General features: G+C 36.7%; 1 protein-coding gene and 1 non-coding gene across 2 annotated transcripts; both read left to right on the forward strand.

Moving 5' to 3' along the window:
* Positions 1 to 11,840: 11,840 nt before the first annotated feature.
* Positions 11,841 to 60,722, forward strand: RAP1B (RAP1B, member of RAS oncogene family). The gene is made up of 8 exons (XM_090273579.1): positions 11,841 to 12,020; positions 51,081 to 51,163; positions 52,309 to 52,377; positions 53,546 to 53,602; positions 54,525 to 54,665; positions 56,358 to 56,501; positions 57,159 to 57,275; positions 59,400 to 60,722. The coding sequence occupies exons 2-7, from the start codon at positions 51,107 to 51,109 to the stop codon at positions 57,243 to 57,245; spliced, it is 555 nt and encodes a 184-aa protein (XP_090129705.1). The 5' UTR covers positions 11,841 to 12,020; positions 51,081 to 51,106; the 3' UTR covers positions 57,246 to 57,275; positions 59,400 to 60,722.
* Positions 34,219 to 34,382, forward strand: LOC150012121 (U1 spliceosomal RNA). Its single transcript, XR_016510849.1, has one exon. It is a non-coding gene; the product is annotated as a U1 spliceosomal RNA (small nuclear RNA).
* Positions 60,723 to 60,948: the final 226 nt, after the last annotated feature.

Genomic DNA, 60,948 nt, shown 5'->3' on the forward strand with positions numbered 1-60,948 from the left:
GATTATGCTCCTCTCTCAAATTACATGTTAAAAGAGCCCCACTGGAAATTTTTAAAATGAGGTGAACCCATCTGACAATTTCAATAAATATTATGATCCTCAAAGTTCAGCTAATAATAGTGATATATCAAGGGTGTACTGTGTGCCAGGTACTGTTTTAAGCTCGTTGCTGGAATTAACTCATTAAGTCCTAATGTCCTCATGTAGTAAGTACTATTATTACCACCACTCTGAGGTGAACAAATAGACACACGGAATATTTAAGTAAGTTCAGAAATTGGCAGAGCTGGGATTTGAGCTCAGGTAATCCAGCTCCTAGCCCTGTACTCACTGCCTGTAAGCAACTTCCTCTACAGAATGACTCCCCAAATAAGATCTGCTTTCTGTGGGGGTACATGGTGGGTGTCTAACACAGTGTCACCCCAGCCCCTCTTCTCTGGAAACTGCCTGATCTCCATGGGGAGGGTTCCTGTTTCTGTTGCGTGAAGTTCCCACTGCACCCATCCTTACCCCACCCCACCCCCCCACAGCCATTGCTGATTAAGCCAACTGTGAACAATAACTTAAGCTGAGCATATTATATTGTCACTCTCAGTCAAGGCTTAAGAATTACTGGAATTTGGAGCCAAGTTAAGTCACTGGATTACTAGAGGCTGGGACCTCTACCAACTGCCTATGCAGTCCTAGGACTTTCCTTGGCTTCTCCTTTGCTAAGGTCTAGCTGTTCTGTAATTCCATGGTTCCCAAAAATACCTGTGTATTCTTCTAACATGAGCTCAGGTTGGTATCTGTTATTTGCAGCCAACAAACCATCTCTACTAGAGGCAGCCATGGCTGAGGCTCACTCTGCCTGCCCAGAGTCCACAGGCTGCCCCATCACAACATGGGTTTCAGGACCGCTCCCCAGACCTGCAAGCCTCACCTCATGAGACTGGTGACACTTGTTTGTCAATTAGGTCTTCACTGAGATAACCTTTCTAGGCTTTCTGGGAGACAACTAGCTTATCTGATAAACTAACCTGTGCTAATGAGAGAGAGCTGGGAGAGACCTCAGTCCCTCCTTACTCCCAGGTAGTATATGTATACTGTGACAAGAGATTTCTGAAGACAATGGCACTACTGTTTTCCAAACCAAATGACTTTAATAGCAGCTATTTTGGCTATTTTAGCTCAGAAAAGACAGGAGTATTTCTGGGCAATAGGGGCTTTCTTGTGCCCCTCCATTCGCTCCCTGTGAGCAGCAGCTTCTTTCCTTTTAGCAGAAGACAAGTCGGTGAGCAAAGAGCCATCACTACATTCCTGCAGCAGCTCCAAAAGTGACATTAACAAGTGGCAAGAAGTTCTGTTTGGGGCATGTGGTTTGAGAGAAAGAGTGTAGGCATTAGAGCCAAGTCAACCTATATTCAAATTCTAGCTCACTGCACACACAAGCAACTTCTGGGCCTATTTCCTCATCTTGAAAATACAATTGAAGGGTTGAGGATTAATTCATAAAAAGCCTGGCATGCTGTTGCCTGAATATTATTCGGGTTTACCCTTTTCAAAAAGCAGCAACTCCACAGCTCACATGCATGCAAGCACAAAATAATTCACAGAAGAATCATAATTCTTAGTGTAAAACTGAAACATTCCACAAGCAGGTTTGTGTGATTGTTCAAGTCAGCCAATACATACTCAGCGCCAGCTTTCTAAGAAAACCATAATATAGACTAAAGGGAATTTTCCTGTAGTTCCAACTTGGTGAGTGTCTGTTGGGTTATGCAGGAAATGTTACCAAACAATCGAAAAGCTATCTAAAGTTTCAGAATATTCAAAAATTAATATTATTTTTCTTGCTACTTATCTTCCAACAGTTGCAAGAAAATAGCTAAAAATTTCATTTTCCAAACATAAAGGGATATTTTTCTAATTCTTAATACCTTTGGGTTTGTTTGGTTTTTTTTTTTAACCAAACTTCACAAACTCACCAGAACTTAATGCCATTCATCAGTATTTCTAGATCAGCTACCTTGGTAGCTGATGTGGATACTGAAATCATCTGCTGAAACCACATAATAAAGAGATCTAAATATGGAGTGAATTCCTAAAAACCCACAGGAAAATGTACCAGTTTAACCTTCAGAAGTGGGTCCAAATATAAATAAATGAAAATAAACTCATAGTGTCTAACATTTCAGTGCTATGTATATAGCAATGTGCAAAGGATTTTAAATGGATTTTTAAATTTAATCATCACAAGTCTGTAAAGTGAATAAGCTCAAATTCAGGATGTGGGAATAATGTGGGTTCTCACAGCTAATAAGTTATGGAATCAGAATTTGAACTCAGGCTTTCTGATCCAGAACCCAAGTTCTTAACCAAGACATTTAAAAAAATTTTTTCATTGTATTTTTTTTCTTCTCATTACCATTTGGTCATCTTATACCTCCCTCCCTGTCACAATCACCACAATGTGTCCATTATAGTAAAATATACAAAACCTAAAATGTACCAATTTAACCATCTTTACGTGCACAGTTTTGTGGCATTAAGTATATTTACATTGTTCTAAGCCATTTCCATCATCCATCTCCAGAACATTTTCATCTTCCTCTATTAAATACTAAATGCCCCAATACCCCGAGTCCCTCACAACCACCATTCTACTTTCTGTCTCCATGACTTTGACTACTCTAGGTACCTCATATAAGTGAAATGATACCATATTTTTCCTTTTGTGGCTGGCTTATTTCACTTAGCATAATGACTTCAAGATTCATTCATGTTGTAGCATATATCAGAATTTCCTTCCTAAGGTTGAGCAATATTCCATTGTATGTATATACTACACTTTGTTTATCCATTTATTCATAAACGAAGACTGGGGTTGCTTCCATCTTTTGGCTCTTGTGAATAATGCTGCTATGAGCATGAATGTAGCAAAAATCTGTTCTAGTCCCTGCTTTCAATTCTTTTGGAAATATACCCATTAATCAAGACATTTTCAATATGTTTCTTCTCCTTGCCATAAGCCAATTATTCTTTGTGTTTGTTTGCTTTTTATAAATGTCTCCTTGTATGAAGCAATTACAAATGTATAATATCTATGGAGATTCTTGTGTCCTCTTAAGCCAGTAGCATGGAGAACAGCAGGAGGAGGCTGGGCTGGCTCACAGCTTGGATAAACGTAGGCACATGCACATCAACTGGTGAAGCTGACAGAATTTCTCAGGACAAATATATTTTAAATACAATTTCTCTCCCTTGGCTAACATGGCATTTTAACATACTTAGGCATTAAGGACATGACAAGTCACTGAAGAATTTAGATAGAGACAGTTTGAAAGGGAATGGGATCCTAGTTAAAAAAAAAAAATACAGCTGTGGTTCTGAGGTCTTCTGAAAAGCAGGAAGGAAATGTATAAGCACATTAGCGATGTTAAAGGCATCTTTAAAAAGGCAAAAACATGTAATTTAAAAAGAAAAACATAGAATCAGCTAGAGCAAGGCCCTAAGAGATAAATGCCCTTAGAAAGCTGCTTCTGCCACTGTTAAACTTCTGTCAAACTCTTACCAGTCTTAATCAGAATCACACTGAGTAATTATTTTCTCAGCTATATCCACTTTAAGCCAAAATAACTTACTCTCCCTGACGTACACCTGGGTAGGACTCTTTTCTTTCTTCTTTTACATATACCAGAATTGTCTGTTGGTAGTTTTTCCCCTATTTAAATCATCCTTTATTACTTCATCACTATTACTACAGCAGCATGTCAGGGTAGACCATGAGCCCCCGTGAAAGAGGGACCTGGGCTTCAATCCTGGCCCTGCCTCAGACTGACATTGTAGCCTCATACTTTTCACTTAGACTCTCTTAATCTGTTTTCTAACTTGAAAACTGGGATAAAACTATCCAACTCCAAGAATTTTTTAAAAGATCGTATGTGATAAGTTCCTAGTACATAGTATATGCTTAACAACTACACTTGCCATGGCTGGGTGACTCATTTGGTTGGAGCGCTGCCCCATATACCAAAAGACTGCAAGTTCAATCCCAAGTCAGGGCGCATACCTAGATCACAGGTTTGAGCTCCAGTTGTGCGCATGCGGGAGGAAACCGATCAATGCTACTCTCACATAGATGTTTCTCTCTCTCTCTCTCTCTCTCCCCCTTCCTCTCTCTCTAAAATCAATAAACATATCCTCCCGGTGAGGATTGAAAAAAAAAAAAAAAAACACTGCACTTCTTATCTGGATTTTGGGATGAATTAATAGTTTTCAATCCATCTTCCATATTTTTTTCACACAATACAAATATCTGAAAGAGAGGTCCTTACTTTCTTAGCCTTATATTTATACAGACATGCAATGTAAAAGCTATAGGATTTTTACCACAAAATGCTTATGAAAGCATTGACCAAAAGTGATGTCATTTATACAGAAGCTGAAAGACAAGGAAAGGCACAGAGCATAAGAAAATATAGATAAAATCATTCACTCAACAAAAGAAGGGACTGTTAGAAATTAAAGATTTAAGAGCCATAATAGTTAAATGTGATTTTGGACTTGTTTGAACAATGAACTGAACAAACCAACAATAAAAAGCCATCTTTGATACAGAAATTTAAAATATGAACTGGGTATTATGTTTTCTTATGGAATTATTTTAAATTTTGTTAGGTATGATAATAGTATTATGGTTATATTTTTTAAATGTTGTTATCTGTGGGCGATGTATACTGAAATGGTTACAGGATTTTCCTTAAACTACTCCAACGGGTTAGAGGGGGTTGTGGAGGGAAGGAGAGATGAAACAAGAGTAGCAAAAGTTAGGAGACATGTTGAAACTGAGTTATGGGTCCTTGGGGGCTCATTAAATTCTTCTATGTACATTTAAAATTTTCCACTATAAAAAGTTCTTTTAAAAAAATTGAAACAAGTATTTAGAGAATGGATGGGAGGAGGGACAAAAGTACAAGTATGTAAACCAACCAGACAATAGAAATGAAGAAGTGGTCATATGTTAGTGAATTTGAAAGTAGAATCAATAGGATTTGGTAAAGAATTTGATATGTGGGATAAGGTAAAGGGAAGTGTTAGATCTCTGTTTTAAAGAGCTGGTGCCATTTATTGAAATGAGAGTCCCTGGAGGAAGAGCAGGTTTAGGGGAGGTCAAGCAAGGGAAGCTTTCCAGGAGACAATGGGCTCTAAGCATCTGGAGTTCAGCAGAGAAGTCTAAACTGCAGACATAGATCTGTGAACCATTGGCATTTAGATGGCATATAAAACCATGAGGAAGACTAGAATTTCCCAGCAGAAAGTATACTACGAGGAGAGGGCTCCGGACCAAGCTCTGAGGCACTCCAATCCTCAAGCGTAAGGAGGAAGGAGAGATAGCCCAAGGACCATAGGAAAAAACAGCCAGAGCAAAAAGAAGACAACCACCAAGATAAGGTGCAGTGAAAACTGAGGGAACAGTGTTATAAATGCTGATTAGTAGAAGCTGAAATAATACTTTTTAGTATCAATGGATTAAACTAGGCGTTTTCTTAGCTTCCCTAATAATCGAGCCATGGTTTAAGCTACCCATGCTATAAATTTTATAGCATTGTTTCCATTGCATAAATATTTTCAAGTTACAAGCTACTTTAGAACACAATCAAACTTTAATTGAAGACTGTCACAAGCAAAGCAAAAGGGAAGTTTAACAAACACTTGTTGAATGTTTACACAAAGTTTTACTGAGCCAAAGGATGTAATAGAAATGAATATTTATTGAGAACCTTTTAGATGACAATAGCTAACATTTATAGAGTGCTTACTTTGTGGTGGGCACTATTCTATCCCAATATTTATGATGTTAACTCTTTTAATCCTCACAATAATCCCATGATGTCAGTTCTATTATTGTACTCATTCTACAAATGAGGAAACAGAGGGGCCAGAATTAAATTGCCTAAAATGAATGGAGCCTGTATTTGAATACTTGCAATTTGATTCCAGAGCCAATCCACATAATAGCTCTTCTGATTACTTCCATTTTTATACCAGGTCTCTTATTATTCTTTTTATTTAAAGCCCTACACTATAGATATTGTTATGTCCATTTATTTTAAGATTACTGAAAAGAAACTTGCAAAGGTTAAAAAATAACAAAAAACTGCCAGAGGTCACAAATACGCTATAATCAGCTTGGAGAATTTAACCAAGATTATCAAGACCACCCAAACTACATTTTACTTCTAATATTCCAGGCAGTATGATAGGTACAAAAAGTGTAAGATATGGTTTTTGTTTTCAAGGATCTCAGGATGAAGGGAAGACAAAAGCAGTTTAAGTAAGACAAGTCTGGTAAGTACCAAATGAGTAGCATAAACAATTATTATTAGGGAAATTTTGAGAAGCAAGAAACCACCAGGTCTTGAACAATTACCAAGATTGAAATAAATACAAAAGAGACAGGAGAGACTTTCTGGTTTCCAGAGAGCATTTATACAGGAATAATAGGACAACATGGTACCAAAAGAAGACAGACAGAATAAGATACACATTTCAATTCTGCCCATGTTTATATATGGCCTTTGTCACTTCAGCTTTTCTAACCTTTAGCGTTCTCATTAAAACCTGCTCTTGAAATCTGATCATTATTATTGAGTTATAGGATTCACACACAGGATTTGGTATAGGTAACTGAAACTAGAAGCTAAATATTATCATAATGATAAAGTCTGAGCGGATGCCAAACCTGGAGCAACTTTGGCAGTGTTATATCACTGTTGATTTAGGGACAGGCCAGATTCCAAAAGTACCTTTATGTGGTTTGAAGATTTTCTTAATTTAAATTTCCTTTGACAATTTCATGACAAGGGATATTTTCATTATGTTGGTTCTTCCAGTGGTTTTCTGCTTTAATGCTCATTTACATGATGCCTTTTACCCTGGCTGGTTTGGCTCAGTGGATTGAGCGTCGGCCTGCGAGCTAAGTGTCGCTGGTTCGATCTTCCAGTCAGGGCACATCAGAGAAGGAAAACTCTGACTCCAAAAAACCTCCGCTGCCTTGCGGCATACCTCTTCAGGGGAAAGGCTAAGGGAGTAAACCCCGACAGAAAATCCGGAGCCGGAGTCCCTAAGGCGGTTTGACGTTGTAGTCAACACCGGCAACTCCTGCGGCGCACCTGAAGCCAAGCTGTATTGACTCCGTCTTTCCCTTGGACCCTTCAGCTGCGAAGAGAGGGGGGGTCTGCTGCATGGGCAACAGCAGACCCTCCATATCACCCTGCCCAGGCTCTGTAGCTTCAGCTTCACTGGAGAGGACACTCCAGCGTCATCGCAAGATGTCGATTCAACACGGGAGGAGACAGATACCGTGTCACTCCCGAGTCCGACTGCACAACCATTCTCGGCGGTGCAGATAGACTCTTAAAGAAGCTACACCATCGTCTCTCGAGACGGACGGCTGCCGACGACATGATGGCTCTGGGAACGTCGTTTTCATTTCTATGTTTTTTTCTCAGCTGCAGGTTAAGAAGGGGGGAAAGTTTAAATATAATCTGTTCCTTACATCACAGACATTAGCACTGCAAGATTTAATGTGGTGCAGGCAGTTTTGGTGGTCAAGCCTACAACTGCTGAAACAGAATACAGACAGAATTTGAATTATCTTGAGACAAGTAAGCAGTTATTACACCAAGTAGAAAACATACCACATTGCCTTTTCTTACATGTAAGTACTTGGTTTCCCCAAGACAGAAATCTTAAAGGAGTACAGATACCTTAGGAGAGTACGAGTTCTGAGTTGTTTTCCTATAATAGTAATGGTCTAATATGCTCTGACCTGGTCTCTCAAATGATTTAGTGGTAGAATTTATAAAATAACTGCATAGAGTTTGAACAGTCTTTGACCAAGAAAACAGAATGGGTATAACTGGAGATTTAAGCAATGGTTTTTCCTTTTTCGCATCAACAAGCAGCCTTCTTATCCTTCTCTACTTCCAATTCCATCTATGCAGGGTGCTGCAAATGAATAGAACTATATTTATATACTATGTACATATACATATACATATATGCCACAATGATATAATGTATATACACATACACATACACTCATACATTCATAGACACACAAACAGAGAGAAAACCAGTAAGAAAATGCCTTGAAAGGATCAATTTTCAATATTGTTTTGTAAATGAAATCATATAATATTTAAGGTTAATGACTATCAATGCTACTAATAACCATGCTTAATTGGGAGTTAAACAGCATGATTCTTGTTAATGCTAATAATCATTAACTGTTAATTAGAAAAATTGTAAGTTTGGAGTATTTAAATCTAATTTTAAATTTGCAATAAGACCTTTACTTACCGGGACTTTTGAAATGAAACTAATGAGGTATAGATGTTATTTGAAATAAAACTATTAAGGAGGCAAATAACATTAAAAATAAAAAATATGAAGTTAAATACTTCAAGAGTTATGGGTGAACACACTATTAATTCACTTCCCCTAAAAGGGGAAATAATAATGTGGAGCTTCTAGTCCCAGAGGCTAATACATAAATATTTTCTATATTTTATGTTAAAATAGTTCCATATGGCAAAGTTTATTATCCCCATGTTAAAGATGAGAAAATGAAGTCTTGACACTGTTAAGGAATTTGACCAAGAGCACATAGCTAATAAGTGGTGGAGCTGAACACTGACTATAGTATTCTCCACTATTTTACAGTACCTTGGGAATAGAAAATTCAATAAACACATTTTGGATGCCTATTATGTGAAAAGCACCATGTCAAACATGAGAAATATACATCCTAATATTATGGATTTTATCTTCTAGGACGGGCAGGACCAGCTACATAATTTGAGGGACCCAGTGCAAAATGAAAAAGCAGGCCTCTTTTCAAAAATCATTAAAAATTTCAGGATGGTGACATCAAAGCATTACACTGATCATGGGGCCTTTCTAAACACAGAGCCTTGTCACATGCCCATGAAGCTAGGGAGGGCAAAGAAAGGCATCTGGCCAAATCCAGCCCACTGCCTATTTTTGTTCAGCCATGAGCTAAGAATCGTTTTCAAATTTTTAAATAGTTAAAAAAAAGAATCGTTGTGACATGTGAAAATTATATAAAATTCAAATTTTAGTGCTCATAAAGTTTTATTAGAGAACAGATACACTCATTTTTTTAATGTATCCTATGGCTGTTTTTGCACAAGAAAGGCAGAGTTGAGTATCTACAACAAAGACCATCTGGCTGGCCCACAAAGCCTCAAATATTTACTATCTGGGTCTTCACAGAAAAAGTTTGCAAACCTCTATTCTAGCAGGAAGGTAGAAAACAACTTAACAAAAGAAAGGGGCACTCCAGTGTTATGGGGTTCATAAAAGAAGAAACCACAGTATATTGGAAATATCAGAAAAGATGCTCTTTCAACAAGAAAGCAAGGTGACTCTGAATAACGGGCAGGGGTGGGAAGAGGCAGTAGAGGCAGAGGAAATCACCTCTGCACCCCAGGGAAGGGGGAGAGCACTGCATTTGGGCAAGATGAAAAGTCCACTCTGATTGCAAGATAGGTGTTTTTTGTTTTAAGATTTTATTTATTTATTTAGAGAGGAAAGGAGAGAGAAAGAAAGGGAGAAAATACCGTGGTTGCCTCTTGCCTCTTGCACGCCCCCAACTGGGGACCTGGTCCCCAACCCAGGCATGTGCCCTGCTCAGGAATCAAACCTCTGACCTTTTAGTTCACAAGCCAGCATTCAATCCACTGAGCCACACCAGCCAGGGCACAAGATAGTTTTAAGCGAAAGGGGAAAGTAAGACACAAGAATTTCAACTCTATTTTGGTAGGCTCTTAGAGGAAGAGCATGCTTGCTCAGTAAGTTTTAAGATAATTCCTCTGGCAACACTGTGTAGAACTGAGCATAGCAGGAACAGGCCCAGAAACTGCAAAGGAAGGTAGGAAGGTGTGGCTTAAGTCTAGGAGTTGAGAAGTAGTGCCAGCCCAAACAAGTGTGGTCTTAGTAGAAAGGAATTACTATCTAACACAAGGGACAATTGACTGATAGTTTGAAAAAAGACAGAGAACAGCTTCAAGCCTGAAGACTAGGTAATTTCAGAAATGGTGATAAAATTAACAAAAGAAAGGAGAGGAAACTGGTTTAGTAACAAGGATGATGATTTCAGTTGGCACACAAAACCAGTTCAAGTTGCCAGTGGAATATTCTGGTGAAGATTTTGAGAAGACAGGAACAAGGAGCTCAAACCAAAAAGTGATTCAATGCTAAGCAATGCAGATTCTGGCATTCTCTACAAAGAGATAATAGTTTAATACAAGTGTAATGATTTCCAGTATAACAGAAGGAAACAAATTATTTTACATTCACTAGTTTACATATTCTCTCAAATTCTAAATAATCCTAGCTCCAATCTTTTAAAACTGACTTCCTGAAATAAAAAAGAACAACAACAACAACAAAACTATTGTCCAAAGGTCAAAGGGTTCAAAAATAAAAGAAAAAACAGTGTACCCAGGTAACACCTGCTTCCATGAACTAAGCGTTTCAAGCTTTCAGCCTTTGCTCAAAGTTTCATGCAAAATTGAAAAGTCAGTAAGGTCAATTTTATTTGAAATCCATTCATTCGTGATTATAACTCCTACCGACTGCTCTGGAATTTGCCTTTGAAATTTCCATTAAAAAGTGGTTTTCTATGTAAACAGAAAATACTCAATTAATATAAATTGTAAAATATCTAGAAAGAGCTTACATACAGAAAACTTAGGAAAACTATAATTCAATATTCTCTGTTCCTTTAACTTAGGTTAGTTTTCAGTTACTAGTATTCTCAAAGGAGTGAAATTAATCATGCTTTTCATTACCTTCCTTATTTATTAAATTTCATAAAAAATTATTTCAAAAATAACACTGGGCCCAGTTAAACTATGAACTAATCAAGTTTGTCTTCAGTGACTCCCCAACCCCTACCTCTCCCTGCACTTTGCTCATTTTGCATCTCTTCGCCCATCAAAACCTCGTTTCATAAAAAAGCCAACGTTTTGTACCGCGCAGTTGTATTTTTAGGCTTTTTTTTCTCTAATAAAGCTTACGTTCCCTTAAGTTCCCACCCTTTTTGGAACAAGGCATTTTTGGAACAGAAAGAGCTTTCTGTTGCCCAGTAGTCATAACATAAAACTACCTATAGGTAATCCTTTCAAGTGCCCAAGTAATGCACTTAAATATGCAATTTATTTTATTCATGTAAACAGTGATTTAGGTACAGAGTACAAAGTCGTTGGGGGATCATCAATTTAACTGAGCTTAGCAAAGTAATTTGGAAAGAGTTCACCCAGGTTAAGGCATCAGTGGATAAAATACTTGCCAATTGAAGAGAAAAAAGAAAACACTTCAAGAATGAAAGACTACCCTGGCCTAGGCTCCTTCACTGAGCTCTAGGTGTGGAAATTGCGCGCTCTCGGTTACTTCTCCAGCCACTTTCCCCAGCATAAAGGAATACGCGAAAACCAACTGTTTGGTAGCGTTGGTAACTGAACTACAGTTTTTATTAAAGACATCTTTTGAGGTCTGGAGGGCTGCTAAGCCCTTCGCACTGCTGTAAACAGCTGGACTCCGGAAGCCAAAACGCAAACACTCCCCGACCCAAAGGACCGAAGCGCTACGAAAAGTGTGGTAGGGACAGTAGGGAAACATCACGGAGCAAACGCCGCGAGGGGCGCCGCGCGTGTCCAGCAGACGCTGCGGCGGCGCGGGAGGCCCCGCCCCTCAGTTCCCCTCGCTCCGCCCATGGATCCCGCCCCTTCCCGGTCCGCGTACCCGCGCGCCCCGCCTGCGGACGGAAGCGAGAGCGAGGCTGAACGCCTGACGTCAAGGCGACACCGCCAAACCTCGCCCAGAGTCAGGCGTGTAAACCAGCCTAAGCGGCGGCAACGCAGAACCGCCGTGGCGCCGGGAGCAGCAACCGGAGGGAGCGCAAGGCGCAGGGCGACGCTGGCTACGGGGACCCGGTGACAGCGTGAGAGGTTCGCAGAGTGCGTGCGTAGTCGGTGTGGGGAGAGTCGGCGGGGGCAGCCGCTCGGGGCGGGGGCCCAGGCGCCGGCTGAGGGGAGCGGGTGGGGTGCGGCGCGGGCCGGGCGGGGTGCCCTCAGCGGTCAGGGGCCCCGGTGGCGGCGATGACGGCAGTCTCTCGGGGCGCGGCAGGTAATGCGAGGGCCCGGAGCCTGGCCGGCAAGCGTACTGCCTCTTGGCTGGCGGAGGCGAGCTGCTGCTGCCGCCGCCGCCGCCGCCGGGGAACAGCGCGCTTTGCGGAAGGGGTCAAATGTCTGAAATATGGCGGAGGAAGTGAGAGCCGGAGGACCCCCCCCCCATTCACCCCGCGCTCTCGATCCCTCTTGCCTGCGGCCGCTGCAGCCTCTCCCCTTGCCCGTCATCCCCCCTAGTTCCCCTGAGGACTCGCCCCCGCCCCAGAACCCCCTCGCTGTCCGCCTGGGTTCCCTCCCGGGTGTGGGTGGAAGTTAGAACGGAAACCAGAAAGTTGTCTTTTACGAAGACTAAGCTTCCCCCAGCCTTGATCCAGAGCGAGGAACGTTTGGGGCCAACCACTCCCCGGCGCCCTGAAGGCTCGAGCCTGACAGGGAAAAAGTTTTCCTGAAACGGGGCTGGTTTGCTCCATTTGTTGCGGGAAGTGGCAGGAGGACGGCAGCGGAGGGAGCCCCACCTAGTCTGGCAGCAACCACCGCGTAGAGAAAAACTGTTAAAGGGGCCTTTCCCTTCGTCAGCAGAGGAAATCTCCCTCTCAGTGAGCGAGAAAGTCCAGGAAGTTTGTCCTCTTTTTCGCCATCTCGATGTGTCTAATCCTAAACCTGTCAGCGCCTTGAATTTTATTTAAAACTACCCCCCAGTGAACCGGGCCATCGGGATTTTTCTGAAAAGAGTGAAAAGAGATCATCCTTGCTAGTTTAAGCAGATGACTTGCTTTCCCCTCGCTTGTCCCCCTCCCATCCTTTTTTATTAGTTTGGAAAACATTTTTGCCCTGCTTCTCCTGTTTCTCGTGAACATAAGCAGTTCTGTTTTACAGTAACGGGAAATCAGATATTTAACGGGGTAGAAAGTTTAAATGAAGGTTGATTTTAATATTTTAAAATGTCTAATTGAATTTTTGTTTCGCTACTGGCATGTAATATATAGTGAGTGTTAAAACTGAAAGCTTTACATAAGTTTTATTTTTAACGCCCCTCCCCCTTGCCCCCTTTTTTTGTAATGAAAATGCTCTTTGGACTTGCTCAACAAAATTTGATCTTAGCAAGAAGTAACTTATAAAAAGGGAAGCCGTTCATTTAACTTGAAGCTCCCATCACTCCCAAAAGCTGACTCTTCATTAGTATTTGAGTCATAATGGAGTCATGGGACTTTTTAAGGCCCGGAAAGGACTATTGAGGTCATCCAGTCCCACCCTCTCATTTTATGGAGGAGGAAACTGAGGCCTAGGAAAGATAACTAGTTAGTGGTCCTGCTGACTTTTAGGACTGTAGTCTTATCTGTAATGGGTAATCTAGAGAAAGAAATAACTTGAAGGACACAGAGTTCTGAATGATAGTTTTATTTGAACCCATCCACACTTTTGATTTCTGAACTGCAGTGTTTTCACGTGCATTTTCTTGTTTGGCATTTATAATGAATTTCGAGGCTGCCTCATCTGAGGAATTCCCAAAGTCAGTCTGTGAAATGCATGTAGCCAGTTTGGTTTTAACGTGCCAGATATCAAGACTCAACTGAAGAGCCCAATAATAAGTTGGTGTAACTTTAAAATACAGTATGGGGCATGAGAAGGAATGTTCTTGTTTTTTGCTCTCCTCCCACCCCATGAAATCATCTCTCTTCCTGTCTATGACACATATCACTTCCTGTCTTCTGTTATCTTTATATGTATTTTTGTTGTGTATCCCGCTAACTTGTAAGCTCCAAGGACAGGATGTGTTCTTTGTATGCCCCAAAGCAGTGGCATGGGTACCTTTCATATACACAGTGCCAGCTTCAGTGTAAGCACCGTGAGGGTAGGGAATTGGTTCCTTTCATTCTCCACTGTGCGCCTGTGCACATAGTGTTTAGCATTTAGCTTTAGGGGCTAACTGTAATGAACACTTAAAAAGAGAATATTTAAAAAAGAAACTTGTATTCCTTCAAAAAGAAACATTTCCACATTGGCTTTGGAACCTTGAATGTTACAAATTGATTTCCATTTTATCTTCACAACAGTTCTTCACTATAGAATTTCTTTATTTTTCTCTTAGTTCTATAAAGGGAAGGTAAGCCCCTCATGGTAAGGAACTACCTTGTAAGGAGGGCCTAGCCAGATGTAATAAAGAATTGATCATAGAAAACCTTGATCTGTGTACCTAAGGATCTAATCAAATGTGTCTTCCAATGTAATTCAAGATTGGTAGGCCTATGCAAAGATTGATAACATGGCGACTAATTATACATGTTTTAAATATAAAGTCTTAAAATTTGGATGAGAAACTGCTCGTGTTCAGTTTTCTTTGTCATTAGTTTTAGGTACTTAATGGATATCTGTAAAGGAAGTCAAATTAATCAGTAGGACTTAATCTGATACAAAGAGAATTTGGCTGATTTTACAAAGGTGCCATTTTATTCCCCCCCCCAGAAGTGTAGGTTAAATAGGCAATTTTATTATGAATATAAAGATCTTACTGATATGCATGAATCATTTAACTAAAGACTTAATGTTTTCCTGTGTGTATTGATCTGTAGTGTCTAGATTTGACTGGCACCAGGAATAGTTTAGTATTTATGAACTAAATATTCAAAAGCCGCTTTTTCCATTATGACAATGATGTCACATGTTCAGCCTCGAAAAACTTAGTATTTATCTTTCTTAAACTTATATAAGGTTGTGACTAAATACATTCCTTGATTATCCCGCCCACTATCAGTTTTGAGGACTACGTACACACATGGTGTTAGAGATTAAGCTGAAGTTTTACTGTATGCCTTTTCAAATAGCCTTTCTTTTAGAAATTAAGAAACACATTTTGGCTGATGTAATAATTCCTTGTATTGTAACATTGGACAAGTTTTCCAGTAAACAGTACGGTCCCATGGCTTACCTTTGTGCTGAAAACCTAATTTTTTTCAGTATCTTAGATATTTTGCAGTAGCATTGAAAGGTACTGATTACCTTTTGAGGACTTAAGTCTTTTAATTTATTCTTTGGAAATCTCTTAAACACAATGGAAGCAGTAGCTACATAGAATGAATTTAGGCACTTGCAGTAAAGACTGGCATGGTATACAGACAGATATGCAGGGCGGGGCAAAAATAGGTTTGCAGTTGTGAGTATGCAAAACACAGAATTTATTCTTGTATTATTATTATTTCATTATTTTTCCATACAACTGTAAACCTACTTTTGCCCCACCATGTGTAATCTGTTGTACTTCGTTTGAATCTAGTTTGAGCACTGAATTATAAAACTAATCCCTTCGGTCACCGATTTCTATTTTAAAGAAGAAACGTTATGAGGAATTTTTTGTGCTACGTTTAAAAAGAAATTGAAATCACTTTTTTAAATGTACCACTAACAAAAAGATACATCTTCACACTGGTGCGTTTATTGCTGGTGTTAGTCAAATTAAGGGTACACAGCAACTGATTTGTTATTTCAGTAGCAATTTAGAATTTTTTTTTTGCATCAGTAGAAGGTCAAAAAAACTTAAACTGTGTTTCCAGGGAACCTTAAAACTTATAAAAGAAAAAAATGAAAATTCAGAGGAGTGAGTGTGTACCAGGTTTTCAAATAATCTGTAAATTACTTATCAGAAGAAAAATATATGCAACATGAGTTGCAGAATTTCCATCTGGTTTTTGTTATACAGAACAATATTCTACAGTATTACTCTGCTTAAAATTGTTTGTATATGAGGTGCTTGAGTACTAGAAATATACTCACTTATTTTTTATGGTAATGGAAAAATACAATAAAGAAATATATTCACTTTTAAATTAAGACTTAGTCTCTCTGACCATAGAGAGTAATTATTTAATGTTCTGATTTTGAATTTTACATTGAACTGGTTCCTTAAGGTCACTGTTTTAGTTATGCAGTTTTATAGTTTTGTAGTTATGTTACTACATACACACTCTTATCAGTGAGACCTTTTAAATTTAAACTGGATTCCGATCTCATGAAATAACTTGCTAGGTAATCTTTTAAAGTGGTGGGGGATTAAAAGTTTTTTAATGTTGTACTAGTAGACTGAATAAAGATATTGAAGGAAGAGAGCATCTATTAAAAGTTATAAATAATTTTTTATCAGTTTTTTAAGTTGACTTAGAATCATCACTTTTACTACATCACAGAGCTGTTGCTGAGATTTCAGTAGTTGGTTTGAAAATTTGTTTTAGTAAATATGTTCTTTTAGTAAAAAGAAACTTAGCATTTCGTTAACTAATTTTATTTTTGAAAATATACCATGAACTTATTGCTTCATTGGTAAATCCATTGGTAGATTACCTCTATCTGTTGCTTTCTTTGTCTTGTGGGAAGGAAAAGAAAGATGAGAGAAAATCTGTTTTGTCCATTTAATAGCAGTTTTGGCAAAAGTTTTTGGAAAGGAAATGGAAAATGTTACATAAAATAAAATTCTCATTATCTGTATCTTCTAAAATTTATCCTTCTCACTAGAATATATTTTTCAAATCATTTTATCTTTTTTTTTTTTAAGTTGGGTGACTGTACCCATTCTTAGTTAATGGCACTGAGAGTATCACTAAAGACTATTAATATAACCTCTACATTTAATTGATAGTTTTCAGGTGTCAAAAGTGGCATGCATATTGCATCCAACTGTTACCTTGTGTTTCAAGGTTACAGTTAGAGTATTACTATTACTACGTAGTTATAGTTGCTGCTTCTAAGATTATGAATTATCATTAAGCTCCTTGATGACAATCCGGAAACTCGGGAATTCCTTAAGAATATTCAGTTCTGTACTGTATAGATAATAAAGAAGAATAGGAATGAAGTATATAAACATTTGTATTATTTTCTTCTGCTCTTAAAATTGTGAAACTAGGATATTAAATACAGAATTTGTATTAGTAAGACTAGTTAAGTTTTCAAATATGTTTGTCTTTCTAATTTTCTTATTAAAGCGTTTAGAATATGAAAAAGTATAAAGAAGAAAATATCACTTGTAATCCTATCAGTACAATGAATTTTTAGGCACAATTTGTGCTTCCCTTTCTGAATCTTTGCTGCTTCCTTCTTCAGTGGGAAAGATGATATATATTGTACTACTTAGAGTTGTTGAGGATTAAATGGGGTATTTATTATTCATAAATGTTTATAAAAGAACATACTAAAGTAGTACTAGTTCTTGTTTATTATAAAGCTTTTATTCTCCTGCAGCATTGCTACTCCCAATTGAAGTTGATTTAATTTTTTGATTTTTAAGATTCCCATTAAAGTGTGAATGAAAAATAATTGTGATTGTGAACAGCTTAAATAAATTGTCTAGCTCAGTGGTTTACAAAGTATTGTTCAGGGAATCCTGGTCATTACCTAGACATTTTCAGGGTTCTGCAAGCACAAAATTATTTTTATAATAATACTGAGATGTTTTTTGCCTTTTCCTTGTGTTGACGTTTGTACCAGTGATATAAAAGCAATGGTGGGTAAAACTTCTGGCACCTTAGAACAAATCAGGTCAGAGCACCACATTGTATAGTAATCATTATATTCTTCATTACCATCAGAGAAGGAAAACTCTGACTCCAAAAAACCTCCGCTGCCTTGCGGCATACCTCTTCAGGGGAAAGGCTAAGGGAGTAAACCCCGACAGAAAATCCGGAGCCGGAGTCCCTAAGGCGGTTTGACGTCGTAGTCAACACCGGCAACTCCTGCGGCGCACCTGAAGCCAAGCTGTATTGACTCCATCTTTCCCTTGGACCCTTCAGCTGCGAAGAGAGGGGGGGTCTACTGCATGGGCAACAGCAGACCCTCCATATTACCCTGCCCAGGCTCTGTAGCTTCAGCGTCATCGCAAGATGTCGATTCAACACGGGAGGAGACAGATACCGTGTCACTCCCGAGTTGGACTGCACAACCATTCTCAGCGGTGCAGATAGACTCATAAGAAGCTACACCATCGTCTCTCGAGACGGACGGCTGCCGACGACTTCATTACCATGCACTTAAAAAAATTTTTTTAACCTTAAATCTTTCACCTAAATGTATTTGAAGAAGTAAACTTTTTTTTTTAAATCAAATCTCCACTCTTGTACACATAATTTTAATATATTGTGACAAAATTGGAGGTACGCGTAAAACTCTCTTTGCTGCCATGGTTGTCTCTAGGAAAAGCATTTGTGTGATTATTAGAATTGCGAGTTGGACTGCCCACTTTTTCATAAGTACCATTTTTACTTGAAAGAATCCCTGACAAACTGTGGTTATTCAGATTTGGGTATTAGGCTGAACTGTGGTTATTCAGAGTTGGGTATTAGGCTGGCATTTTTCTCAAAAATAAAGTGAGCCTGTTGCTTTAAGGAAAAGATTCACATTATTTGGAGGCAGTGATAAAGTTCTGGTTTTCAAGTGAAAATTAGAATTTTGGAAAGCTTGTATCAGCCACTGTGCTCTCAGTAGCTTCCCAGTATTTAAAATATTTTCCTGATGATATTGGTGATGTTAACATGTTTTTTAAAAAATAATAATATGTAATGATGTGGGCCAATATTTGAAGATCTGTATAATTGTGAACCATTATTTTCTAAGTGACTAATGCATGATACTACAAAATCATGCATGGGCAAGAAATTGCAACCAGTTTTGGTATAGGGTAAAGAAAAATATCCATATTTATCTGCAAATGTTATTAAAATATTCCCATTGTCTGTCAGGATATTCACTTTTTTTCTTACTACTCATCTTTCCATGGTATTCCCATGATGTACTCTGAATGTTTAATATCACTTTTGACCTGTGTGTGTGTGAGAGAGGAGAATAGGAACCATAGATAAATGTGAGGCAGTGTTTTCTTGTGCGTTAACTTGAAATCTCTTAATATAGAATAATTTGGGGTTTAATATTTTTGCAGTCTTTTGTGTAGTCTGTTCAACTTTTAATCATAGTAATGGATTGGATAATTTTTATTTTTTTAAGCCTATTTTTGTTTCAATTCTTGTTTTATACTCCTGATTACTCATAGATAGTTTGCATGTGTGTCCAAGTTTTGGCATAACTTTAAAAGAGCAGATTTTTAAGATAATAGTTGACTTTCACAATTTTAGGATATGTGGTAGCTTTCTTATAATGAAGGCATGGACCTTTTTCTATTTCAAGTTTATTAATGTCTCCTTGACCTGAGCATTTGGTGTGTTGTCCGCGAAACAAATGATAATGGATAATGTTCTTCTGGGAGAAAACTGTTTTTCGTGTTTAAAAACAGTTGTAGCAATTCTTGTTGAACAACTTTTTATAAACCTTATGGCATAGAACAGTTTCAAATTTTAAAGGATTTTTAGGCTAACCTGCATTTGGTTCAAGTAGTAAGTTTCAGATTATGAAAGAAGAAAGGTAAATTATACTGCACTCAGTTTCTTGGAAATTTAGTGACATTTACTTCCCTAGAGATAATAAATTTGGTGTGTTCTGTGAAGAAAGGGAGGGGGTATTGAGTCAGAGCGTCACTATGAAAGAATAGAGTTGACTGCAGCGGAGGAGAAAGGGGTGTGGAGTGGTGTAGGGAAGGATAAATTTAAAACTGCCAATGTTAGGGTCTCTTCAGAGATTAGAACTCCTGCCTGCTGGAGCTTAATCCCGCAGTAAGGGAGAGCATTTAATAAGCAGCTTTAGTTCTCCCTATATTAAATAATTAGCCAGTAAGCTATTCTGTTTGTTCTGGATTAGGGAACATACTGAGATCATACTTTATGTCCAGGACATCCAAATTAGTCACAAAGTTACCCTTGGCTATTGGTTATGCAATTTAGTTGCTCGTTTAAAAATGTATGACTTTTTATACTTCATCATCCTTCAGCAAAGAGAAGACAGTTTCTAAGCTTTTAAAGACAGAAGAGCATTTATAACATTTTTCTATTGTTTTTATGAAAATGATGGTGGTGATAATAACAGAAAAGAAAGTGAGGGTGGTCTATAAGAGGGTCTCATTCTCATGAGCAGAGCTGCCATTACCTGGTTTAACAGGAATGATGGACTCCACTTTGAAAAGCACTTGTTATGCTTTCATGATAGATCTTGTTCACTAGAGGGTCCTATATAGAAGATAAATTGGTATTCTCGTTTAGAAATTATGTTCAAGCTTCACTAAGCAGAATTTCACTGAGCAGAGTTGAGAGTACTTTTGCTCTTTTTACTCCCCAGCAGGTCCTTTTGCACTTTTCTCTACGCAGATTGGACACATTTTATTTTACTCATAAACTAGCTGATTCTTTTGAGCATGAGGGGTAAATCTGAAAAGTGATGTGCTAATTTTGATTAGTTGCTAGACCTTCGTTTGTGCCCTGTTGTCTTAAATGTAGCATGGTTAGTTGTGATAATTTTGACCTGGGTACCTAAGCTTCAGTTCTCTCTCTGGCATTGGCCGTGAAACCTTGAACAGAACTCCTTTCTTTATGTAGAAAAGTTTGATTGCATGGCTGTTAAGGTCTTTTTGAGCTCTAAAATCTTATTTCTGTGATACTGCCCTTATTGAAGCCATAATCATCTGGACTCCTGTAGGAGCTTCTTAACTTGTTCACATTTTTTGTCCTCTTACCTCAGTCTCCACCCAGAAGACAAAATCATCTTTTAAAAATGTAAATCAGGTCATGTAACACCCTCCAGTCCCAATTTTTCCCCCAGTGACTTAAAATAAAAACCAGATTTAATTCTTGCTTATTACTTCACAAGTTTACTTCCTTTCACTAAGCTCTAGCTATACTGGACTTTTTATTTTTAAGTAAGTTGTCATACAGTATAGGCCTTGTCATGTCACTTCTTTCTGATCTTGACCCAACAAATTCTTTATCACCTTTCACCTTTTGATTTTTGGTGCTTACAACTGTTGATACTTTCTATCATGATCTTTCCTCAACTGTATGCAATTCTGCCTCAGCCTCAACATTGGATCTCAGCTCAGATCCTATCTACAGAGTTTTTCCTGACCACTCTATATAAAGGAGCATTCCCTCTTCATTAGCTTCATAGTTCTTATCACAATCAATAATTATATTTACCAATTATCCTCTTACTCTAAAAATTATTTGTTTCGAGGACAGGAATACCATGTCCCTTACCCACCACAGTCTCAAATGGTTAACCCAGTAACTGGCACACAAGTAAGGGCTCAAAAAATTTACTTTGATTGAAAGAATACATAAAGTGTTCAATGATTTGTCATTATCAGTTCCCATCATAGGCTACCTTTACATAATTTTAAAGTGTTGCACCAATTTCCAACTATAATTCCTCAATTAGGGCATCTGTCTCTTGAGGACTCGTTCATCTGACTGCATGTTATTGAGAGCTAATTGTTCTCAGTTACTGTGTTAGGATTAAATTAATAATTATGCACAAAAGGTTCTTAGCAAAGACATGAAGTTAGTCCCTGTGAAATGTAAGTAGCCGTTCAAAATAATAATAAGTACCCAAATGAGTATTATTGATGAGTGCTAATAAAGTCAGAAGAAGGCATTAAAAATGAGGTGGGATCTTGCATGATATTAGAGGTATGTAAGTTACAGATTAACAGTGAATTTCAGTAGGCAGCAATATAGAAATTGGGAAGTGCAAAGTATGAATGTTCAAGGGAATTTTTCTGTATTACATGTCTGTGAAATGGATTATGTTCATAGATTCCATAATCCTTCACCTATAACCATTGGTGCCAGGTGTTTTGGAATTCAGAAGTTTTGGGAAAGATTTGTTTTGAATTTTAGTAAGATTAATCAAATACTATTTCTAAGGTGAAACATGAATAATCACACTAAATGGGTAAATAAAAACTGTAACTAGCCTCATATCAGTTCTTAGGTAAAGTGTTGCTGTGTAAAAAATTTATCAGGTCAGGTTTTGCCACCAAATTAACTGAGGAACTTCCAGGTTTCAAAGATTTTAGGATTTCAGAATTTCTTTGAGGTCTGAAATCATTACTTTGTGACTTTGAGGGGAGGATATCAGGGCCTGGAAGATGTTATTTTAAAGTAACATTACTTTTAGCTTAGAAACAGTCTCTACCAAGGAATTCTTTTTGACATTGACTCAGGGTAGAAATAGAATGCACTGCCGAGGGTGATGAGTATGTAAGGGTATGGGAGAATCACCTAATTCCTTAATAGTCCAGTTAAATGTTTGGAAATAGTGAAGATTCATCTATGTATACTGGTGCCTGGAAAATAGGAAGTGTTAAAAAAAAAAGAAGTTCAACAATTGAGAGCTCATATTTTAGCCACAATTTCTTCTTGATCAATTTTTAAAGTCTGATAAGGTACCATGCCATATTTCTTCCAATTGATATGGTTTATAATAATTATATAATACATTTAATTGTGATGTACAAGTACAATAGAAGATTAGAATAGTAATATTAATAGGACTAACATAATCTATTTAAAAATCCATGATAGAATCACTTGGTATTGACAGGAAAGAAATAAACATCTTAAGATACTACTCTGAAACTGAGAATTGATTACAAGAAGTGCTGCTTCTATTTTTTGTTTTCCCCATATGTTCTTATTCTAGGATCCTAATTAACACTCAAAACTTCAGTTCTTGTTGCCTTTTTCTATTTGTTGCATACTAATGTCCAAGGATGCAAATGTGAATGTGCTGCAGGTTTTTTGTTTTTTGTTTTTGTTTTAGATAGGCAAGTTTCAAAGCTACCTAAAAAATGTGCTTACTGACATAACAGTTATCAATAAGTGGAATAATATATGAGAAAGCCAATTAAATGTAAGAATTATTTATGACTTCTAAAGTATGGCGTGATTTTTTTATTTTTCTGAGTGGTCTTTTCTGGATTCTAAGCACTTCTTTGAATAAGCTGAGAAAATTACAGTATAAAAGGAAGAACTGTTAAATCAATTAAAACAACTTCATAAAACAATTAGCTGCGTAAGCCAGTATGGGCATTAAGCAGCTAGCATAAACTGCTGCCTAAATTGAGATATTAAAATTATTCGAGAAAATTATGTAAGTACCTGGGCTTCCACTGTCTTGTTATTTGGTTAATTTTTCTCCTCAACTTTTAGCAGATTTACTAGGGGATTTTCCATTAGGAATTTAATGGTCTTGAAATTTTATTTAGAATGTAATGTAATCATGCAAATGATGAACCCACAATCTAAAACCATGGCATTTTTATTATGGTTTCGAATGCATTTGGAGGCAGTCATGTTAAAGCTTTGTCATTTAATCCTGGTTAGGTTAACAGTATAATGAAATAAAATATTTTTTTGTAGTCATCTGTTTCTTCTCTCATGGAAGACACTAATTCCATTTATTTCTGAATTCAGCCTTCTGTTGCAACAGACTGTATGTTTTAAAAAATGTTCTCCCATCCTTGTGGAGAGAGATGCATTGTAAAATCTGAGAATTTATAGTAAAAGAAATATAGTATTCCTTCACTTATTGCGGTATTACGTTCTAGAACACGGGGACACACACACACACACACACACACACACCACCCCCACCCCGATAGGTGAAAATCAACGAAGTAGGAACCTTACATTTATTTCAGTATTTATATATATTTTAAGGCTTTATAAACCCTCCCCACAGACTTATAAACCATTCCCAGCCCCTTATTAACCTTTCCCACTCCCTTATTAACCTTTTCCACACTTTTATAAACACTACTTATGTTCTTAAACATATTCTACGCTCTTAAATCTACATACTTTTAACAGCATACGTATACAGTACCGCAAAAATCCTGCAATATAGCGAAAAATCCTCAATAAATAACTAAATATTTTTTAAAATCCTGTGATACAGTGAGGCCGCGGTAAGTGAACCGCAATATAGAGAGGGACTACTGTATTTCTGGTGTTCTTTCATTCATGAAAACTGGCGTGGTTTGTTCTGGAATCCTTACCCTTAGCTTGAATTCCAATTAACTTGTTAGAACTAAAGTGCTTCGCCTCTTGATTTTTTATACTTTTGTCCCAACAGCTCATAAACTATAGTTAAGTTTCATATATATCTATTTGAAATACAGGAAAACATATTTCCCCTAACTAATATAGGGATATCTCTGTGGTTGATGTAGTTATCTTTTTTGTTTTTTTAATAATTTATTTGTTTATTTATTTTTAGAGAGAGGGGAAAGGAGAGAGGGAGAGAAACATCACTGTGTGGTTGCCTCTCACTTGCGCCCCCCAACTGGGGACCTGACGTGCAACCTAGTCATGTGCCCTGGCTGGGAATCGAACCAGCAACACTTAACTTGCAGGCCGACGCTCAATCCACTGAGCCACAGCAGCCAGGGCCTTGATGTAGTTTTCTTATTCTGCTACCTTTTCAGCAAACATTATTGAGCACATTTGGTGTTAGTGTTAAATTCTAAAATCATAAATTCAGGAGACTTGGAAAAAATGTGGCTTCAGCAGAAATGTAGAAAAATATTTTGTTTTCTTACCCGCAATAATGGTCATGGAGTGATGGGATCTCTTTTCTTTTTTTTCTTTTTTTTTTGCCCTTCTGTGATTATGGAAACTAACACGTAAAACACTTAAAGATCAGGTTATTTAAATTAGTGGAGAATCTGGAGACTTGAATGGAGACCATCCTTTTCTTAATAAATTTAAGGACACATAATTTGGAGACAATACAGTGGTCTCTGGTGGAAACTGACCTTTTTTTTGCTAGAGATGTAGGTCTTAGGGTCTTTAGGGGGAGGGAAGGTGTTATCAGTCTCCAGAAATGCTTTTTAAAACTTATCTACCACCACCCCCACAACCCCCACCCCCGGTCACTGTAATGACAGATGTTACAAAAGACCACTGTTCTCTCATCATTTAACTAGGCTTCTGGGTCTTCAGATTTAAATTTGATCTGATCTTGAGACATTCCCTGCCACCATTCCTGGCAGTGACTTTGTTTTGCCACTTCTTCAGTACCTCATGCATAGTTCCTTCCTGTCGTGCCAGGGTGTGACCCATATGGGCCAGACTACATCTACCGGAAGCGTACATCTGGCTAAAAATGTCTCATTACATAGTGTTCACATTTATCTGTAGAGACTCAGTGTCTGAGAAGACACAGACTTAAATGAGTCTTGGTGGATAATCTTGCTTTATGAAAATGAAAATATTAGGTACTATTTCTCTCTGTCTCCCTCGCAGCTGGGGTTGCAAGTACTTGACATAGGTCTGGCAAACAAATAGTCTGAAGGGAAACTGCAGGGCCCCAATGGTATGAATGCTTTAATGTTAGACTGCTTATTATATTAACTACTTATGTAATAAAGTGGGCAGATTTAGTTTCCTATACAAAAACATACTCTACCCAAGATACCTTTCTTGTCCATTTTATCTGTAAGTCTTGATGGAATTTTTGAATATTCATATGTTGGGAGCTTACCCTCAAGAGTTACAACCCTGCTTCTCCTTCCGCAGACCACAGTAGACATTGATAATTGAGAACTGTATTCTTTCCCTTTGAGTTCAGAGTTGGTCTCAGAATTGTTCTTAACTCTGTAGTCTAGGTAACTTAATATTCTGAGTTTGTGTTTGAGCTAAAACCCATTTGTCACCAGTGAATTAATGGACAAGATCTCTCCTTATCTCTTCTGGGCTCTAGCCTATAGAGCAGGACAGGTATCAGCAAACTCTTCCAGTAAAGGGTGAGACAATAAATATTTTAGGCTTTGTGGGCCTCTCTGTCACAACCACTAAACTGCTATTTAAGGATTTTATTTTTATTTTTATAGAGAGGGGGAAAGGAGGGAGAAGGGAAGAGAAACATGAATAGGTTGCCTCTCATACATGCCCCGACCAGGGACCAAACTGCAACCTAGACATGTGCCCTGACCAGAAATTGAACCAGCAACCTTGTTTTCTTTGCAGGACGACATCCAACCAACACCACCAGCAGGGCTCAATTCTGCCATTATGTCTGGTTGGCCAAAAAGTATGTTTTTTTCTGTAAAATAAAAGATACATTTTTCATTTTCACCAATAACTTTATTAATTTGGATATTTTATGTCAGCTATCTCCCATGTGGTAAAACATTGATTCTTTCTTAATGTCTCGAGTTGATCCCCATCAACTTCAACTGGTCTACCCAACTGGAGCATCATCCAGTGAGAAATATCCATCATGAAACTTTGCAAATCACTTTTGACACATTCAGTCAGTCACAGCACCTTCTGCATACACTGCACAAATCTTTTCTTGAATTTTAGTTGCATTTTTACCTTTCTTGAAATAATAAAGCATAATATGCTGAAAATGTGTATTTTCTTCCATTTTCAGTATTAAAATGGCTACACAAAAATTCACCAATTTTTTTTTTTTTTTGGCATGCCTGTCACAATAAAGTCTTAACAAAATTGTCTCAAATGAAGTTAAAGACAACTAAGCACTACTAGAAACAGCTTACAGGAAAAAAAAACTAACTTTTTGACCAACCCAATATAATGAGTAACTATGGACAATATGCAGTTAATGGCTGTGTTTCAACAAAACTTTATTTACAAAAATATAGGCAGCAGATGAATTTGGCCTGAGGGCTGGAGTTTGCCAACCCCTGCCCTAGGGCAAGAAACTGGTTTTGGTTCATTCAACAAACAATTGCCTTTTGTATTCCAGGCACAGTGTTAAGTGTTGGTTATGGAGCAACTATATGCGTAGACCTCTGGCCTTAAGGTATTTGAGCCTTAACTGAGTTTTTTTGTTTGTTTGTTTGTTTTGCACATGGCAGATAGATACAAAGGAGACTGAGGAAAAATATGGCTGTACATCTGCCTCATTTGTGAGATTTTAGGCAAATATCCTAACAGCCATGTTCTGTAGTACATAGTGTGGTATTAACTAAAAGCAATCTCAGTATGCTTTAGATACCAGATGCTGTGGTATTAGTTAACATCCTGTTGTGAAAAATAGGGAACCTAAGATTCATTTTTAAAAGTACCTTTAGTTTTCTCAATATTGGTATGTTTTTCTTCAAAATATCCAGTACTGTTACTTACAAAATGAGTCAAGTCTCTTGACCCATACTCAGAGACTCTGTTAACTTCAGACACTTGCTGTTTTTATTTTCCTGTTCCTTTGTACGCTGAGATGCAGTCAGACCTTGCTTTCTGTTGTAGTCTAATCTTATTTCTACATTTTGCTGCGTTCTGTGCCTTTGCTGTCATGTCTCTTTTCTCAGTTATTTCTTTCCTATTCAGATACTATAACTTAACTCATTTGCCCCATTCTTCATAAATCTGTTTCTGATCTTTCTTCTGAATTTCCATTGTATTTTTGTTTCTCATGATATTTTCCATATTTTTATGTCTCGTCTTTTTTACAAAACTCCAAGCTTCTTGGAAGCAAGTATAATTGTTCATTTTTTAACCTTCTGGTGACTTCACTTAATGCGTATTCAGATACTAAGTAGTTGAAAGGTACACATCTGTCTCTCTCTCTCTCTCTGTCTCTCTCTCTCTCTCTCTCTCTCTCTCTTTCCTTCCTTCCTCCCTTCCTTTTTTAGAGCAAGCAGAAGAGAGGGAGACAGGGAGGGAAACATCAGTGTGTGAAACATTGGTTGGTTGCCTCTCACATACCCCCAACTGGGAACGTGGCCTGCAACCCAGGCATGTGCCCTTACTGGGACTCGACCCTGCAACCTTTTGGTTCACAGGCCAGTGCTCAATCCACTGAGCCACGCCAGCCAGGACTTGCTTTTTTTTTTTTTTTTTTTTAAGGTACACATTTTTTAAAAGTATATTTTGATTATATTGTTACAGTAGTCACAATTTGTTTTTACCCTTTGCTCCCCTCTTTCCAGTAGGCCCCTTCCTTCCAGCAATCCCACCCCCCATTAGTTCATGTCCATGGGTTGTGCATGTAAGTTCTTCAGCTTCACCCTTTCCTATATTATTAACTTCCCCCTGTCTATTTTGTACCAACCAATTATGCTTCTTAGTCCCTGCACCATTTCCCTATTTCTCCCCCTTCCCCCTCCCAATTGATAACCCTCCAAATGATCCTCATACTTATGTTTCTGTTTTGGTTGTTAGCTTAGTTTGTTTTTGTTTTTATTTTTTATATTCAGTTGTTGATAGTTGTGAGTTTGTTGTCACTTTAATGTTCATAGTGTTGATCTTCTTTTTCTGAAATAAGTCCCTTTAACATTGTATATAATAAGGGCTTGGTGATGATGAACTCCTTTAGCTTTACCTTGTCTGGGAAGCACTTTATCTGCCTTTCCATTCTGAATGATAGCTTTGCTGGATAGAGTAATCTTGGTTGTAGGTCCTTGCTTTTCATCACATTGAATACTTCTTGCCAGTCCCTTGCCTGCAGACTTTCTTTTGAGAAATCAGCTGATAGTTTTATAGGCAACCCTTTGTAGGTAACTCTCTGCTTTTCTTTTGCTGCTTTTAAGATTCTTTCTTTATCTTTATCCTTTGGCATTTAATTATGATGTGTCTTGGTGTGGTCCTCTTTGGGTCTACCTTGTTTGGGACTCTGTGCTTCCTGGACTTTTATGTCTATTTCCTTCTCCGAATTTGGGAAGCTTTTTTTTTTTTTTTTTGTTATTTTTTCACATAAGCTTTTGATTTCTTTCTCTTCCTCTTCTCCTTCTGGCACCGCCATGATTCGGATGTTGACACAGTTAAAGTCCCAGAGGTTCCTAAGCCTCTCCTCATTTTTTTCAATTCTTGTTTCCTTATTCTGTACTGGTTGACTTTTTTCCTTCCTTATATTCCAAATCATTGATTTCAACCCCGGTGTCCTTCCTTTCATCATTGGTTTTGTGTGGATTTTTCTTTGTTTCATTTAGCATAGCCTTCACTTCTTCCCATATGCGTCTGCCATACTTAAGCATATTTGTTACGTTTCTGAGGATTTTTATCACCAGTGTTTTGAACTCTGTCTGTTAGGTTGGCTATCTCCTCGTCACGTAGTTCTCCCACTGGAACCTTGATCCATTCCCTCTTTCAGGCCATATTTCTCTGACTCCTTATCTTGCCAGGTTCCTGTGTGTGTTTGCTTCTGTGTCTTAGGTAGAGCTGTTGCTCCTGTTACATTGTAAGGGGCGGAGCCTTAGGGACTTGTCAGTACAGGGTGACCCATTTCATCACATTGTGGTGCTGTGGGGGGGAGGGGTCTGAGAGGGAACAATGCTGCTTGCTCAGGACTCGCCCCTTTTCCAGACACTTCTCCCACTTCCATATGAGACTGGTGCCTCTCTAGCTGTTGCCCTGGCCGTAGATACCAGAGTGGGTGGGTCTGCAGATGTTCTAGGATCGTGAGGGCCCTTTAAACAAGCGAACTCTGCTGAGAGACTGGCGGTTTCTGCCTCCACCCCAACTCCCACTGCTTTGCACAGTCAGATGCAATGGAGCTTTATTTTCTCCGACACAGGAACCATGAGCTGTGTGGTCTGTTCTGGTGCTGGGAGTGCTCCCTAGGTGTCCCGCTCTACTTTTTAAAACATGTGACTGTGCTTTCCACTGGCCTGCCGCTGCTGCTGCCATCACCACACCATGTCCTCTCCGACCCTCCTACCTGTCTGAATGAGTGTTTCTTCTTTATATCTTTTGTTTGTTGGACTTCCATGCAGCTCGATTTCCTGGAACTTCCAATTATCTCTAGTTTTGATGTAGTAGTGTTCTTTCTTATTTGTTTAGTAGTGAGACGCAGTGTGTCTCTCTAGGCCTCCATCTTGACTGAAAGTCTAAAGTACACATTTGTAATTAAGCAAGTGTTCCTTGATAAACATCCTTGGACTTTTATCCAAATGAGAAAATACATGTCAGTATATGTCATATATTGTAAAGGCAATACAAAGAGTTCTGTGTCCATAAACACTCAAACTTGTTTTACAATGCTAAGTGCTACAACCAATTTGGTTTTTAATTTCCATGTTTTATTTCAGAAACGAATGATTCTGTTGTAAAAAAAAAAAGAAAACCTATGTGGTACCCAAAATGATTGCAAGATGTTTTTTACACTTTCACAGTTCCACATCTTTAAGATTATGAAACACGAGAGGAAGCAAATTTCTATCAAGGTGCATCCAACCCAAGATCACAAACCATTTTGGTTCCCTCAGGATAGAGGATTTCCTGGGACACAAGACTTTTCTACATTGAAACCAGGACTGTTAGCCTGATTCCACTTAAAAAAGTAGCCATTTCCTTTGCATGTCACTGTGCTAGCACAGTTTCAAGGAGGTGTGATAAAAACCTAGTAACTAGGTGATTGATTTGGTATGGGAGGATTATTGAGGGCACTTGGGCTTTTACTAAGTTTCTGAATATTATTTTAGATACATATTCTTTAATACTCAAATGTATTTGTACAAAAATATTTGATTAATTCATCTATTTACAGGTGTATTTGTATGACATAGCATAGTGGTCTTATCAGAAGGTGGTGCTACTCAAATTTATAAGAATTTCGTAATCTGTCAGGTGATTAATACTTTATTTAAATGTACTTTATTAGCTATAGCAAAATGTACTTTATTAGCTATTGGCCTGAAATTTCCCTTAGTTTCCTTGAAATTGGTTTAAGCTTTGGTCAAGAAATATCTAGGATAATCTATTATCTTGTCATTCCTTTGCTGGAATTAGCATTTGTACATGTTAATGTTACATAAATCAGTGAGCACCATGGCTAAGATCTCTTTAATAGGAGGTATACGAGGTCTGTCCAGAAAGAGTCCAACCGTGTTAATATAATGAGAACAGTTTGCGCAACATTTATGTAATCTGGAAGCCAAGTGGACTGGAATGTGCATGTGTGAACAATGGTGATTTTACTGTACTAGTCAGTGGGAGCTGTAGATGCCATTAAGGAGTATGTGTACTGTGTGGCCATCTCATTCAAAATGACTGAGCAAGTAGAGCAACAAATCCATATCACATTTTGTGTTAGGCATGAACATTCCTCTGTGGAAACTATTTGGATGATTCAGAAGGCTTTCGGGGATGATGCAATGCGTGCAGCGCAAATAAAAATGCACAAATACTTCAAAGATGGTCAAGAATCTGTTGAAAGTGATCCATGTTCTGCAAGGCCTGCAACAAGCAGAACACCTGAGAATGTTGAGCCTCTCCAGCCCAGATTTGGAACCCTGCAACTTCTGGCTTTTCCCAAAACTACCATAATATCACCTTTGAAAGGGAAGGGATTTCAAACTGTCGATGAGATTCAGGAAAATACAACGGGGCAGCTGATGGTTATTCCAACAAAGGATTTTGCAGTGTTTTAAACAGTAGAGGAGATGTTGGGAGAACTGTGAAGTCCAAGGTGCCTACTTTGAATGGAACTGAGGTGTCATTGTCCTATGCACAATGTTCCTTGTTTCTTATGTTTTCTTCGATAAATGTCTGTTTTTCCTGTTACATGGCTGGTGACTTTCTAGACAGACCTCATATAACTTTAAAGTGGCTACTAAAAATCCTTGCAGGAAGGTGGGCTGACCAGGGGAGAGCAAAGGGTAAAAAAATGGAACAACTGTACTAGAAAAACAAAAAATAAAAATAGAAGAAAATGAAAAGATAACAACGACAACAAAATCCTTGCAAATTTTATCAGCAGTTAAGCCAAAATGGGACATAAACTATTCTGGGACATGCACTGTGCCTGATAGTATTGTTGGAAAAGAGCCATTAAAAATATTGATACTTTATACCAAAAAGGACGATAAAGATCTGGTTCCTTCTCTCTCTCACCCCCTTTTTATAGTTTCTCCCATTTGCCTCATGGAGCTATGTGGAGTAATAATGGTGTCCTTAATTTGATTAATCTGTTGGATAAAATAGGCTCTTTTGGGGTGGTTTGTTTGGTTGGTTTTCTTTTGTTATTTGTCTTGTCTTAGGAATGTAAGTAGACTTTTGATGGTAGTGTAGCTTTTCCTATTTTTTTAAGACTTTTTAAAGAAGATTTTATTTTTATATATTTTTAGAGAGATGGAAAGGGAGAGAAACATTGGTTGCCTCTCTCACATTGATTTGTTGTCTCTCACACCCCCAGCTGGGGACCTGGCCCACAACCCAGGCACGGGCCCTGACTAAGAATCAAACCAGCAACCTTTCATTTCTCTTAATCCATTGAGCCACACCAGCCAGGGCTATTTTAACTTTTTATGTTTCTTTTTGCCATCTCGTGAGGCTTGATACCTTATACCCTGGACCACATTGTAGGAAAAATTACTTGTGCCTTTAAAGCAAATATATCCAACATTATATTCCTGTGTGGAAATGTAAAGGTAAGATTTGGGTGATGAAAAGGCTTGAAAAGGCAAAGTGGAAAATTTAAAGTTGAAAAAGAATGGTGTCCTTTTCATAAGAGGAGGAGAAAATATACTTCTTTGCTTATAATAGTTTGGGTTGATTTTTTTAAGACCTGACCTTAGAAGAATGTGAAGTAAACACTGGCAGTGGTGTCACCATACCAGTAGTATCTGTTTATTCCTAGAGGAATAAAAAATAGTATATAAGATGCCACTCCCCTGTTTACAAAGGGCTTCAGATAAAGAGGAAAAGGAGCAAGTCCAAAGCAACTGTGGGCAAATGATTTTTTATGTTACGGTTTATTGTACAACACAAGCTAGTCACTGAGAGTTTTACAGGGAGAAACTCATTAAGCCTAGAAAGGTTTTGGTTTTGCACAATATTAATTATTTCTGTTGATGTTTTTATTTCTCATAAACTGGCAAGAGTTCATCATGTTCATTTGATGAAGCCTTACAACTAAAACAATAAAACCTTAGAATTGAGATTTGTAATCATTAAATAAATTTTATATTTCAAATTAATAAGCCAGAAATACTGAGTGAAACAAACTACACATAGTATGTTTATAATCTCACTTAACAAATCAATGTTATTTCTATGCCTGAAGCCTTTTGACACAGCAGTGAAGATCATCCTTCTAATCTCTTTAGGAATAAAAGATGCCACTGCCATGTCCATTTCATTTATCCAAAAGATAAAAGACCATGCTAAACCTAGTCTATTCCTCTTAGGCAACTTTTCTGGTGTAATAGTCTCACTATCCACCTGTTTGATCATGGTGCATCTTACTGTTCTCACACCCATCTAGTCAGTTACCATGTTCTCTTGATTATGACTTACCTGTTTCTCAAATATACCTTCTGGTTATTTCTTCTGTCACTGCCCAGAGGTCATCATCTCTCACCCGTGGTAAACTTTTACTGAATTTCTAAAATTCAGAAAACTAATATTTAGTTTCTGTGATCTTACTAAAACAGATATGTATATATTATTTCCCAACTTGAAAACTCTGTCTCAGTTTCTTAGAATATAGGTCAAACTCCTATTTTTTCTTTTTCTTTTTTTATATTTTATTGATTATGCTCTTCCATTTGTCCCAAATTTTCCGCTTCCCCCTCTACCCAGCACCACCCACTCCCTCAGGCAGTCCCCACACCGTTGTTGATGTCCGTGGATCATGTGTATAAGTTCTTTGGCTACTCCATTTCCTACACTGTACTTGACATCCTCATGGCTACTCTGTAACTATTGATTTGTACTTATTAATGCCCTCACCTCTTCATCCATTCCCCCACACCCCTTCCCATTTGACATCCATCAAAATGCTCTCTGTATCCATGATTCTGTGTCTGTTTTTGTTTGCTTAGTTTGTTTTTTTAGATTCAATTGTTGATAGATATGTATTTATCGCCATTTTATTGTTCATAGTTTTGATCTTCTTTTTCTTAAATAAGTCCCATTAAAATTTCGTATAATTGTTTGGTGATGATGAACTCCCCTAGTGTTTTCTTGTAGGGAAGCTCTTTATCTGCCCTTCAATTCTAAATGATATATTTGCTGGGTAGAGCAATCTTGGCTGTACTGTAGGTCCCTGCTTTCCATGACTTTGAATATTTCTTGCCAATTCCTCCTAGCCTGCAAAGTTTCTTTTGAGAAACCAGCTGACAGCCTTAAGGGAACTTCTTTGTAGGCATCTACTGCTTTTCTCTTGCTGCTTTTAAGATTCTCTCTTACTTACCTGGCAGGGGAGATACCATGATCACGAAGGTGGTTTTCCCAGGGCGAGGCTTATCCATTGCACTCCGGATGTGCTGACCCCTGCGATTTCCCCAAATGTGGGAAACTCGACTGCATAATTTGTGGTAGTGGGGGACTGCGTTCGCGCTCTCCCCTGAGAGAAAAAAAAAAAAAAAAGATTCTCTCTTTATCTTTAACCTTTGGCATCTTAATTATGATGTGCCTTGGTAAGGTACTCTTTGTGTCCATCTTGTTTGGAACTCTCTGTGCTTCCTGGACTTGCATTTCTATTTCCTTCACCAAATTAGGGAAGTTTTCTTTCATTATATTTTCAAATAGATTTCCAATTTCTTGTTCTTTCTCTTTTCCTTCTGGCACCCCAGTGATGTGAATGTTGGAATGCTTGAAGTTGTCCCAGAGGTTACTTACATTATTCTTGGTTTTTTGGATTTTTTTTTTTTTTGTTCTTATTGGTTGATTTTTGCTTCCTTGTTTCTGACTGGATCTTTTTTATGCTGTTGAGGTCCTCACTAAGTTCTTTGAGCATCCTTATAACCAGTGTTTTGAACTCCGATCTGATAGCTTGCTTATCTCCATTCCGTTTAGTTCTTTTTCTGGAGTTTTAATCTGTTTTTGTTTTTGTTTTTCTTTTTTCATTTGGCCATGTTACTTTTTTCTCCTCTTTTTGGCAGTCTCCCTGTGTTTGTTTCTATGTATTAGGTAGAGCTGCTTTTACTCCCTGTTTTGGTAGTGTGACCTAATGTAGTATGTATCCCAAGCTGGGTGCTTGAGGTATGCCCTTCATGTGGGCTGAGTACACCTTTCTCTTGTAGTTGAATCTTGGTTGCTGTTGGCAGGTCAATGGGAGGGGTTTACTCAGGCCAGTCAGCCACAAGGACTGACTATAACCACTGAGCACCAACCTCTGCCCTCCATGGAGGATCAGCTGTGCAGGGGGAGGGTGGTATTGCTCCGACATGGTCTGTAGCTGTCCACTGGATGCACAGGCCCTGGAGTGGTACAGGCCAAGGTAGGCCTCTACCTGTGATCTGCCTGGAGCCATCCTGTATATGCTATATGACGTAAAGCAGTCTGAGATGGCTGCTAGTTGTGCTGGGCTTGGAGATTCCCAGGTGAAGTCAAACTGTGAATCTAGGTTGTCTGCTGTTAGTGTCAGGCCTGGGGTCACTTAACAAGAGGTATGGAGGCTGGGGGCTGACTGAGGCTGGCTGTTAGAATTTAGGAAGTTGTGGAGCATGAGCCAAGACTAACCATTCATATGGAAAAGTCATGGTTAACAGTTTGGGTGGTCCCATAAGTTGGGTGGGACAGAGTCTCAGGAGATCTCCAGGGTGAGGCAAACAGTGTTAGCCAGGTTGATGGAGTCTCAGATATGGCACCCACCTGCCAGCTCTGTGGCTTTGTGTGGTAGGGCTCAGGAAGGGGACAGTGGCCTCTGCCTGCTTTTCTGTCTGGGAGAAAGCTGTCTCCCCACCTTCCACCTTGATGCGAGACACTTCAATTCCTCCCCATATGCTGCTAGTGCCTTTAAAGCTGCTTACCGCAGCACTAGAGCTCAGAGGGAGTGAGTAAATCTGTGTAGGGGCTCATTAAGGGGAACTTCTGGGACTCCAGCAGTTTCTTCAACAGACTCAATCCCCGCTGGTTTTGCAGCCAGAATTTATAGGGACTTATGTTCCTGGCACTGGAAACCTGGGCTCGGAGGCCTGGTGAGGGGCTGGGACTCCTTCCTCCTGAGATATTCCTCCTGAATTTTTATCTACTACACACGGGTGTGGAACCAACCTGTTCCGTGTCTCCGCCTCTCCTACCAATCTGGATGGATCTGGTTTCTTTAATTCCGTAGTTGTCAGACTTCCATCCAACTCAATTTCTGCCATTTCTGAGTGGTAGTGGTTGTATATTTTAGTTGTAATTTTGATGTAGTTGTACAAAGAGGCAAGTCATGCCTACCTACACTGCCATCTTGACTGGAAGCCCTCGTTTTCTTTTTCTTTTTTTATTTTATTTTTTTATCCTCACCTGAGGACATTTTTTCCCCCATTATTTTTAGAAAGACAGGAAAGGGGAGAGAGAGAAACATCAATTGGTTGCCTCTGTATGCACCCAGACCAGGGTCTGCTCCGGCACCCAGAATCGTGTTCATTAGTACTGGGGGTTGCCTATGCCCATTCCCATACTGGGGATTGAGTTTGCAGTCTTTTGGTTACAGGATGGTGCTTTAACCAACTAAGCCACACCGTCCCCAGCCATGTCAAACTCTGAAGCAAAAGAGGGCACCCCTTACTCTTCCACCTATCCCTGCCCCTATGCATTCATGATGTGATGAATACTCTTCATGCTAATGCTTTCGTCCAGAAAATCATCTTTTGAACGTCCCTTTTCCTTTAAAATATCCACTGGTCTGGTTTAAATATTGACTTAAGAAGCCATGTCTTGCATATCCTTACAGACAGAGGACTTTTCAGTGCACCCATAGCACTTTTCCCTGTAGACCCTGCTTGATTGTGAGCTAACGTAATGCAAACACTAAACATTTAATGTTTTCTCTTCATACTTGCCCCCTTTTCCCCGTTTTCCTGTGTGAGAAATAATGAGGGCTTTTACAAGGTAATGGAGTGGAGAGAATGAAATTGATTCCAGAGACACCGAGGTAGAATGAATTAGATTTCGTAATGGAGTGAAGAAGAGAGACAAATCAATGACAACTCCCCCAGGTATATAGTTCAAGTGTATGCTTTTGAAGTCCTTTGGGTGCTTCAGACTTTAAGCATGGTAAATAACTAGGTAGATAAGATTTTTTCAAATACTAATTATAATTTTGCTGGAATTACAATCTACAGGGCTAGTATAAGAACTTTTACGTAATTGTTTTCAGTTGGGAATTATGGCATCTGTCAGTAATCGGTATGAACTAAAATGACAAGTTGTCCATCATTTACCTTGTTAGTGGTCTTTTAAAAATCCAAATTTATTTTAAAAATTGACTGCTTATATGTTACTGACTGGTGTCAAACATTTAATGTAGCATAAGTTATTTCATTTGAATCTTAAAAACTTTAAGCAGTAGATACTGATAGTCCCATTTTCAGCTGAGGAAATGAGGCACAGGGAAGTTAAATAACATGACCATGGTTACTTAGATAGTATGTGTTAGAACTGGTGTTCTAACCTGGGAAATCAGATCTAAAGCTTGTGCTCGTAACTTTTTATTTTTATTTTTATTTAAAATTAGTTAACTAAGGTACACATGCACATACGTATGATATTCTAAGATGACAAATAATAAAGTTAATGTCCATACTCGGGTTACCTAAATTATGTTTGGAAGACGCAGCAGATCTTGAGTTACTATGTGTGCCTATAGAATTTGCGGCTAGATCTGACATGAGGAAAAAACTGATAGGTTAACTTTTAGGTCATATCCAAAAAAGTCTTGGGAGCAGGGCAGAGTTCTAACCAAATCCAGCCTTGTTTGGAGGGATCTGCTAGGAACTAATAAGGTGATATTGAGACCACATTATTTTTATTTGCCTGCTTTTGAAACATTGTTGGAATCATCTTTTTGCTTCTTCTGCATTTGTCTTATTGCTGATAAGTTGTTATATTCTAGTTAATATATTCTCTCAGAGATGTGATCAAGTACTGAACTGAAAGGTAATGACAGTTGTAACTGGTGATAAAACTGGAAAACATGACTTTCAATTGCATGTCAGAGTGTAATTGTAATAATCTTTATTTAGTGACAATGTTAGTCCATGGAAAAGCCAAAGGAAATATGTTTTCCTACATGAAATATTCTAAGTATGATCAGAATAGAGAAAAATGCTATAAACAGTTTGATAATTATAGGTTCTATATTGACTAGATTTAGAAATTAGTATACAGAAAAGACTTCTCAGAAGACAATAAGATTGGAAACATTTCCTATTTGTCCTCATTATGAGAGAGACAGATAACTCAAAGTAAATATGGTAAGCAATACTCATTTTAATAGCTTTCTTTTTGTTTTTGATAGTTCCTTGTTAGTTTTATTTTTAAAAGAGGCTATGAGAGATAGTATGTAGACCTCTTATTTCTTCCTCCAAAAATAATTTTTAAATCTGTTTAAAAGTTTTGAATTCTATCATTGTGTCCAACAGATTAGCCAGTTTCTTCTGACATTGAATTAGTTCATTTTATTTGGGAGTGAGAAGAGAACACAGTAATTCTCTTTAGCTACTAAAATACTACTTTGGGAGTTGGAGTCAGAAAGGAGAAATCAGGTATCAGCTCTTCCAGAAAGTGTTTAGTGGGAGAAGTAATGTCACTTGACTTTGGGAGCCAGTAGTAAAATGTTTTTACTTATCTCTTTATTTATAATTTAAGATCAAAGAATTTCTAACCAGTTGGTGGGGAGTGTTGCTCTTAAACAACTTGAATAGGAGAATTGCTTGAGTTATCAGTGTTTTAGGGAAGTTTTGATTTCCAACTCTTTGGAGACCCTTTGACAGTGTATCTCAGTGGAAAGGAACTGTACTTTCTAAATATCGCTTACCACCTTTCAACGATTTGATTCTTGTCATAACCTACTTTTTACATTTATTAATGAGATTAATTTAAAGATAAATTATGAGGTTGAGAGCAAGTGTCTGGAACCCAAAAGTTGTTGGTTTTAACACTATTTCTGCTGTAGAGCATTTTCTTTTCTACTGGGATAATAGGGCAAGTATAAGAACTTTTCTTTAATGCCAGGATTTGTGTAGCTCATTTCCAAGTTGTCTCCTTTGCTGGAAATGAATTATTAGTCTTTAGTTAACCATTCTTTTATTCAGCGAACGTTTCTAGATCAAATAGGGGACACCAAAATAAATACGTGCCACTCTCTATAGTAGATGATGATAGTGGCTACCACTTAGACTTTTACAGACAATGTGTTAGGTTGGCCAAAAAGTCTGTTTAGTTGTTTCCATAAAATAAAAGATACATTTTTCATTTCCACCAATGACTTCATTGATTTGGATATTTTGAGTATTTTGGCTCTCTTCCACATGGTATGTAACATTGTTCTTAATGTCTCTATTTGATCGCCATCATCTTCAGCTGGTCTACCCGACCATGGAGCATGGCCCAGTGAGAAATCTTCAGCAGGAAACTGTGAAAACTACTTTTGACTAATTTAATCAGTCACAGCACCTTCTCCATACACTGCACAAATCTTTTTTTGTGTTTCAGTTACATTTTTACCTTTCTTGAAATAATAAAGCACAATATGCCAAAAATATAGCTTATTTTCTTCCATAAAAATGTCTATACCAAAAAATCACTTATTTTGATATTTGTTTTTTATGTACCCTGATAGGTCAGCTGTCACAATACAATCTAACAAAATTGTTTCAAATGAAGTTAAAGAGAACTAAACGCTACTAGAGCCATCATATGGAAAAAAGCAAACGAAATTTTTTGCCAACCCAGTACATTCTTATTTAATCTGTCCATCTGTGAAATTGGTATTCTCATCCGCATTTTATAGATTAAGACACAACTCTAGAAATAAGTGACAACCCTTTGGTAATTTGCATGAATAGCCAGTTCTAGGTCTTATTATTTCCTGATTATATATTTTACCACCCTGGACTGCAGAGGTGGTACAGTATTTACTTTTATGTGTATAAGGAAAAACTAAGTTTGGTCCTCAAATTTAGACAGATGGCTTCTTTCTTTATTGATAATGAATTGACTGACTGCACTTGGTTAAGAAAAGTCTCTAAAGATGGCATTAGGTTATTTGGCTTCATCTTAAAATAAAGGATTGCTTTTATGTCATTTAAACATAGATATTATCAAGGGAAATACTATGTAAAACACATGATTGTCTAACAACTAAGCTGTACTCCTGAAACTAATAAAAAATAAAACTGAGAGGGAAAAAAATGCCTCCAATTTTTTCAAAAAATGAGTCAATTTACATACTTTTTAAGATAATCTTGTGTCAGGCATTTCCAAGGTCAACTTGGATACAAATTTTATACTAGATCAATGTAAACTAAGTTTTCTTAATTCCATTGGTTGACGGTGTGTTATATTTTATCCCGGTAGAACTAAAGCAATCTTTAAAGCAATCTTTAAAGATAATCTGTTATGTACTTTAATGTTTTAGAGGTCGGCCTGATAGTATTTAGTTCCCTAGTCCACATTTTTTGTATATTTGATATAGATATTTTCCTTGCAGCCACTTTTACTTTTTTAATCTAAATCTCCATAAACAATATGTATAATCCACTCTAAAACCAATCTCTTCATTTGGGGTGATGGTGGAAGAGAATTCTATTTCCTGAGAAAGGACCTCATCCCTTGCCCCAATCTAAAATGAGTTTGAAAGAAGGCCTTAACTAGACACTGGATCTTGGACTAGCATGCCAGAAGGAAGAAGAAAATGTTGAAGGCTTTTGCATCCTGCCTTGGTTGAGTGCCCAGTGTAGTGTTAATGGATTTTCCCAGTTGTTGATCAGCGTTTGAATGAAGAAATTGTCCTATACTGTTTTCAGCCCTTTTATTTTGATTTTATGTGTATTATATTTGAAAGGTAACTCTAAAATGTCTGTAATATCAAACCACCATTATGAAGTTGGGGGAAGAGAGAAATACTTACATTATTAGTAAATTTTATTAACATAGAATTTTCTATCTTTTTGTATGTTAATTAAGAAGAGCAAATATAAAATACTTGATACTTTTAAAGTTCTGTCCATATGTAATTCTTCAAAAACCTTGTATATGTAACAATACACTTTAGAATTAACCCTGGCTGGTTTGGCTCAGTGGATTGAGCGTCGGCCTGCGAGCTAATTGTCGCTGGTTCGATCTTCCAGTCAGGGCACATCAGAGAAGGAAAATTCTGACTCCAAAAAACCTCCGCTGCCTTGCGGCATACCTCTTCAGGGGAAAGGCTAAGGGAGTAAACCCCGACAGAAAATCCGGAGCCGGAGTCCCTAAGGCGGTTTGACGTTGTAGTCAATACCGGCAACTCCTGCGGCGCACCTGAAGCCAAGCTGTATTGACTCCGTCTTTCCCTTGGACCCTTCAGCTGCGAAGAGAGGGGGGGTCTGCTGCATGGGCAACAGCAGACCCTCCATATCACCCTGCCCAGGCTCTGTAGCTTCAGCTCCACTGGAGAGGACACTCCAGCGTCATCGCAAGATGTCGATTCAACACGGGAGGAGACAGATACCGTGTCACTCCCGAGTCGGACTGCACAACCATTCTCGGCGGTGCAGATAGACTCTTAAGAAGCTACACCATCATCTCTCGAGACGGACGGCTGCCGACGACGACGACGACACTTTAGAATTGAAAGGAGGTACATTTAGTCCAGAAGTAAAAAAAACTGGTTTCCCAGAGTCCAAATCTCCATACCTCAAATAGGTTTTCTTGATTTTCACAATATTCAAAATTTCTAGAATCGCATGACTTACAAGCATTCATACTATTTGGCCACAGTCTGCACCACTTTGCTGCTTCAGACATTTACATGCCTACCTGGGTGATACAAGGCTCTCTCTTTAATATTTCCCTCACCCTTTATTCCCTCATTTTATAGACAAGGTATCTGGAAATTGAGAATAAAGTGATTTATCTCAAATAATATAACTTTCAAAATAGATCCAAGATAATGTTGCTTTCTACAGCTTGTCATCTCTTAGAAAGTAATACTAGGTAGTATATAATCAAGTCCTAAAGTATTTGCAGCCTGTCAGAAAATGGAATGCTCACTGAGCTTAGATTGTGTAAGAATACTTCAAAGATGGTTACTTCACCCCCTCCTCCAAAGGACTGCATCCTGAGTATTTGCTATTCAGGAAAATTCTACCCCGATCTATGTGTTGTTCTTGCTACACAGTAGGGAATATCCTCCTGTATAGAGCTGGCAAAGGAAATCACTAAGTAGCATTTTGTACTGAATAACCTTACAACACGTTTAGATTCCTCCAGAAGTCAGAAATCTCATTTATTGCTCCTATTATTAGAGGAAGCAGAGGCATTGAAGCAATGAGCCCTGCAGTGGATCCTAGACAATCTCCACGATTCTCCCAAATTCAGATTTAACTTCAGCCAAGTTAATTGTTGCCTTGTCGCTCCACCAAAGATGTTGATTTAAAAATACCAGAACAAAGCCTAGTGGTAGAGCCTTTTGTTGAGAACAGGATTTAATATCAATCCATTGAAAAATTCTTTGGCCCTAAGCTGTATATTACTTTCATCTTAACAGAAGTTCTCTCTTACCACCCTGTATAAAACAGTCCAATAATATTCCCACACTGTCTCCCTTACCTTGCTTTATTTTTTTCTTATAGTGCTTAATATCACGTCTAACATTTTATATTCATTTTATTTGCTTCCTCTTGATTTACAATTTTCAGGACAGGGTCTTTTGTTCACTGCTTTATTCCCATTGCCTAGAACAGTGTCTAACATGTAGTAGGTATTCATTATATAATACATTGATGTTGAATATTAAATGCTGAATTATAGTAATTTTGATGTTATCATTTCTTAGGATTTATTTTTTAATCCTCAGGTTCTAGTACAATTCTTAGAGTAAGTCCTCAGTAAATGTCAGTGCCAAATAATAGCCAAGAGTTTTATAAAATACATTAATTTATCGTTTTGTTAACTTTTTTTTTTTTTTTTTCATTTTCCCAGTGATTTTTAGAATTACTCTTATAGTTCATAGTTAGGAGCAGTAATATCTGAAGTTGGGTTTGTCTTGGGCCTTATTAATGAAAAATATATAAATACTGAATAGTGAATAATTGAATTAGGTATTTGTTTTCTGATTATGTACTTTTATATAGTGAATACATTTAGACTAAAAACTGTATTTTTATTTTCTTTGACTCATAAGTCTCCATAATTTTCTGCTCAGAATTATTATTGTTTTGTGTGTTTTGTGAAAATGCCAGTTAATAATTTCTGATTGATGACATACTATCTTAGACAAGTTTATTGAACTTAATGTAGAACACAGTTGCATCTGCTTTCCTCAACTTCCATTTCAAGCAATTATGAAGCACCTACTGAAGTCTGACATGGGAAGGAGCCTAAGGAAGTTTTGTTTTCTCATCTTTCCATGTCTTTGCTACGATTTTCTCTGAAACTGGAACTAAACAACTTAAATTGATAAATAAACCAATGCAAGCAAAGTAAATGGAGAAAGTTGTAGAAGGCAATAATAAAACAGCCTTTTAAATTAGTGAATAGGGTACCCAAGAATTTTGCAAGAAATATAGCAAACTGTAAGAACTACCATTCTGCTACACTGTATTGATCAGTAACACTCAGACCATTGCTGCTATTCTTTTAAAAGCTATCTTCTATTGATTGTTAGTATGTGCAGGGCACCAGGACTCTTAAGGAAAATAACTACATATTACTGCTTAATTTATTGAGCACATTCTGTATACAAGGCACTGTTTCAGATTCTGTGAGGATATAGCAAAGAATAAACAGACAAAAAAAAAAAAGTTTTTGTGGCATTTACATTCCTTTGTGTTCACCTCACAGTCTTGTGTAGGTGTTACTGTCTCCATTTTTCCTGTAAGAAAAGTGAAGTTCCGAAAGTTTCCATGACTCACTTGAGGTTATACAAAACCAAAATTTGAAACTGTGATACTATGAACCACTATGCTATGCTGTCAAAATTGTCTCTCTTTGGAGATCTGTGAAAGAGAACAATAATTCTTAATGTCTGAAACGTCATTATCACAGATCCCCTTGAAATTCTGATATAAGTCTTTTCATCTTGAAATTGTGCATGAAATTTTAGGAATTCACAGATTACCAAATTCTCATCGATGGCCTTCAAGTTAACACAAGTACAGGAAGGTTCTGCCCAGGGCTCACAAATACACGTTGCCACTGCTTTCTTCCCTGTTCACCCAGTAACTAGCCAGTGACAGACATTACTTACTGATCAGCATTGTCTTTTCTGCTAAAACTGGAAGCAACAACACAATCCTCCTAAAAAGAACTAATGGTCATTGCCAGCATTGTCATTCACAGCAGCAATTTTTTTTTATCTCAGTCTTAGACTCTGTACACAATTTTTCAAAGCTAGTTTAGTAGAAAGCACAGATTTGAAAAATAAATATTAGTTTAAATTCTGGCTATCGTGCTGTTTTGTTGGGGTGTTTGTTTTTGTTTGTTTGTTTTTAGGGAAAAAATACTCTCTGCTTTGGTATTTATCAGGATTTAAATTATAATATTATGGTTGCTGGGTCCGTATAGGAAATATTGGTAAAAAAATTAATGAAAGATAATGACTATGCTTAGTTGTATTTCCTTTTTATCAGTACTCCTTGGTAAAAAACTTATTGGTAAGTTAGATGTGTTTTGTCACTATGTTTAAAGATTTGAAAGTTTATTGCTGACTTCTATCATATTTCTCTACTTCAAATTTTGAATTATTTTCAATTTCCTATGACCATAGGGCTCTGTGGTAAAAATTCTTCTTGGTTGAGTTACTAAAATGAAAACAAATTCCAAGTATTATATATAATATCTACAAGCTGGAAACTATCCAGATGTCCACCAGCTGGTGAACAGGTAAAGAAAATGTCTTTTATAACCATGCAAAGGATATATTTTTTTATCAATAATAAAAAATAGGAGGAACAACCTACTTATAAAGCAATAATATGAGTGAACATGATTCATTCCAGCAACAAGTCATATTTGTAGATAAATGAAGCAACTGGGAAAAAGAGTCCCAACCATTTCATTAAGAAATGAAGTTCCCATAAATTTTATAATCAATATTTTCTCGTGATAATTTTTATGTTGATTCAGTCACTTGTGTTGCTGTTTTGTTTTGGCATTTTAGTAACTTTATACAGTTGTACAGTCAGCACTACAACCAGTTTTAGAATCTCCATTGCCCAAAAATATTCCCATGTGACTATGCAGTCAGCTCACCCCCATCCCCAGTGAAGAAAGTTCAGAAAATTATTGGGTGCTCATGTTTCCCTTGGCACAACATTGTAGGACAGATATGGGATCTTTCTACTTCTGTTTCTTAGTAAGTATGAGACATTGGTTCTTCCTATGGCTCTACGTGTAGTATGTACAGGTATCCTATTCTGTAAGCTTAAATTTGTTAGAATATAAAGACCTTTTGGTTAAGTTTTTCTTTTTAACTTGTTTACTTTGTGAGTTTCTGGAAATGATTAGCCACTGTGTATTTTCTAACTTGCCAGTTTTTCATTTTAAGTTTTCTAATCCAGTCAGAAAAAAGGAACATGTCTCCCTTTAGTAACTAAGTTGGAATTTTGCAACAGATTTGTCAGTCTTCCTGACATTTAGGAAAATCCTTAAACATTACTTCAACTAAATTCTAGGCCAGTGTTTAAATTCGGTTTTTATAGTTCTGCCTTCTACTTTAACAATTAAAGAAGTTATTTATTGTTTAGTATAACTTCTTGTACTGAGAAACCCTCCAGAAAGGTGGTTCATTTCAAAGGTAAAGGGAAGGAGGAAAAGGAATAGAAGGGTTTTGTGGATATTATAGAGTGATTCAAGGAGGATAAGGTTTCCAAGGGTTTGAGCAAGGGAGAAAAGGGAGGTTATTTTTGTTGTATCTTAAAGCCCCAGAGTACCAATTAAAGAAGTTGATTATTGAATGTTATTTTGTCTCATAATCTTTTTCTGTAATTACAGTTCCTCTTAAGGTATTAATTTTGACATTTCAAAAGTTGACCATAATCCAGATGTTAAATCACAATTGTCAGTCACAATTTTTGTCGATTACCAATTTAAATTTAAGAATCAAGATTATATTGGAAATTTATAAAAGATACAAATTCTTCCTAGAAAAGGTTTTGGCTTTGACAAATAAGAAAGAGATCACTAGAGTCAAGAAAAACAGTATTGTGGTAATTACCTGGAAGAGGCATGTTGGTAACTTTCTAGGTTATAAAAGTGTTTTAACTCTTAATGAGGGCTGTGTTTTTGGTTGCAGGGATATTAGTCAAAACTAATTTAATTGTAATGCCTAAGACCTACTTGTTTCACTGGATGTAAATTATTCCTAAATAAAAGTGAATTAAGAGTGCTTTAAAAATTGTTTTAAATAAGTGTGTGTTTCCAGATTCTCAGGTTCCCTAACCAAGGAGAGGTTGGGAAGGAGCCACATAATTAACACAGTTATTTACCTTATACTTATGCTGCCATGAAGGTTTTGTAAATGACCCAAGGTGAAGTTTGACCAGTCAGTTTGAATTGGACTGGGACTTATCAGGCCTGTCCTTCCCTCCATTCCAAATGGAGCACTCTATTCATTGAATGAAACTAGACAGTCCAGGACAAAACAAAACAAAACAAAACACATGAAGACAAAACTTTACACAGACAGATGAAGAAAAAGCAAAGCAAGTAGCTGAAGAACTAAATTAATGGCAAACAATACCACCTCCATGCCAAAACCAAAAGGCCTTATTGCCTTATACAGAGATTTATTGTGTTGCCAAAAAGTCCTTAGTTATTTCCGTGAACTAAAAGACAACTTTTTTTTTACCATTAACTTTATTGATTTGAATATTTTTAGTATGTCTGCTATCTCCTGTGTGGCATAACATAGATTGTTCTCAATTAATGTCCCGATTTGATCGCTTTCAACTACCCAGTCATTGATGATCATCCAGCAAGAAATTTCCAGCACCAAAAGTTTGCAAACCACTTTTCACATGTTCCTTCAGTCACAGCACCTTCTCCATACACTGCACAGATCTTTTTTTTGTTTCATTGTGTTTTTACCCTTCTTGAAATAATAAAGCACGATACACCGAAAATATTGCATATCTTCCATATTAAGTATTAAAATGATTGCACAAAAATTAACCAGTTTTGATAAGTTTTTTTTGTTAATGCATGCTAATATGACAACTGTCACAATAAAGTCCTAACAGAATTGTTTCAAATGAAGTTAAAGACAACTAAGCACTTACTAGAGCAGTCATCATATGGAAAAAAACCAAACAAACTTTTTGGCCAAGCCAATATTTGGAGCACGTCCTAGAATACCAAAATAAATTCAGCAATGAAAGCTCAAGGAACCAATTGGAACTTAACATCATTGTTGAGACTGACTCATCTGATAGCAAGTTCAAAAAACAAACAAGAGTGGGTCACAAGCAGCCCATTCAGTACACTTGTTTGTCTAAGGGCATCATTTGGAATGATGCCCATGAAGGTCTTAAGTCAACTGTCAAAGAATAAGAGAGACCATTCATATCTGAAACAAAAAACAAAGCTTAAGTTATTGATTACTTAAGGAACAGCTATCCTAGTCAGACACTGCCTCCCCTGAGCAGAGCAGACCGCTCGTCTTGCATGGTTTTAGGGAATTAGAGTTCAAAGATCGACAGACTTTCAAAGGCAGAAGTGAAATAATTTCAACTGTAAAACCACCATCACTCAGGCGAGACAGTTGTTGATTGGTTGGCCTTTTGATGTGTGTTCATTTAAGTGAAGTTTTTCTTTTTAAGTTGTAGATAAATAAAAATAGCAAAGAAGTCATTAAAAAATTAAAAAGTGACATAGCCTGGGTATATAATGGGTAAAAGAAAGCAGGAGGTAAGTCTTTGTGTTAAAGTAGTTGGTTTGCACTTTGGGATGTTTCGGAAATTCTTGTCCCCAAAGTTACCACACTCCTTTCTAGTTGGGTTCAGAAACACAATTTGGAGGCATCTTTCTTTTCTTTTCTATTTTTAAATTTATTTTTATTGTTTTTCTATTGCAGTTGTCCCACTTTTTTCTCCCATTACTCCTCCCTCTGCCCCCGCCAGAGGCATCTTTCATTAGACCCCTAAGTTTTTTTAAAAAATATTTCTCAAATACATAATTACAGATCTATGTGATTCGGTAATGTCTGCATGGTACTGATAATAGAAATATCACCTAAGTAATTCTATTTTTAAATGATTTTTTACATTAAAAGAAATAAGCCTGGCTTTAGTTAAACTTTTACAAGGAGTAATTTATTTGTCCCAAATTTATATATCTGCTTTCTTAAAGCTGAAAAATTGTTTCCACTTTTATTTCATATCTTCATTCCTAAAATTATAATCTGGTGAGAATCATGCAGCTCATAAAAGTTAAGGACACTGTTCTAGAACTGGAAAAAAGTCTATGGGAATGATGGGTTTGGTTTGAGTTTAGAAATAAATTGTAGGAACTAGTAAATGGAAAAGTTAGCAGCTAACTTTTTATGGGTTTGGGGGGTCCTTGTTCAGGATTAGAAAAAGAAATGTAGTAGATAGTCCTCCATGTACTTAAAGGCAAAAGTGAAGGAGAAAGTTTTGAAAGGAAGTCCATGACAATAGACTTGGCATCCTAAGGAGAAATAAAGGAATGTCATAGAGAGATAGGTAAAACAAAGGATTTTTTTTTTTTAAGAGTATGGACTGGAAGGGAAAGAACATATAAAGAGATTTAACACAAAGTAATATACCAAAGTGAGGCCCTTGGTGATTGACTTTCAGAAGTCTGAGGTTATCGATGATTGCAGAAGCATATTCAATGAAGCAAATGAGTGTTGGTTGATTAAATGTGTTTAAACCTGTTCTGATAGTGTTACTTGTTACTATGACTAAAGAAATGTCATTTCTTGATTAAGAATATATAAAACCTATTCTGGTGGCTACTTTTGTATCGTGGTCATTGACCAATAATTTTTTTTTCCTAGGCATGTGGGAGCTTTGTGTTCTCATGTTATATCCCCCATTCTGGAAACTTTTAGGATCTTCTTTTTCTATCCCTAGTACACTGATATTTTATAATGATAAGCCCTGGCATGATTGGCTTCTTTTTGGTTTTATTGTTACTGATTTCCAGTATTTCATCATATTGAACACTAAACACTCAGTAGACTTTTTGAGTCTGGACATTTATATTCTTCAGTTCTGCCACTGATTCTTGACCATTTTCAGACTCTTTGTACCTCTTCCACTTTTGTAATGGATATTTAGTCTGCTTTCTCTGCTGTATCATTCATGTGTCTCAAGGGTTGGCAGATATTTTTCTGTAAATGCCAGGGTAAATATTTTAGTCTTTGCAGACCAGATGGTCTCTGCTGTAACTTCTTAACTGCCATTACAGCCGGATTAGCAAACACAGAAAATACCAAATGAATGGACTGTATTTCAATAAAACTTTATTTGCAAAAACAGGTGATATGTTAAATTTGTTTACATACTTCTGCCCTATCCTCTTCATCTTTCTAGAATATTAGCTCAATCAAGGCAGGACCCCCCACCCCCACCCCCATTGGGTATATTCCTATACTTAGTAGGCATTTAATTACTTGTGACTGAAGGTTACAGATGATTCAGGAAAGAAGGGTAAGCATGTCTGTTGCTGCCATCTTGTAGACAATAGAATACCCCCTCATGCTTCACCCCCACTTTCTATTGATTAAATTTAGGAAGCACTGAAAGTCATGTCTGTAATTCTGCAGTTTGTTTCTACATCTTTTTTTTTTTTTTTTAAGATTTTATTTATATTTAGAGAGAAGGGAAGGAAGAGGGAGAGAAACATTGATGTGCAAGCGATATATCAATTAGTTGCCTCTCGCACACCCTCAACTGGGGACCTGGCCCACAACCCAGGCATGTGCCCTGACTGGGAATTGAACCGGCAGCCTTTGGGTTCACAGGCCAGCACTCAATACACTGAGCCAGACTAGCCAGGACTCTTTCTGCATCTTATGTGTTACCAAAGAGCCCTACCAATAGCATTGCTTAGTAAGTTTGTTTATGGAATGCTCCATATTATTGGGTTGGCCAAAAAGTTAGTTTACTTTATTTCTGTAAAATAAATGGCATTTTTTCATTTTCATCAATAGCTTTATTGATTTAGATATTTTGAGTATGTCGTCTATCTCCTGCTATTGACTGCTAGTCAGGATAGGCCAGGTGTGGTGCTAAACATCTTTCAATGCATAAGACAGCCCCACAGCAAAGAATTATTTGGCCAAAATGTCCATATTACCAAGAAACTTCACACGTTAAATCAGTCACAGCACCTTCTCCATACACTGCACAAATCTTTTTTGTGTTTCAGTTGTATTTTTACCTTTCTTGAAATAATAAAGCATAATACAGTAATCCCTCTCTATATCACGGTTCACTTATCGCTGCCTCACTGTATCGCGTGATTTTTAAAAGTATTATATTTAATTATTTATCACGGATTTTTCGCTATATCGCGGGATTTTGCGGTACTGTATACGTACGTTGTTAAAGTTACGTAGGTTTAAGAGTGTAGAATATATTTAAAAACATAAGTAGTGTTTATAAAAGTGTGGGAAAGGTTAATAAGGGACTGGGAACAGTTTATAAGTGTGTGGGAAGGGTTTATAAAAGCCTTAAAATATATATAAATACTAAAATAAGTGTAAGGTTCCTACTTTGCAGATTTTGACCTATCACGGGGGGGTGTGGGGGGCTCTACTAGACCTAATACCCGCGATAAGTGAAGGAATACTGTACGCCAAAAATGTTGCATATCTTCTTCCTTCTATCTTCAGTATTAAAATGGCTGCACAAAAATCACCACTTTTGAAAAGTTTTTTTTTTTTTTAATGCATGCTGATATGACACAATACAATCTAACAAAATTATTTTAAATGAAGTTAAAGACAACTAAGCACTACTAGAGCCATCATGGGGGAGGGGGACATTTTGGCCAACCAGTAGTATGGTATAGTAATCATTTTTAAATAAATCTACTTCTTTAAATGTCTTATATAAGAACCACATGAACACAAAATATTCCTACGAATTTTTCTTTTCTTTAATAGGTACTAGCTTTTGACCAGTTTGCACCATGCGTGAATATAAGCTAGTCGTTCTCGGCTCAGGCGGTGTTGGAAAATCTGCACTGGTAAGTCATTCTCACTGCACATAAACTCTTCCATCCAAGACATGTTCTGTTGAGTTTCAGGTTTTGATTATTTGTTTTTATTTTCTTGTTTAGGTGAAATCTCATAGTGATTTTAGAAGAAATATAATATTTTTCTTGTAATTTTAGTCATCTTTTAGTTGTACCTAAGTAGATCATAATCTCTTTGGAACATTGGTTTCAGACCAATGTGAGATATGCCAGGATACAGTTTGAGTCAAGCACAGAGGGGGTGAGAGCATATAAAAACATGTGTTTGTCTGCATTTCAGAGCCAGATAGGATTTTGGTTTTTCTTGTTGAGAGTTGGCTTCTTTTTTTTTTTTTTTTTTTTTTTTTTTTATGTTAGGAAATATTAAATAAAGCTCATTTAAAAACCTCTTTCAAATAATACCTTGGACTATGCAGTTTTTACATCATTATGGCAGCCATGTTTTCTCTATCAAGGAATAGTATAGAAAGAAAAAAAGAGCTTGATGGTATCTGGGAAAGAGGAGAAACTTAGGGAAAATAACTTGATGAATAATTGAGAGTTTAGAAAAGCCCCACAATAAGATAGATTTACCATCTCACTCAGCTATTTAGAGTGACCACATAGCACAAATTTGATATGCTGGGATCAAACAAGAAGTGTGTTATGACACAGCATGAGCTGCTTTTTATTTGTAATTATATCCAAAGTAATGGGGAGGTATCGAGTGTGTACACAAAACCATTAGCCACTTTCTAGTTATAATTCAAAATTCAAAATTTAAGCCCTTAAGACTGAAACTGTAAACATTAAAATTTTAAAAATTATACAGGGTGGGGCAAAAGTAGATTTACAGTTGTGAGCATGTAAAACACAGTATATTGTTGTATTATTTATTATAATTATTGTATTATTTTCCATTGTAACAACTCTAAACCTGCTTTTGCCCCATCCTGAATGACCTAATAGAGAGCATAGTGATTGCTTTTTTAAAACAGGCTTTTTAAGCTAATCTCACCAAATGCATGCATTCAGGTGTAGTGGTGGTTTTTTATCAATGGCGTTGTAACTACCTATTTGAAACAAATAGTTTAAAAAATACAAATTTGGATTTGTTCTTTTCTTTAGAAGTATAATGGTGTGTTAATTTTTTTCAGACTGTACAGTTTGTTCAAGGAATTTTTGTTGAAAAGTATGATCCTACGATAGAAGATTCTTATAGAAAGGTATATGTTATTTTAAAAGACCTTTTGCTTTTGACTTTACCTTAAATATAAATTATGGTTTTTACATTTATAATTATTGAATGTTATTTACAAAGTAGGATAAAGAAGCAGAGTTAATTTATAAAATTAGTGGGAAAAGTTCACAGTTGATTATTTCTTGGCATTACATGTTTAACAGTTTATGAGAGTCTTAAACACTTGTCTCACTGTCCCTCTCTCTCATTCTGTTTCTCTCTGAGAATTTTAATTCATCCTGACCCCAATATTGTAATTTGGCAAGCAGACTTAAGAGCTAGGCCATCCATTTCAAGTGGTACCTCCATGTTCCACGTCACCCCCACCCCAAAGACTAAAAGGTACTCTAAGGCTCCCTTTTTAACCTAAAGATTTAAGTATGGAAGTTTCCCTAACTTTCCTTCTAATAACTCCTTGAGAAAGTGCCACTGCTCGTAATAGAAAGGTTTCTTCTGATGTTTGCTAACACAGTATATCACACTAAAGATAAATGTGCAAACATTTTTAATGTAGCAGGGAGAAAGTTATCTCTCACCTTATGTGCAGACATTGTGTTTCACATTCCTCTTTCCAGTCTACCAAAAAAAACCAAACCAAAACTGGAGAGCCCTTCCTGTACCCCAGCTATGAGGCAGTATAACGTTTTTTTAGTATAACTTCTTTCTTAGAAAATATTAGGTGAAAGGGGGTAATAGAGATCATTTATTTTATAGCTGTCCTCTACTTGCTTGCTACCAGAAATTTTGTTCTAATACAGTGAAGGAGATGTGGTTATCTAGAGAAATGAAGATCCTTCTAAGGTATGACAGAATTGAGGTAGACAGAATCATTTCTGATATTATTGGAACTATTACTGGTTTTCATTTTTTGAGCTATTTTGAAATAATTTCCTTTCCAGAATTCAGTCCTGAGTGATTCATATTGAGTTTGGATCTTGTAGATATCTGTATATTGGGTCAGAATGCATAGTTTTTTGCCCCTAATACAATTTGGAGTTCATGGGCCTTGATTATGTAGCTATTTTCTTCTCTTAAAGTGTTGCTTGAGATTAGAATTGTTAAAATCTATGTCTCTGTTTTAAATATTAAACTAGCTTTTATATAAAGATAGTATTTATATTTTTAAAAATGGTGTATTTCGATTTTTCCCCCAGCAAGTTGAAGTAGATGCACAACAGTGTATGCTTGAAATCTTGGATACTGCAGGAACGGTATGTAAGACGTACCAAAGTGTATATGCACAACCTGTTCAATGTTGACCTTGTAAATGCAAGTACTCTGTAGACAAATATTAGTTAAGCTTAGTTAAAAGTACTACTTGGATTAAATCTTTAGGCTATTTTTCTTCTCGGATTCTACTTTTTTGTGTATGCTTTGTAATTACAGGGGGTCAGTTACTTAAAAAATAAGAAAATTGTTGGGATAAAAATTTTCAGTCTCACTAGTGCTTCTAAAACAAGTTAAAATTTATTGCCTTATTTTAAATAATGTGAAAAATACTTCAGTATACTTATTTACTTACATAATACATATTTATTCCTCAGTGACTGTTAAGTATTTTGAATGATACCTTTCCTCCTTCAAAGTAATTTTGGACCAGCAAGATTTATTGGTATCTGAAAGTGAAGGGAAGACTTATTCTGAATATATGACATTCATTTAACTAATATTTGAGTACCTGGTATATGCCATGGACTGTGTTCTTATGCTCAAAGACTCACAGGCCAACTAAGGAGAAAGAGTGTGGGAAAATGGCAAGATAGAGATCTGCATGCTCGTGGGCCCCACAGAACTAGAGCATTGTGAGCTAGCTGTGATTATCTTGGGGGTTTAATTTGGGTGCCCTATACATTATGAAATATTAAAAAACTACCTTTAAGTAGCTTTTAGAGACAGGATATTTCTGTTCCACTTGAGTATATTTATTGCACATAAATTGCTTTGGGATATAATTTTCAAATTAAAAACTTATTTTTTGAAATGCCAACTTTTCAAATAGCATCTTGCCGTTAACTAATTTTTAGATATATTACATAATTCCATAATATTCTTCACTGAGCTCTAATTAAAGATTTTGAAAATTGTCATACTAACTGTCACATTATTGTTCTTTAATGATTCTTTCTGTTGTAGGAACAATTTACAGCAATGAGGGATTTGTACATGAAAAATGGACAAGGCTTTGCATTAGTTTATTCCATCACAGCACAGTCCACATTCAATGATTTACAAGATCTGAGAGAACAGATTCTTCGAGTTAAAGACACTGATGATGTAAGCTGACTTCCTAATAAATGAATGTATTTTATTTTAAACCCTTATTGTAGTGATAGCCAATTTAAAAATTAGAATTTAAACCTAATTTAAAGTTGTTGTGTTTTGGGGCTTGTTTTTCAAAAGCTTTTTCTTTGAAAGGCTGAAATATATCTTTAATCCTCATGTATATTTCAAGTATATATAGTGTGGAAAGTAAGAAACTCTCTTCTCTCCCCTTAATCTGTGTATTACCCTTTCCCATTTTTAAATCATGCTCTTGATGAGAGGGAGGAGTGATGTGGGTGACAGATGCTAACCAGTAAAACAAATGATGTTATGGTCACATTACTGGTGGATTTATAAGCCTTTTTAACAAGAATCAGTACTATATATGAACACATGGGAAGCAACTATGACAGAAAAGGAACATAATAATAGTTGTTAAAGGAAACCAACAAATATATTAGACTAATGTTAATTTACTTGCCCCTTCAAAGTACATCATAATGGAGTTTAATCCCAATAGGAAACTTCAGAAGGACTACTTTAATTCCTCATCTTACTATATATAGCAGTGGTTCTCAAAATTGATCTTGCATCAGAATCACCAGTTAAAACTGGTTAAAACAGATTGCCAGGCCCCACTGCCAGAGTTTCTGATTCAGTAGGTCTGGGATTGAGCTCAAGAATTTGCATTTCTCGCAAGTTTCCAGATGGTGTTGATGCTGTTGGTCTGGCCCCACACTTTAAGAACCACTGTACTATCTATAGTTTAATTATAGGAAATATTGTGAGACTTTTAGGAAATGCTGTTGTTTCCTGGACTTCTGAAACAAGAACTTGGGGCACCGTACCTATTTACAGCAACCTCAATGAGCATTTTGCAGTTAGTAAATCTGTTTTGTACTGTCTCTAGTAACTACTCTAGTTTCCTTCTGTCCGTTGCATTAAACAACTAGTTATTAATATAATACTCTGTATCTGTTACTAAAAAGCCAAAATTCTGTGTTTTGAATTTTTTCTAAAAATTTTTTTAGAAAATCAATCTCTAAATGATTAATGGGAGTTTTGCAGAATAAGTATTATTTTTCCTTAGTGTCCTTTTAAAATTACATCACATGTATCTAAACACATGATTAATATGCTCTGAATTTTTAGTAAATTAAGATGATTTTACTTTCTGGCATTTTAGTATGGACTACATGAGAAACTAAAAATTCTACTTTAGAGACTTTCCAGATTTCTCCTTTTTGAGTTGTGAAATTGAGGACAATTATTTGAATAAATGCGTGTCAGAAAATCAGAAAACTTGAAGTTGATTCACATTTCTAAGAAAAACATTTTAAATATTTTTTATATATTGGCTTTTTACAGCAACACCCTTCTGTACTTTTTGAATAGGCTTTGTGTTTTTTTTTAATATAATCAGTTATAAGTCCATTGTGATAAATTTTAAGGGTTATTTCCCCTTTTATAAATAGATCATAGCTTGTATTCTAAAAATTTCACATGAAAGGTTTTTAAATTAACATTGTTAAGATTTTCATATTTAACTGTAAATTTTATTACACTTTAATAATATAGTATTTTTCTCTGACATAATATGAAAAATAATCTTTAGAGTTGATTCTTAGAATTCTTTCAGTTTGAAGTTATATTGTGTATTAATTATTTACTTGTTTGTTTTTGCCCTCACAAACATATTTTTAGGTTCCAATGATTCTGGTTGGTAATAAATGTGACTTGGAAGATGAAAGAGTTGTAGGAAAGGAACAAGGTCAGAATCTAGCAAGACAGTGGAACAACTGTGCATTCTTAGAATCCTCTGCAAAATCAAAAATAAATGTTAATGAGGTATGGTGAAATATATTTTATAAACTGTATTAGGAATTCAACATTCAGAAATAATGAAAAATAATGTGTGTCTCTTAACCCAACTTCAAGTTAATGTGTACTCGGGGTGCTTTTTTGATCCTTATAGACTTAACTCTTACATTAAATATATACATGTTAATAAGCAACAATGATATTTTAGCTTCTTTATTAAAGTAGAATTAACCGTGAAAAGAAGGCAGGCTGGGCCTAAAATGGTAGGCATGAGGAAGACAAAATAAGTCTTCAGGTATATGAAGGATGTTATGTAAAAGAGCAAATTCAAAAAGGCCTGCATGGTTCTTGCCTTGAAGGAGCTTAAAGTCATGTAAAGATAAATAGAAAGATTTCAAGAGAGCAAGGATTGTTTTCTTTGTATAATGGTAAAAGTTCTAACTGAAAAAGATTAAGATTTCTGCAGCTCTTTCAACTCGGTACTCATTTTAAAGAGAACAATTTTAGCCCTCCCCAAAAATAAACAAAATAAGTTGGCAGTTACAAGAATACCTGGTTTTACTCTCATTTCTTAGCTGAAAATATTTGCTTTCTGGGATTCATTTATATCCATGAAAAGTTCTTTTCTGTTTGTTTTTTGAGGTTTTTTCCCTTCTGTAAATTAAAAAAATAATATATTTGCAGATCTTTTATGACCTAGTGCGGCAAATTAACAGAAAAACTCCAGTGCCTGGGAAGGCCCGCAAAAAGTCGTCATGTCAGCTGCTTTAATATACTAAATGCATTGTAGCTCTGAGCCAGGTATGTTCATTTTTTTAAAATCTTCTCCTTTTAACTTTAACCTCAGCTTGATTTGGGGCACTCTTGTTAAGAAAGCAAGTACAAAATTTTTTGTTCTAAGAAAGAAATGGTTATGTTCCCTTTTAGATATCCATGAATTAGTATAATATCTTAGTGATTAAAATAATTATTTCATTTATATATCATTATCAGAAGTAAAGTATTCTATGTAAGTGAATATTCTACTTTATTTAATATATACTTACGCCCCAGTGGGACACTGGTTTGTACTTACACTACAGTGATGAACAGAATTGACCTCTTTGCCTCTTCATCACCTAAATAAGATAAGTAAGGTCTAGTGCAAGAGTTAAACAAACAATTGCAAAATATGATGAATGCTATTATAGAATAAATCCAGCATAGTACTGATAATAAGAACTCCTGACACATTTATCATATGCCAAGCACTCTTAAGTACTGTCTATATATTGAATTCTCACAACAATCTTATGAGGCAGGAGCTATTATTATTATTCCCATTATACAAATGAGTGAGCTGACACACAAAAGCCCTGCAGTTAGTAAATATAAAGCCAGAATTTGAATCCAATGATCTTGAGTACATGGCTGATAATATGAGCCATGGACTGGCTCACAAGTCCACACTTAGATATGAATGCTATTAGGAGTGCATGTAACTGTGACACCAAACCAGGTATTTCACATTTGAACTGTGGATTCAGGGACAGACAGTTCAAGTGACATCTCAGCTGAAATATGAAGGTTAAGTAGAAGTTGTGTAGGGGATGAAGAGCTCCAGGCAGAGAGAACCACAGATACAACCCACAGAAAGCACAGCAAAGGAAAACTGAGCATAATACATTTTTATACAGTTTTTGAAAATAATCATGTTAAATGTGTTAATACTTACAAAGCAATTAGATCAGTGCCTGGTATATGATAAATCCTCAACCATTATTAGCTAGCTACTGCTGTTTGCCAAAAATAGTGGTTTCCTACTCAGTGTTCGTTAAACCATATTGCACTGTACTCTTACCCTGGGGCACTTTCGATGTTTGTGGTTCTGCTTCCTGTGTTAAATGGCCCTGTACTCCCATAGTGCTCTGATTCTGTATCTCTTTGGGGGTTTTGACCCAGCTTTTTGTTTAGATACGAGGGAGGACCCAAACAAAAACGGAATTTATTTATAAAAAATTGTGTATTTATTCTTACATGTTTACATAAACTTCAGGCACTTTCAAAGTACTCCCCATTTGATGCAATACACCTATCGAGACTTTCCACTGCTCAAGACAGTTTTTGAACTTACCGATTTTGATGCCTCTGAGGGCTTCTGCCATTTTTTTTTTGTTTGTTTGTTTGTTTGTTTTACCTCTTCCACATCAGCAAAACATTTCCCTTTGAGGACTTTTTTCATCTGGAGAAACAAAAGTGACTCAGGGCAAGATCAGGTGAACAAGGAGGGTGGAGCATGGGGGTCAAAAACTGCTGAACACTCAGTGCAGTGTGGGCAGATGCGCTCTACAATCACCCGTCATGAAATTGGCAAATGCATTCAAAGAGTCTTCAAAAAAAATTCACTAAAGCTGAGTGCAGCCTTTCACAACAATGCCAGCTGGTACCTTGATAAAGATGGGTTTCTAGAACACTCAGCAGGTTGGGGAAGCCTATATACTACACAGGCCCGGCCATCAAGAAGATAATTTCTATTTTTTAAGTGTCCCCCCTTGTATATCCTCTTATTTCTGATATCATCTCTTTCCTGACCACATACATGCCCATTTCTAACACATGTGTGCCTAACTACACATTCCCACCTGTCCTTTCCAATTTGCTACATTCCATCTGCTAGGAAAGCTTAGCAAACTCAGATTCTAAGTGAGGGCTTAAAGTTCAAGGCATGTGTGAAATCAGCAACTACATACATATTGACAGCGTTTTTGGAGCTTGAAACAACTCTGATCCCCAGAAAAGTAGAAAAAAGGAAACATTTTTTAGCCCAGGCTAGCCTGCATTCTAGTCATTTGTAACACTTGAACACTGTTATCTTAATGCATTTTTTTTCGCTCTTTGTGTGCTATTTTCAACCCATGTTTTCAATTTATTTTTTCCTTTTGACAGGTCTGAAGAACTGTTGCCCAATTCAACAGTGCCAGCATTCCAACTTTGTTAAACCTACCGACATCTGAAATGGACTTTCTGTGGTGGTACCTTTTAAGAGGCAGATGAAAGCTACTACATCAGTTTGCACATTCTAATCACTTTCCAGTATCACAAGAGAGATTTTTACTTATATAATAGTCCTAGAGTATGCAGCTGGTAAAACCAGAGGCTACAATCCAGTATTACTGCTAAGAGACATTTTCATCCACCAATGTTGTACATGTATGAAAATGGTGTACTGTATACTTTAACATGCCCCATACTTTGTATTGGAGAGTACAATAATGTAAATCCTAAAAGCACCACTATTTTAGCATAATAAAAAGAAAGTCCAAAGAGCTCCTATATAGACTACTCCAGATAACTTCGCTTCTTTGATACTTGTAGCTTATTGTTAATTTTTTTTAAGAAAATCAAGGTCATTACATTGTATTGTACAAATAAGCGCTTTGATTAACACAGCTATATAGTTTTTTTAATTTTTAAAAAACCTGTGGAGACAGTGATCTTGTCTTTAAAATACAATAGTCCTTTCAGTATAATGTCTTAGATTGAAGACATTGCCTTTAATATCTGTTGGGAAGGAAATGTCCAGATTTTTCAAATCTCTTATTATATGTTTCCTTTTTTGTTTACATAGGGAACAGTGTTTATAGTTGTATGTACAGTGGGGGTCTACAACAAGAAGTGTATATTTTCAAACAATTTTTTAATGATTTAACAATTTTTGTAAATCATTTTCAGGCTTCTGCAGCTGTAGATTCTCACTGTGAATCCCTTGCTTGCTCATGCATAAGTGTATTTGCAATACCAAATATACAGGTTTAGTATTTTTGCCTGTTAGTGATTGTTTCACATGTGTAACGTTTTGGTTGAGATGTTAAATGGTGGACGAGTACTGTGGATGTGAATGTGGGAAGTAATTTTAATCATGTGTAATTGGTCACAAGGCCTAAGTTGCAGTAACTATTGCTGTTTTATTTAACAATGCCTTGTTGCTTTGTATGCATTAACGTTTGGGTGTAAAGATTGTGTGTCTATCCAACATGGAGCCACAGTATTTAAATTGACCAACCTAATGTTACAACTACTTAGAGGTGGCCAAATGTAAACTAAAAGCCTTAATTAAAGTGGTGCAATTTTGTATAACTTAGCATCAGTAGTTCAATAAATTTGGATTGCCATGCAAGGGCTTGCATTATAATTACTTGTCACTTGAATGTGTTTTGTGTAATGTTTAACAGTGCTAGTAAATAAATACAGATTTAACTTCTTTTTAAATGTAATAGGTGCATTTTACGTAAGTGTGGTTTCATAATTTAACATTAGGGCAAGTCAGACTCATTAAGTTCAGAAATGAGTGAAAGATGTCAGGTTTTTTTTCCTAGTATTATTTGAATAGCCATATAACCACCTTTTCTTGGGAAAGAATTTTATAAATCAAGCAATATTAATTATGAATACATACCTTCTGCATAATGTTCAATAGCTCTGAAGCATAGGAGGA

The sequence above is a fragment of the Furipterus horrens genome, unplaced genomic scaffold, assembly GCF_987537825.1.
Source record: "Furipterus horrens unplaced genomic scaffold, mFurHor1.1.pri manual_scaffold_4, whole genome shotgun sequence".
NCBI lineage: Eukaryota > Metazoa > Chordata > Mammalia > Chiroptera > Furipteridae > Furipterus > Furipterus horrens.

What these genes read in the sequence shown, in the direction of transcription:
- RAP1B (XM_090273579.1), top strand. Translation starts at nt 51,107, where the DNA reads ATGCGTGAATATAAGCTAGTCGTTCTCGGCTCAGGCGGTGTTGGAAAA. An exon ending in TAGAAGATTCTTATAGAAAG is followed by an intron (nt 52,378 to 53,545) that starts GTATATGTTATT and finishes TTTTTCCCCCAG; the next exon opens with CAAGTTGAAGTAGATGCACA. An exon ending in GAGTTAAAGACACTGATGAT is followed by an intron (nt 54,666 to 56,357) that starts GTAAGCTGACTT and finishes ACATATTTTTAG; the next exon opens with GTTCCAATGATTCTGGTTGG.